At 39.8% G+C, this 72,089-nt stretch overlaps 1 protein-coding gene across 1 annotated transcript; it reads left to right on the top strand.

Moving 5' to 3' along the window:
- The first annotated feature begins 2,219 nt into the window (after nucleotides 1–2,219).
- On the top strand, nucleotides 2,220–50,062 carry LOC124122468 (CTD small phosphatase-like protein 3). The gene is made up of 12 exons (XM_046485509.2): nucleotides 2,220–2,286; nucleotides 30,563–30,718; nucleotides 32,279–32,405; nucleotides 35,500–35,619; nucleotides 36,266–36,367; nucleotides 38,762–38,990; nucleotides 40,867–40,978; nucleotides 42,133–42,219; nucleotides 43,199–43,341; nucleotides 43,988–44,114; nucleotides 45,570–45,665; nucleotides 46,776–50,062. The coding sequence occupies exons 2-12, from the start codon at nucleotides 30,584–30,586 to the stop codon at nucleotides 46,836–46,838; spliced, it is 1,341 nt and encodes a 446-aa protein (XP_046341465.1). The 5' UTR covers nucleotides 2,220–2,286; nucleotides 30,563–30,583; the 3' UTR covers nucleotides 46,839–50,062.
- Nucleotides 50,063–72,089: the final 22,027 nt, after the last annotated feature.

Here is a 72,089-nt window from a genome sequence, read left to right on the forward strand (position 1 = left end):
TATACACACATAGAAGACTTATCTCTCGCACTTGTCCAACACTGTAGATTAATGTTATTTAATTTTTCATGGACTAAATGATTTAGATAAGTAGGATTTTCTGAAACTTTGTGAAAACCAGATGTAGCTAAGTCCAAGTTCGTCAAAAGTTTGTTTGATGCATGTAATCCATTAATGTTTACATTTTTCCAAATAGGTCGTCATTAAATAATAACTTGTATACGAGAATGGATAATTCATATGATTTTCCGGAGAGTAATTTTGTCCCAAAATTTATCATTCCAATTTTAGCGATGTTTTATAGATGGAGTCTTCCAAGTTCCATGTACCATGAAATTTGGAATACATTTTCTTAAAAAATTAAGATATTTTAAAAACGCAAATAGACACCTTCTATAGAGTTGAGATGTTTTCAAATCCCCACATTTCGCATCCGTTGGGGCGGTCGGGTAGCCTAGTGGTTAAAGCGTTCGCTCGTCACGCCGAAGACCCGGGTTCGATTCCCGAGATGGGTACAATGTGTGCAGCCCATTTCTGGTGTCCCCCGCCGTGATATTGCTGGAATATTGCTAAAAGCGGCGTAAAAATATACTCACTCACTCGCATCCGTTGAGAACTGGTATATTCATACTGTCAAAAAGCCAGTTGACTTGGAGGTGATAAATTTAACTTAGACGACCCGGGTTGTACTCTAAGCACCACATCACAAACTTCAATGAAAACAAACATATTGACAGTTTAACCGTTTAAAACTTCAAAGAGATTGCCACTGTCTGGGTCATATCGTTATGAGTAAAGAGGGGCGTGGCAGTTAAAACATATTTCACTGTCTGACAACTGGGTGTCTGACAATGGGGAAGGTGATGTCATTTGCAAATTGTTACTATGCAAACTTTTTTAGTTTCTGGTCTTCCTTCCACGCTTTGTTTAAAAAACAATCTGTAAGACTCACTGATACAGTACGGTGACTTTATAGGTAAGAATTTATAAGTGTGAGAAGATGCACACTTCTTGAATACCATGTACCACAATTTTGTTGACAAGCTCCTTGTGAAAATTCCTTCCATTTCATCCAAATTGTTAATCATTAATATCGCTAAATCTATACATATAACACTAAAATGTGTAATATTTGCATATGTATGAGATGCACACTGTCTTCACATTCCAGCACATTGTACATATCCTGCATATATATATATATATATATATATATATATATATATATATATATATATATATATATATATATATACAAAAATGAGGTAAATGTTCACTCGGTGTACATGTAATATATAATAAAATAATAAAGTGTATGACGTCATTATATGTATATGTCAGTTACACTGAAGAGCGAAAGTACTATGTATGAAACTGATATTAAGAAGATGATGGACTAACGTGGACTTTATTATTTTATTATATATATATATATATATATAAAACTGATATAAAGAAGATGATGGACTAACGTGGACTTTATTATTTTATTATATCTTACATGTACACCGAGTGAACATTTACCTCATTTTTGTATATATATATATATATACAAAAGTCCAAAGATGAGCTGTATAATTTACTCAACCGGTTTAACTATATATATATATGCTGTATCGGCTGAGATGAATAAAGAAGGAAAGAAAAAACATAAAAATAAACAAATAAAACCTAAATATAAAAAATTGACACACCAATTATGAACATTCAATTATGTTCTGAATCCCTTAACAAAGAAATCGCCAAAAAATATTGACTTTTTTTAGTGGACCACATACAATTGACATTTCATATTTCCGTTTTATCAAATGCTGATACGTCAATGTCACTGAAAGCAAAATGTCAGATAATTAAAAAAATAGGATGGTGAATAAACAGGAAATCGCCAATTTTAATTACAATTTCCCATTAGCATACTTAATGCATCAGCGGCCAAAAAGGTTACGCTCTAGCCAAGATTACATATCGGGAACAAATTATGATTATGTCCGCGTTGTTGTTGTTGTTCGAATTGTGAGAATACTTGATATTCTTACATGAATTTTTGTTCGATGTATTAACAAAAGTTTAGTATGTGAGCTCATTATTTCTGAAAGGACGAAAATGTAAAATAAGATTGTTCAGTTGAACACCGGATTGTGATATGTAGTTCACACAAACGCGTGTTTCAGGGGAATAGCACATGAGAAAGACACTTGTCAATTAGCGCATGCGTAAAAGATTAATTCATCCGGGACCCGCTGCCTACGCGCGAAATGGAGTCGGACTGATTGCTTTCGACTGTTGGTAAGTTATTTATTTTATAAAACGCGTTTATATTAGCCTGGTTACTTCAGGATCGGAGTGTACTAACACCATAGTATCTGACCACGTTACTGTCATCGCGGGATTCTCCCGGCGATCGCTCGTTATGGCTGCTGTTTTGACTGAAGTGAAGCAGTTGTTTCTGTTGGCTTTGGGCCAAGCCATTGAAAAAGTTGTGATGTTGTCTACGTTTTCCCACTATATTCCCGCGACAATTTTATGCACGATTGTTACAGTATTGTGAAGTTGTGACTTAAAATATCGAAAACACGCCCAACACAACACAACAGCATCATTGTTTACAATATCGGCACCTGAGTCTAGATTGTGGGATTACATGGAGGCGTGACGTCATACAATGACCTAGATTGGTGTTTGACACTGCCACTATTATGGATACCTGTGTACAATTTCGTTTGAAATCTTGGGGACAGGGGCGATAGGCGACCATTGACGCTGTCTTGCTGCTCCTCATTTCCCTGTTAAGCGTCAGCCTTGTAGGATTATCTTTTCCAGTCTATTCGACAATTTGCAACGTAGTCGGTGATGCTTGATTGAAAAATGAGTTGTTCCAAGATGAATGAATCATGCAGTATTGATCGGATACGCACGACCTATTGGTTGCGACTAAAGGAATTGATTTTGTCAAAGAGAGAAATTGTGCCGCATATTCAAATCCGGGAGAGCACACATTGGCCAGCTGAACTGGGCTACACGGGTCAATACGGTCCTGTTTGAGGGAAAATCTTGAATTATTGAGCTAGACATCATGACATTAGGCAAGAATATATTCAGGACTACAAACAATTATAAATATCATCAGGCGGGAATATATTCCAGGACTTCAAACAATATTTATGAAACACTCTTTTGGTTTTAATATTTTTTCAAATAGTAGTGTGCAGCCCCAGCAACATGTCCAAAAATGTCTGGTCGAGTAAGTTCATCTCAAAAAGAAAATCCCACATGAGTACAATGTGTGAAGTCCATTTCTGGTGTCCCCAGCAGTAATATTGCTGGAATATTGCTAAAAGCAATGTAAAACCTCACTCGCTCACAAAGAAAAGTTGTGTTTGAATTAAGGGGGTGCCATGGTCCATTGAGGTTTTCAGATAAGATGCATATTGGCGTATCTCCCCCCCCCCCCAATTCAAAACCCAATTACTTTCAATTAATTTGCAAACAGAAACGCATGTATTACATAAAATACTCTAATGTATCAAAACAGCCCGCATACAGCAGAGCTAATTTCCGAAACACAATTACGGGCTGATTTCCTTTCCGAGTCAAGCCTATATTTAGAACCGTTATATACATCTAAAAACATTATTTAACTTTTTTAAGTCTCAAAATGTTTATACATTTTGGGAAAAAACCAATAGAGTGATGAATAGATGAGTGAAAAGATGTTGGTTACCCAATGAAAAATGTAATAAACCAATTAGAATAGAAACCGTTGAGTAAACACTCAATTGCTCTTAAAGTTGTCTGGGGCTCAGGGTTTGCTCCAGTACTGAAAATCTGTAATTAAGTGACCCTCTTGTTATAAGTTGCTATGGCAATGCCACTTTCTTGTTAATTTTCGAACACTGAAAGCTCATTTAAATGTCACTACCTACTAAGAATGATACCCACTTGTGAAGATACGGGTTAGGTCTTCAGCAAGCCATGTTTTCCATAAGAGGCGACTAATGAGCTCGGGTGGTCAGGCTTGCTGACTTGGTTGATGCATGTCATCGCATCCCAGTTATGTAGATTGATGCTCATGATGTCAACCACTGGATTCCCTGGTCTGGACCAGACTCGATTGTTTACAGACCGCTGTCACATAGCCGGAATATTGCTGAGTGCGAAAAGACTGAGTTCAGAAAAATCCTGGTAGAGATGGCAACAACTGGTTTAACATGTTTAAGTACCAAACGGAGCCCAGTGGAGAAAATGTATTAAATACCTGGCATGCAGAACAAAATAGGAATTTTATCATGTCTAAATCAGTGTTTGAAGATAAGGTAGGGCCTAGTGTCCTTTGTGTTTGCTAAAATTAGATTCTACAGATGCGTTAATTTTCAACTTTTAACTCCGTGCCTGGATTTTGTTACTTTGAAGGTCACTGTTCATCATGTTTATGATGAGATGGCTTGTTGAGCCAGAGTGTGACCTGATTGTCGAACCATGACCTGTAATTGACCTGACAGTTTACTTTCAGTGACCTAACTTTCTTTTTCCTTGTGTAGCTCTGTTGGGTCTTATCTCTGCTGAGGTTGAATCTGTCAACTGAAGTGATTGATGATAATGATATCGAGCGTTTCATCACCTGCACCTGTTAAATGTAATATTTGTTTAGTACCCGTGTTACAAAAGAAAATTGTAATAAATGCTGTGATTTAATTATTTTGAATTTTTAAAAATATTTTTTATTTTTGTGTCTCATGGTAAATCAGTGAAAGAGACGTATTATGTTCACAAATATAAGATGGCTATGGATAAATCACAAAGAACAATGAAGAACAAGGCATGCTTTATTGCAGAATAAAACATTGAAATAACATGATGCCATTTCTCGAGATTCGAACATGCACTTGAAACTGAAGCTGTAAATTGGACCACATTGATTTTTAGAGGTGGTATCTAGTGGGTTGTTGCCTGTAGATGTAGCAGGGCAACGTAGATTTACGCAATAGTATCGAGAAATAAAATGTTGTAGTGCATCAAGCCCCCCCCCCAAACATTCATTCATCCACCCGCCTACCCATGCAACCATCCATACACCTCAGGGTTAGAATTAAACAATAGCCTGCAAGCCCAGGGCTTGTACAAATTCCTGCGGGCAAGTACAAATTTTACAATTTCCCCATTGTTTTAACATTACAAGCGTTCGCTCGTCACGCCAAAGACCCGGGTTCGATTCCTGACATGGGTACAATGTTTGAAGCCAATTTCTGGTGTCCCCTGCAGTGATATTGTTGGATATTGTTGCTAAAAGCGGCGTAAAACCATACTCACTCACTAACTCACTCACCCCAATTGCGTGGATCGATGCTCATGATATTAATCACTGGATTGTCTGGTCCAGACTCGATTATTTACAGACCGCCGTCATATACAGCTGGAATATTGCTGAGTGTGGCGTTAAACAACAAACAAACAAAAAACATTAAAAATAGAAACATTCCTTTGTCATATTTCAAACCTAATTGCTTCTTTACATTGCCTGTACTGTAATTAATCAACCACCTTTAATATTCCCTGTGGACATTCAGGTTTCATCACTGCATTAAGCGTATGTCACTAAGCATTGTTCGTTTATCTGCCACAAAATTAATTAATACTATTTTTGTAATGGTAGTATCAGTGATCCCGCTGGCTTTTGAAACTTTAAGAATTACCAGTCCCCTCCTAATTTTTGTCAGTCCCAACTTCAACAAATAAAAAAGCGATGTTAAAGTTGTTATAATTCATCTCTGTTATAACGTCATCTCTGAAGTAACTTAGTTAGATCTACACACCATTCACACAAAGTTCAGTCACAATTTTCTCTTCATCTTTTTTTAATATTTCAAGACTATGTCACTACAAATATACTTTTAACCTCAAAGCAAATGTTATTTCCTTGCACTTAAAAATGACAAATGGGACACCCTGATGGTTACAGACAAGCTGACTTCTATGAATATCACAGATTTATAAGCTACGTTATTTGTCGGTCCACAGTGACTGGCAGTCACATGAATTACCGGTCCGAGCCTAATTTTAACGGTAAAAAACAGACAATTACCAGAAACAGGAACACTGAATATTGCTTGGGGATGATAGCTTAACATGCTTGGTAATAATCAAATAATGCTAAAGTCACAGCTACTTTGACAAATATTTTAGGAGTGAAATTTGTTCATCGCTGTTCAAATATGTCGGTCAACAGCTTGTAAATCGATTTATTTTGTTACGGGTCAGGTTTGATAGGCTGTGGCGAATGTATTGTCACCAATATTTTACCCTTCAGTCCTGTAGTACTACGTGTGAATGAACTAGTTTCAAGAGACTGTTATTGTGGTAGCCATTGTAAACAGAGCCTGTTGACATGGAAATGACAAAAACACTGCTTCTTGCCTCTGTGCCATATCGAGCTCCACTGAGCACGTCTCCCGGCTAGTGTTAAATAATGTTTATTCGAAGGATGCACTAGTAACCAGGTTCGATGTTTTGATATTGTTCGTGACCCCTGGACCCCATCTGCTGCCACTTTCCTCACAACTCTAGTTAGAACATTGATAACGCTTTCACAACCACTACTCTAGTTAGAACATTGATTTTGCTTTCACAACTGTAACTGACTGGGTATATGACTGTTTCTATACGAATGTGTCTACCTGTAATGTGACCCTTCATCAATACCTCATTTATAAATCATTTGGCAGGCCTCAAAGTTGCCAATTTTTAATTTGTCTACTGATTAAAATTCAGAGGTAGCCAAATGACTACCTTGAAAAATATCTTGTGGCGACTAAATTCTACTGCTATACATCTTTAGACACAAAAATAAACATGTCTGCCTATAATTGTACTCGCAAATAATTCCTCCTAAAGTCAACAATTAACTGAAATACATAAATATTAATGTAATTAGTATTTTATTTTAGTTGATAGTTTATTGGATAAGCAAGGAAATGCCTATATAATCTACTAACATAAATTGCATCATTTGAGTCACAAATAAGAAAACTGAAGTACAGTTTCCACTAATATACAATAATAGTTATTTGATTAAAGATAATTTCAAATGCTTTTGGCTACCTACACTATTAGCTTGACTTCCTAATTTTACCACTGGCTACCTGGAAAAAAATACTTGTGGCCATACGGCTACTTGGTAAAAATTGAAACTTTGAGTTCGTTTGGTTGCCCAACGATAAACATTGAGAGATATTTTTGAGATATTAGACAATTGAGAAGAGCACCTACATTGTCAGTGTAAATCTAGACACAACTTCTCTATTTTTCTGTAATGGCGACTTTTTGGTAAAGATTTGCCAGTGTTAACTAACAAGGATTTATCTAGGATTTTAAAATAAGTGCAGACAGATTGAGGAAAAAAAGAAGTTTTGTTCGAAATTTGGGATCTTCTTAAAAGTCATGATTGTGTATCTTCGGGGGTATTTTAACATTCCATTCACTGCAAACAATAACAACATCAGAGTTTCTTGTTTGTTGGTCCTGTTTTGTTTGTTTGTTTAAAGCCACACTCGGCAATATTCCAGCTATATGACAGCAGTCTGTTAATAATCGAGTCTGGACCAGACAATCCAGTGACTGGCATCATGAGCATTGAGATACGATGATGTGCATCAACCAAGTCAGCAAGCCTGACCACCCGATCCCGTTAGTCGCCTCTTACAACAAGCATAGTCGCCTTTTACTGCAAGCATGGGTTGCGGAAGACCTATTCTGCCCCGGAACTTCATGGGTCTGTTGTTCCTGTTATCAGTGACAACAGGTTAGTTATTACCCTCAGAACATGATTTGAAAAATATGTTTTATTTCAATTGGAAGTTGTTGCCCAGACTTCGGCCTAATGTTCCTCTGAGCTGGTCTAGATAAACCTAAGACTTCCTCATGGATATATATATAAGGGGCGGTCGGGTAGCCTAGTGGTTAAAGCGTTCGCTCGTCACGCCGAAGACCCGGGTTCGATTCCCGACATGGGTACAATGTGTGAAGCCCATTTCTGGTGTCCCCCGCCGTGATATTGCTGGAATATTGCTAAAAGCGGCGTAAAACCATACTCACTCACTCACTCCTCATGGATATAGCTCACTAGAAAAGAAATGGGTACATTTTCAGATTTATATTGTATTTATTTATTTATTATTGTATAGATTTTATTTTTTTTAAATATGCAAAGGAAATCACAATGACCCATAAAAATCACCTGTTTTTTTACTTGTGTACAAATATGCATAAAAACATTTCAAATGTATAACAACACTCAGAGCTCCAGATAAGCTGCGTATCTGCGTAAAATACGCATCAGACATGCAGAAATATGCAGTAAAATATAATCCAAGTGTATCAAATACGCAACGGACATTACAGATACGCTACAAAAATAAAACTTGTGCATATCATCAAAATATTGTGAAGTAACCCTGCGTATTAGATTCGCAAATCAGCAACTTATTTTGAAATTATTCCGTCAACCTTGCCAAACTCCACGATGACAGTTACATCATGATCATTTGCCATCAAACTTTCTTGTGAAAGTATCATGGTATTTTTGAGTCCTATAAAGCTCTCGAACCCACACGACACCAGTTTGCAGGGACTTGATGAATAGTGTTTTTAAATATTTAACTTAAATACCCACATGTGTAAAAACTAGTGGGTAACAGAAATTTGAATACCCAGATAGAATTACTGATACCCAATGATTTTAAAATGCATGGGTAAAATACCCACAACAGCAAAAGCTTATCTGGAGCTCTGACACTGTTTAAAATTACCCAATGCCACCTTTTCAACGTGTGCATCTCTATTTGGTTACAGATCTTTAGTTACACACATTCATTAAGTCAACTGAATTAAATAATGCCTAAAAAAGTAGCAAAAAACTCTAGTCATGTGTAAAAATACCCACTAGACTCGACCGTCTCCATGGTCTTGTGGTAGATCGTCTGCCCGGAGAGCGGAAGGTCCGGGGTTTGATCCCTGGCCGCGTCATACAAAAAGACGTTAAAAGATTGTACTTGTTGTTACCCTGTCTGGCGCTCGGCATTAAGGGGCTAAAACAAGGACTGGTCGGCTCGGAGTCAGTATCCTGTGTCTGAGTGGGATATTCATGTTAAACTGCGGCATGGTATCTCAGTGAGCTAGCACTATAAATCGGCATCAGTCCGGACTAGTACAAGCAGCCACACAAACACACACGTACATGCACGTCGCTATATAAGTGCAATAATCTTGGACGCGACGTTAACCCCATATCACCTCACCTCACATCACCCACTAGACTACCCACTGGAGTAAAAACATTGAAAAGGGAACTATCCACTCTCATCCCTGTATGTTATCATTATAAGGACCAGTAGACTAAAACTGTTAGTTTCTAACGCTGCCATATAATAACACTGACAATACAAAAATAAACTGAAAATGATGTTAAGAATCATTTTCGGTCAGTATTCTCAAAAGTATTTGGCACAAGCTGATTAAACAAGAAAAGAACTCTTGAAAAAAATCCAAGTATAAATGCTAAATCATGACTGAACCCAGATGACGTGAAATGATATATTTTTTCAGTAGTTTCTGATTAGGATATACATATGATTCTACAGGACATATTGGAGGCAGTAGACTCCATTTTTTAGCACTGTGTGGTTCTACCTCAGTTCCACCAACACCTGCTTGGAATGGGGCTGTCGAGAGTCTATATTTAGAAACCAGGACGCCTAGTCCCATGTTGTATTGATCAGAAAGCAGCTTAGAGGCGGTATGGATTTGGAACCCGTATGGTGCATGCACGTCCCTCTATGGAGACATGGAGCCACTGTTAATATCATTCAGTGTATTGATTACAAAACAGTGTCAATATCAGTCTGTCTCCACTCATTACCATTCTCTGGAGACACTTTGTGATTAAGTGATAAGGCAAAAAGGTGTATATTTCATCCTGAGCCATGTTTATTGCATTTTCGCATTGTGGGTGTGAGCTTCAGATAAGACTTGATCTCCTCTCAAGATCTTTGGGATACATTTCTTGGGTGATGTCTGTGGATAAGTGACTATTTTTATGCTTCTGCTTCAGACTGGTGGCAAAAGTGATGTTATATTATTGTTTTTGCTTTTAGTTGACCCGTGAAGATCTGGTTTAGAATTAGTCTGCAGCAACCCATGCTTGTCATAAGAGGAAATAGTGGGATTGTTGTCAGGCTCACTGACTTGCTTGATGCATGTCATCATATCCCAGTTGCGTAGATCGATGTTCATGATGTTAAACACTGGATTGTCTGGTCCAGACTCGATTGTTTACGGATCGGCATTATCCTGAAACCAGTCTAGTAAAATTATTTAAGCTCATCTAATAATATACCATGTTCGACGTAAGAAGTGTCCAGTTCCCTCAAAATTAGAAATAGGGGACTCTTATTGGATTATAATTTTGTGAGAAAAAAAACAGTTGAAAGATGGTAAATTTTGTGGTTTATGCTGACAGCCCGAAATGATACAAAAGAAGAATCTGTGTGTATTATACACGATAGATATATTTTCCAGAATTTTATTGCCCATAATTAAGGGTGCATATAACACACGAGTGCATATTATACGCAAATAAATAAGTCTTGTGCACATTGATCAATCCGAAGGGGTGCTGATTTGGATTGTTCACAAGCCGGGGCGGTCTGGTAGCCTAGTGGTTAAAGCGTTCGCTCATCATGCTGAAGACCCGGGTTCGATTCCCGACATGGGTACAATATGTGAAGCCCATTTCTGGTGTTCATCGCTGTGATATTGCTAAAAGCGGCGTAAAACCATACTCACTCAATTGTTCACCAGCCAATATATCAGCAAATATCGCCGTGGGTGCTTATTATGTCGAATATGGTAGTTCATATAATACCATTAAAATGATCCGGAAAAATGCTAAGATGAGGCTGGTACTAATAGACTCCAAAGTTTTTAGCACAGACTATGTACATTATTGATATCCTATACCAATTATTCTTGGTCAAAACTTCATGTACAAGGCTTTGTATGGTCTGGAGGCTCAACATTGGCCTCGTATGTTTGGAATAATTCTCAGAAAGGGCCTCATGATTCTGTGGTGCCATCATGGAGGATCAATGCCAACATTCACCAAGAACCAAGGCTCGTCAATTTCTGTCGATGCCTATTGCTTCGGTTTGAAAACCAGACAGGCACTGACGGGCAACCAACATCGCCAATCAATTTCCATCCTTCAGATATCCATGTCTAAATACCCACACAGCATCCTGGGGAAATCAAATATAAAAAATCAGCAGGGCATGATATTGAAACAATTGAATTTCATTTGTTGATCAGTGGTGAGGAAATGGCGGTGGCTTATGATGAAAGTGATCAAATTTGTATGAGTGTTTGGGTATAGTAAAGCATCGGTGCATTGATCGACATAGGCTAAGCTCTCGCTGACGCGTGTATACTTGATTGATTTTACAGGGAGATGCTTACGGAAACTGATACCGTGGTATACACAGTAACTGGGTTTGAAATTGAGAGTGCAAGTCAGGGGTCTGTCATAAACATGTTTTTTAAGGTAAAAATTTAAACGGTCTATTGATTTAAATAGTTGTTAATACGGAAGAAACACTCGAGGAACCCAGGTCTCCCTTTCCAACACTGCTATGGTAGTTGGTGCCAGAAGGTCTGCAAGACCGAACTTGTCTACCAGGTTCCTTTTATGTTGATTTTGATGTTATTTTCATACAATTATTAGGCCAGGCGTTTTATATTTTTCGGATTACGGACCCACTGACTCTAATTTTTGAGAAAATGTAAAAATAAATAAATCAGATTTCCTTTTTTCTATTCTTCGATAGCCGCGTAGTCAGTTATTTTATTTGTTATCATCACCTTTTGATAAAAACATGAATTTACCGTTGTCAACTAGTAAAGAGATACATAATCGATCTTTGTTGATCTCGAAGCCGAACATGAATAGCCTCCCTTGACAATTGTCCGTGTTGTAAGTGGTAGAATTTTTATTGTTACAAGGGGCTTTATCGTCACAAATGGCGGTCTTTTGAGTACAGAATATGTTCTTAAAGTATGCCAGAGGCATTCTGCATTCAAAAAAATGCATCTGGCTTTTTTTTCTTTTTTTTTTTTCTTCTTTTTTTTCCCCTTCCTCCAAGCCTGGACTTTGGGCTGCAAAATCTGTAATCCTAAAAATAAAAAAAAGCCTGGCCTTAGCTGTGCTTACTAGGGCTTGGATGATACACCAACTGCGTGTTCCGATACGCATCACGATACCTTACTCACGATCTGATATGTATCATGATACTTAAATGTGCTCTCATCTGTGGTGAGTAGTCCATCTTTTTCATAGACAGGAGACCCGTGAAGATTAAAATAGGCATTCAGCAACTCATGCTTGCCGTAAAAGGTGACTGCTTGTCGTAAAAGGCGACTAACGGGATCGGGTGGTCAGGCTCACTGACTTGGTTAAAGCATGTCATCGATCCCAATTGCGTGGATCGATGCTCATGATATCAATCACTGGATTGTCTGGTCCAGACTCGATTATTTACAGACCGCCGTCATATAGCTGGAATATTGCTGAGTGCAGCGTAAAACAACAAACCAACCAACCAAATCATAGACAGGATGTCCAAATATCTGGCACTCTAATGATTTACAGTTGGCAGGGTCAAGTAGGGCGCACTGGATGAAAATAATTACGTTTTCACCACTCAATTTCACTAGTAATTAGTGTTTGGTGTAACATTTATTGATGAATACATTTAAGGTAAGAATCGATACTTTTTACTAAGTGTGCGATTGTGATCGATACTTGTATCAAGAAGTAAAATAATCACAACCAACCGATGCATCGGTGTCTCCTCCCTCTACTTGTTCTTACTAGACTGAACCGTTGGTTTTACAAAAGTGGTAAACATCTGAGACCTATGATCGAGGGTTTGAATCCTGGTAAGCCTATTGTAGCCTATTTCCTATGTGTGTCATGTCGTGTTCTCGTCGGTGACCCGTGAAGACCTGGGGTAGAATAGGTCTTCAGCAACCCATGCTTGCCGTAACAGGCGACTATGCTTGTCTTATGAGGCGGCTAATGGTCAGACTCGCTGACTTGGTTGATGCATGTCATCATATCCCAATTGCGTGGTTAGTTGCTCATGATATAAATCACTGGATTGTCTGGTCTCGATTATTTACAGACCGCCATCATATAGCTGGAATTGGTGACTATTGGCCTGGACCCTGGATCCATCAAGCAACAAAAATGGTGTTAGAGGCTGCATTGGGATAAATGACCCATTGGCACAAATTCCCTGAATATCACCGTTTGATTTCTACTGTGTGTTCGTGTAAAAGATTATACATATCGCGATAAGTTAGATCTGCCTAGATAGTAAAATCAGGATGAAAGCGGTTCCATACATGACCTGAGATAAGACAGCCAGGGTCACCCAGTGAAATCTGAGGCTATCTGAACCTCTATCAGGACATGATACAATCTAACAATATGAAAGTTAGGCATTTTCTCAAGCAATGTGAATTCTTCGTAGTTTTCCAAGAAGGTCAAGAGAAGGGGTCTCTTGTTATAACCCATAGTTTTAAAGTGGTAGAATCTAACAGTTTCAGTCCACTAGTCATTATAATGATAACATATAGCAAATCCCCTAAAAATGGCAAATTTCTACTAGTCCTTATGATACCTTTACTATTGGGCAGTTTGGCCAGGACTACAGGACTAGTGCCAATTTCTTACCCTGGTTTTAGAGTTAATGCCATGATCTATGACTTGTGAAGATCTGTGTTGGAATTGGTCTTTACCTACCAATGCTTGTCATAGGAGGCGACCAACGAGAATGGGTGGTCAGGCTCCCTGACTCAGTTGTGCATGACATCGAATCCCAGTTGCGTAGATTGATGCTTGTTATTTCCTCCTTGGGCCTTTGTTTTGGAGGCTGAAGACTCCTGAATCTGAATCTCTTTGAGTGAGTGAGTATGGTTTTATGCCGCTTTTAGCAATATTCCAGCAATATTAAGTCAGGGGACACCAGAAATGGGCTTCACACATTGTACCCATGTTGGGAATCGAACCTGGGTCTTCGGCGTGACGAGCGAACGCTTTAACCACTAGGCTACCCGACCGCCCTCCATCTCGGTACCTCCACCAGGGCGCGGATATTATAATGCTACGATCATCTCGTCTCTACGCTATCATGTTTTATTTCACCTGAAGCTTTCAAGACTCGGAACACTAACGCAATAGGATATGCTGTGCCTCAGAGCTCCAGATAAGCTGCGTATCTGCGTAAAATACGCATCAGAAATGCAGAAATACGCAGTAAAATATCATCCAAGCGTATCAAATACGCAACGAACATTACAGAAATGCTACAAAAATAAAACTTGTGCGTATCATCAAAATATTGTGAAGTAACCCTGCGTATTCGATTAGCAAATCAGCAACTTATTTTGAAATTATAAACGGGCATTCCGTCAACCTTGCCAAACTCCACGATGACAGTTACATCATGATTATTTGCCATCACACTTTCTTGTGGAAGTATCATGGTATTTTTGATTCCTATAAAGCTCTCGAACCCACACGACACCAGTTTGCAGGGACTAGATAGAATAGTGTTTTTGAATATTTAACTTAAATACCCACATGTGTAAAATCTAGTGGGTAACAGAAATTTGAATACCCAGATAGAATTACTGATACCCAATGTTTTTAAAATGCATGGGTAAAATACCCACAACACCAAAAGCTTATCTGGAGCTCTGGTGCCCTAATGTTTTGATAACTGATCCGAGGAATGTGAAAAGCACAAAGCACAAGTTGCGAAGTAATTTTCAATTTGTCTACAGTCTAAAATTCAGAGGTAGCCAAATGACTACATTGAAAAATATCTTGTGGCGACTAAATTCTATTGCTACACATCTTTAGGCACAAAAATAAACATGTCTGCTACTAATTGTACTTGCAAATAATTCCTCTCAACAATGAACCAAAATACATAAATTTATATTAATGTAATAAGTATTTTATTTTAGTTGATAGTTTATTGGATAAGCAAGGATATACCTATATAATCTACTAACATAAATTGCATCATTGTTCGAGTCACAAATAACAAAACTCAAGTACAGTTTCCACTAATATACAATAATAGTTATTTGATTAAAGATAATTTCAAATGCTTTTGGCGACCTACACTATTGGTTTGACTTTTAAATTTTACCACTGGCTACCTGGAAAAAAATACTTGTAGCCATACGGCTACTTGGTAAAAATTTAAACTTTAAGGCTTGCATGGACACTGCCCGACAAGCTTCTATATTCAGTTGAGCCGACAGAGCCATTGAAAAAATCACAGAAGTGGATGAAATTGTGCTATACCAGTGTTCTAGGTCCCTAGTTAGAACTGTTTTCTGTTATACATCTGAATTTCGAAGTCAGTAACTTGAAGTCACTGTCGTCTTGAGCTCAAACTGTAACTCTCTTTTTGTTATTTTCAATTTGGCATGTTGATTGTGTTTGAAGTTGACCATTCCCTGGAGAAATATGTAGTTGCTGGAAATATTACCTAATTTCTTTGTTCATAGATTTATTATTTTTCCCCACTGGGAGGGGGGGGGGGGGAATCTGGATTAGAATCAACCCCCGATCGTAAGAGGTGAGTCTTAGTGGATCGGATGGTCAAGTTAGGTGACTTAATAGTTCACTGATGGTAATGTCATTGTACCCTGACAATACCAATCACTGGATTGTCTGGTCCAGACTCGATTATTTACAAGCTGCTGTCTAATTGTTGGAATATATATGTCTTGGTATCCCAGTTTCGTCGATCGGTGCTAAAGATGTCAATCACTGGATTGTCTGGTCCAGGCTTGATTATTTACAGACCGCCGTCATATGTCTGGAATATTGTTGCATGCGGCGTTAAACTACAAATAAACAATTTCAACTTGTCTACTGTCTTAAATTCAGAAGTAGCCAAATGACTACCTTGAAAAATATCTTGTGGCAACTAAATTCTATTGCTACACATATACATAAATGCAAATAATTCCTCCAAAAGTCAACAATGAACCACAATACATAAATATTAATGTAATTAGTATTTTATTTTAGTTGATAGTTTATTGGATAAGCAAGGATATACCTATATTATCTAGTAACATAAATTGCATCATTGTTCAAGTCACAAATAACAAAACAAAAGTACACTTTCCACTAATATACAATAATAGTTACTTGATTAAAGATAATTTCAAATGCTTTTGGCTACCTACACTATTGGCTAAACTTCTTAATTTTACCACTGGCTACCTGGAAAAAAATATGTGCAGCCATATGCTTACTCGGTAAAAATTTAAACTTTGAGGCCTGCAAAATGTCAGCCCTGGAAGCAAGTTCTGGAGCTGAAAGCCCAGACCCCAGCACCTCTGTTACTTCAGACAAAGGTTATTCAAATGATAATTGAACAATAATCGTCTGGACTGTGTTTATGATGCTGACTCAGGTGTAACATGAGGCTGCAGTTTCGTGGTGAAAGTTGCTTTGCCATGTTTGGAGTTATGAATAAAAATAAAAAAAATGTTCATTTCTCATCATGTATTACAGTGTACAAACAGAATTGCTGCAGTAATCTTAGAAATTTGATTCCAATGAGATGTTATTCCTTGTTGTACAGCAGGACGGATGTGGCATAAACGCAAGTGGATGAATCACTGACTTTCATTCATGTTTGTTCTAAAAATATTGCTTAGGAAATAAAAACAGAATTTGCCCGGGATGCAGATGAGTGTCCACCTTCTCCTCGAGGATGACAGGGTTGTCTGGTTCGCTTCCCTGGATTGTACTTGTCTAGCATTGTGTCTAGTGTCTAGCATTGCCTAGCATTGTCTAGTGTCTAGCATTGTCTAGTGTCTAGCATTATATCTAGCATTGTCTAGTGTCTAGCGTTGCCTAGCGTTGTGTTTAGCATTGTCTATTGTCTATAGCATTGTCTAGCATTGTCTATTGTCTATAGCATTGTGTCTAGCATTGTCTATTGTCTATAGCATTGTGTCTAGCATTGTCTAGTGTCTAGCATTGTGTCTAGCATTGTCTATTGTCTATAGCATTGTCTAGTGTCTAGCATTGTCTAGTGTCTATAGCATTGTGTCTAGCATTGTCTATTGTCTATAGCATTGTGTCTAGCATTGTCTTTTGTCTAGCATTGTCTATTGTCTAGCATTGTTTAATGTCTAGCATTGTCTATTGTCTAGCATTGTTTAATGTCTAGCATTGTCTATTGTCTAGCATTGTCTATTGTCTAGCATTGTTTAATGTCTAGCATTGTGTCTAGCATTGTCTATTGTCTAGTGTCTAGCATTGTGTCTAGTGTCTGGCATTGTGTTAAGTGTCTAGCATTGTGTTAAGTGTCTAGCATTGTGTCTAGTGTCTAGCATTGTTTCTAGTGTCTAGCATTGTGTCTAGTGTCTAGCATTGTGTCTAGTGTCTAGCATTGTGTCTAGTGTCTGGCATTGTGTTAAGTGTCTAGCATTGTGTCTAGTGTCTAGCATTGTGTTAAGTGTCTAGCATTGCGTCTAGCATTGTTTCTAGTGTCTAGCATTGTGTCTAGTGTCTAGCATTGTGTCTAGTGTCTGGCATTGTGTTAAGTGTCTAGCATTGTGTCTAGTGTCTAGCATTGCGTCTAGCATTGTTTCTAGTGTCTAGCATTGTGTCTTGTGCCTTGAGCACACGGGTTGTGGCTGTACTGACAACAAGCTGGGAGACAATTTACTTGGATGTTTCCTTTGAGAAAAGTATCATGTCATGGGACACAAGAGAAAATGTCCTACAATTAGAATAAAATGAAAAACAGAATGGGCCTTGGGACAAAATGAAATAGAAAAGGGCTTGGAAGAACATTTACTGGAATGAAATTGAAAGTATTAATACTAGACTAGGGTATGGAGAAATTTAGAATGTGTTGGGTGTAGATTTAACAACAAATCTGTATGTAGCCAGCAGGACTTGCTCCTTTTAAAAGGTACTGGCCCTTCTCTTTACTTCTTTGGTACCGCCTCCGTGGTCTAGTGGTAGAGCGTCCGCCCGGAGAGCGGAAGGTCTGGAGTTCGATCCCCGACCGCGTCATACCAAAAGACGTTAAAAGATGGTACTTGTTGTTACCCTGTCTGGCGCTCGGCATTAAGGGGCTAAAACAAGGACTGGTCGGCTCGGAGTCAGTATACTGTGTCTGAGTGGGGTATTCATGTTAAACTGCGGCATGGTATCTCAGTGAGCTAGCACTTTAAATTGGCATCAGTCCGGACTAGTACAAGCAGCCACACAAACACACACACGTACATGCACGTCGCTATATAAGTGCAATAATCTTGGACGCGACGTTAAACCCCATTTCACCTCACCTTTACTTCTTTGCCTACAACTAAATGGTGAAGGCTGGGAAATGGCCGAACTTGTGGTCGCGTAGCCACCTAGCGGGCTATAGAACTCCTCCATAGTGTTTTCCTGCACTCTGAGATTAAACGGGGCGGTCAGGTAGCCTAGTGGTTAAAGCGTTCGCTCATCAAGCCGAAGACCCGGGTTCGATTCCCGACATGTGTACAATGTGTGAAGCCCATTTCTGGTGTCCCCTGCCGTGATATTGCTGGAATATTGCTAAAAGCGGCGTAAAACCATACTCACTCACTCTGAGATTAAACCTTGACTTCCATTTGCATAATTCTGTGGTGATTTATGTGCAAATAAAGATGTTGTACACAGCATTACAAAATGGTGACCGGTTGTCATTCTGTCGTGATGATCGACATGTATCTTTCTTTGAGTTCATTCGGCCCGTGATGATCCGGGGTAGCAACCCATGCTTGCCGTAAAAGGCGACTATGCTTTTCGTAAGAAGCGGCTAAAGGGATCGGGTGGTCAAGCTCGCTGACTTGGTTTGATGCATGTCATCAATCCCAATTGCGTGGATCGCTGCTCATGATGTCAATCACTGGATTGTCTGGTCCAGACTCGATTATTTACAGACCGCCGTCTATTGCAGAGAGCGGCATTAAACAACAAACAAACAAACTTTGAGTTCATTCACAAGATGTCAGCACCCCTAAATATATTCTCTTAAAAATTACATGATTCACGAGTAATGTCCAATTAAAATAATTTAACATACAGGGAGAAGGGGTGAAATGTTGACTAGCAAAATGGGTCATCCACTTAACGTTTCAGCAAGCCCTTTGTGATTTTAGCTGGCCATTGGCCAAAGGCCCAGCGGTTAAATCCACCCCAGTGTACCGATTATTTGATAGAAGATAGTTAAAACTCAGTACAGTGTTAAAAATTTGCACAAGTCCTATAGTCCTTGCTAAACTGCCCAAACAGCTTAGGTATCATAAGGACAAGTAGAAATTTACCCTTTTAAATTTTTTTATGTTATTATAAGGAATGGCGATTTATCTGCACTTAACATGAAAATGATGAAGTTTTTAATTCACTTCAAGGACGGGAAAGTGTTTATCTATACAATATATGCATATCTAAATGTTCAATATCCCAGGGCAAGCTGCTACGCCATCTGTTCCCTGTACTCAACCTTGCCGTGACATATTTACTGTTTGTTTTCAAGCTGTGTTGACATACTGGGGTCAGAGTGAGTGAGTGAGTGAGTATGGTTTTACGCCGCTTTTAGCAATATTCCAGCAATATCACGGCGGGGGACACCAGAAATGGGCTTCACACATTGTACCCATGTCGGGAATCGAACCCGGGTCTTCGGCGTGACGAGCGAACGCTTTAACCACTAGGCTACCCGACCGCCCTACTGGGGTCAGAGGTGGTCACACTTGTTAACAATGGGGGTAGATTACCAAGTGATCCTAGCCCTGGGCAGGACTTCACTCTATTCAGATCTGATGGTGTCAGTGACAGGGGGACTCTAGGCTTGTTGAGAGCTGTCAATCGTCTTGCTAATTGATGGGAAGGTTGATGACTTTTTTCTGTGATGTCTCAGCTGCGTTTTGCTCATGAAATAGTTACACATGCTGGTGGCATATTTTGATGGATTATTTTGTTTCTCCAGGACTCCTGTGTGTGGATATAATAGTTTATCTTATATTTCTGGTTCTTACTGGAAATTAGTGCACCGGGACCATGGAGACAGAGGAAAATATTAGCAGTGAGAATGTTCAATATTAAGGTACAGTGTTTAAAGTTAACATGAAAGTCGAGGGGTCCTTGTGATAATCTTCAAATATAAGTTAAAGATTTAGGCGTTCCTAGATTCAGACTGCATTTAGGGACTGAACAATGGCCTTTGGAAGGGGGTGGAGAACTTTGTTCTCTGGAAGCGCTGAATGTCTTGACCATATTGTGCCCTGAAAACTCATGAAATTGTTTGGTTGCTTTATTCAGAGAAAATAATTATTGTGTAGCAGTGACCGAAAGTAATTTTTTTCTAACAATAATGCCTACATAAGATTTGATTCTTTGTTTTTTGTAATACATTTTTTAGTGAACTGAGCGTAATATTTTTTTAGTCCATTTATTAGCGATCTCTATTTTTGAGAACAGGTTTTTGACTGTTGTAAGCTATAATACTGAAATCGTTCATCTTTGGATGTTTCTGCCTGGACGGTAATTGATTTTAAAATCGTGAAACCTTAAAAGGAAAAAAACAATAGATTTCATGGTTGTTGGGAAGCCCAGTACGCCACACAGAAGATTTAAGAATGCATTTGTGCTAAGTACTTGAAAATTTGCTGTCATTGGCTTTTGAAGTTTTCAAACCCCTAGCCAAAGAACAAGCAATTATGGCGAAGGGCAAACCACTATCCAGGCAAGATACTGCCTTGTAGTGTCCTTGACCCATGTTCTCATCGCCCTCCCACGCGGCTCTGCCCTCCTAAGCAGTTCAATTCACGCGCTCACTACGAGAATCTAAGAGAAGCGAATCTTCAGTAATGCTTCTGAAAAAATTCCCCATTTGCAGATTACAGCTAAAATCTTTGTGTGTCATAATTTAAGTAGCTGGAGAAATTTGCGGTTTCTGGGGGTCATTACGAGGTCCAGTGGATTGGAAGAGTTTGAAATCGAGCATGGTTCGGTAGACTGTTGAAAGGCCAGGCCACGGCACACATGGTCAGATTGATCTTTTTTATTGATTGCGGGCTGATGTCATGCAGCGTTTCAGGAGACTCCATCGATAATATGCCTCGATGAGTCATTGTGTAATGTTAATTTATAGACATTGTACTTACAGCCGGAATTGTCCACAGCTAGCCACTGCAACCTGTTTTAAACCTCGAGGGCGGCCTGTTGTCCTTCAGGTGCTTGGCTAGATTCAGACAGCCATCTAGACCCGCTCGATGATGTCTGCAGCAAGTGAAAAAAATTCCAAATTGGAATTAAAATTTTCCATGTTCACTGTACTGGGTTTTTAGAAACTGGTATTCATTGCCAGTGTAGTTCTATTGTTGAAATTAGCATGGAGTTAGATAGTGTCAAGTAATCATTATTAGTTCATGACTGTGGTGTGAATGTCAATCAAGGCTGACAGGTGTCCGAACACAGCGTGACAGACAGGGACCCTTGTGTTACAGTCAAATGTTAGCCAGCACACTTACAGGGACTTCAAGGCAGCAGAGAAGGGTCAGGACGTTCATGATGCTACTTGAAATTAGAGGCAATCCAACTGATGCTGATCTGACGAATAATCATTAATATGAACATATTTAAAAAAACATGTTTTTGGCAATGCTACTTGGCAGAGGCGATAGTTTCATTGTCAAAATGGCCATGGAGGTATGAAAAATGATTAAATCTTACTGTAATGGTTCGTGACAGTTTAGGCAAATAATGTTACACACAAAACAAAGATATTAAACATTCTGATGATGTATTCCTAATTATCGGTTTGTTTATGGTAAATATTTGATTCAGTCTGCAATATTTCCAATTGTCCGAAGCGCGAGTCTAGCAATCTCCAACTTCAGCCACTAGTGAGGGTGACAAGCCCCTCCTCCCCTGAATCCAGATTATCGTAAAAGGCGACTAACGGGATCGGGTGGTCAGACTTGCTGACTTGGCTGATGCATGTCATCGATCCCAATTGCTTGGATCGATGCTCATGATATCAATCACTGGATTGTCTGGTCCAGACTCGATTATTTACAGACCGCCGTCATATAGCTGCAATACTGCTGAGTGCGGCGTTAAACAACAAACCAACCAACCAACCTGGATCAAGAATACCACCCAACTTTTTACTCTTGAATCCCGAATATTATTTAACACAAATCTCAAGAGCATGTCAGAGTTCACTCTACGAAAGTCCCGGATACCCTCTAAATAGGCTCCCGATTTCCAGGTACCAAGAGGGGGGAGGGTGCGTCAGCCTCACGATCTTGAAGTCCGAGTGATCAGTGATTAGCTAAATAATAAACCATATGATGACACTATATTAACAAAAGATGATACAAAGGGCTAATTTCATGCTGTAGACTCAAAGGTTTTTTTAGCACCAACTGGTCTAGTAAAAATTCTTCTGGTTTCGTAAGATCAGCTTATTCTGGTTCATGCACTAAGAGTAAAGTGTTCTGAAAATAATGTAAAATACAAGTTTGGGCAAGTATTTATGTGGTGCCTGATCAAAATATTTATGAGATGTGAATTGATCAAAGTACTCTTGCAGTTAATTTGGTCATTTGATGAAGACAAATTTGACTTATGAATTTCAGCTTACATATTTTTTAATGCGACGTCTTGGTACAGATGCTGAAGATCCTAGAAACCGTTATTATAGTGTTTCGAACGTCTAGAATAAGTGATACCACAGCTTCTAAACTGCCTCTTATTGGGGATGGCAAATGGAATAAGTTTATTTCTCTTAAGTATGTTGACAGGTGTCAATGAAAAATCCTTGAACTATGAAACTTTTGGACGAATCTATTATTGGGTAGAGGTGCGCAATATTACCAGTATACCATGATATGATGTTTGTTTGTTGTTAACGCCGCACTCAGCCATATTCCAGCTATATGACTGCGGTCTGTAAATAATCAAGTCTTGACCAGACAATCCAGTGATTGACATCATGAGCATCGATCCACGCAGTTGGGATATGATGACATGTATCAACCAAGTCAGCGCCACGATATGAAATACCAATAAATACGTAACACAACACGTTTGGAAAATACCAGTTTATTGCATTTTTCGAAATCATGCGTACGATCTTGTTTGAAGATTTTAAGTGCCAACTCAAAAGGAAATTAAGAAACTTTTTCCTGTGGTCAGTGTGGCTTTGTGACCATAGCAACCCCCAACAAAATCCAAGGGTCGGGTAGCCTAGTGTTTAAAGCGTTCGCTCGTCACGCCGAAGGCCTGGGTTTGATTCCTGACATGGGTACAATGTGTGAAGCCCATTTCTGGTGTCCCCCGCCGTGATATTGCTGGAATATTGCTAAAAGCGGCATAAAACCATACTCACTCACTCCCAACAAAATACAAAGTTGTCAAAAACAAGCAGGGTTTGTTTTGTTTTGTTCAGGTTCATAACAAATTACAGATTCAAGAACACAGCAATATATCGCAATACATGAATAATTATTGCAATAACTTTGCAGTACAAAATTCAGGCCAATACCCATCACTCTTATCGGGGAATGCCATTAGATTGATTGAAGAAATTTTAATTGACCTCAAAGTATGGAACGCATTTTTGTCTTGAAAAAAAGCCAGTCTGTAACAAGATTCATCTTTATCATGACCAACTTCCAGTCATTATAATGATTATTAAAACAAGGAGCTGTTTAAAAGATGAAAAAGAGGACCTTGACAAAACCTTACTGGAATATTTAAGTCGTCCCTTGACAAAACTGGAGCCGAAAGCTAAACATGTGGGCTCCTGTTGTTTCTAACACTGCATACTGAAAGGATTCCAAAGCATATCTTTCCGGGGGGGGGGGGGGGGGGGGGGGGGGGGGGGGAAACATCCACAGGTTCACTTCCCCCGAGTGTCTGGCATCTGTAAGTGATACCCATCGGCAGTGATGCTGTCTGACTCCCACCGCAAGGCCAGTGGGTGCATTGCTACCTGCATTGACCCAGATTCCAGCCCACTGTATAGAGTCTGCCACAACAGACCTGTCCTTGCCTCCATCACTGGGTCTGGTGCTCAGGGCCACTTGGGGACTTATCTCGACCTGCTCAGAGGCTGAAATTCGGCCCAAAGTCGGCCTCGTATGACAGGAAAAATTCCCAAATCGAATTACACTTTGCCCAGTTCCTCTGATTTGATGAAAATAAATGTTAAGAAAATTCCACTTTTGAAATATATCATTATATTTTCCAAATTTGCCTTCCAATGGGACTTGTGGCGGTCGGGTAGCCTAGTGGTTAAAGCGTTCGCTCGTCACGCCGAAGACCCGGGTTCGATTCCCGCCATGGGTACAATGTGTGAAGCCCATTTCTGGTGTCCCCTGCCGTGATGTTGCTGGAATATTGCTAAAAGCGGCGTAAAACCATACTCACTCACTCCAAAGGGACTTTGTTTGAAACCCAAGATAAATCCCCGTACTAGTCCAGAAGACTGAGATGAGTTGAAAGTTAGCGGGAGTTGTTTTCTCCCAAAATTTCCCTATTTATGTCTTGTCTGTTTGAAATTGAGCATGAAAGTCAAGTCTTCTTTTTGTCGTTCTTATGTTTTAAGTCAAAGAATGAGGGTTTCTTGATTCAAATACAGGGTACGATTTTATTCTGTTTTACCAGCTGCGCCCAGGGCCAGGATCCCCCTTAATTTCCAAACTCTGATATACTTGGTTATGGCCAATCAGTGTTCAAAATGAGCTGCCGAAGAGTTAATTATGGCCAATCAGTGTTCAAAATGAGCTGCCGAAGAGTTAATTATGGCCAATCAGTGTTCAAAATGAGCTGCTGAAGAGTTTGTTATGGCCAATCAGTGTTCAAAATGAGCTGCTGAAGAGTTAGTTATGGCCAATCAGTGTTCAAAATCTGTGGACTGTTAGGTTATGATTAATCAGTATTCAAAATGAGCTTCCGAAGTGATAGTTGTGACCAATCAGTGTTCGAAATGAGCTGCTGACTAGTTTGTTTTGACCAATCAGTGTTCGAAATGAAGAAAGGCAGGCGGTCCCTAGATTCAAATTGGATACCTCTTAATTTCAAACACTGCCATTGGTGTCTTGTCTACCTGTCACTGCTCAGGTTTGGTCTTAGTAATGCAGCGGTACGAGTTTGGACTTCTAGAGTCAAATGTTTGTGGCAGGGAAGGCCATGTCTGGTTGCTGAAAATTTGAACATCTTCTGGATCATTGAGTGTGTAAGTGAGTGAGTGAGTTGGGTTTAATGCCGCTTTTAACAGTATTACAGTTGTATCACGGCGTGTCAGCTTAATGTGGGAGGAAAGCCTGAAGTGATGCAGGTCTCAGACGTTTACCACTTCGTTGAAACCAACGAGCACGGGTTTGGTTCTGACAAACCTAGAAACATAATCAGGGCGAACCGGGATTCGAACCAACCATCATAGGTTTCTGGCATGCCCAAGGGATGCAACTCTGCACAGCGAATCGTGGTGCCTTGGACGACTGGGCCACATCCTTCTGGATCATTGAAGATTGTCACTGCTCGACACTGAAAACAAGGTTAACAGGCAGCCTGATCATATATTTTCTGAAGACATTTCATTATGGAGTTGTCAGGCTCTGTTGGCAACACATTAAGAACGTCTAATAGGACGTCTCATCATCTGTCCCGCTGTATTCCATGACGATAAAAATAAAAATTCTGCGGTCAACTTTTGTAAATTATGCAACCAAGTTTTGGTAATTCTGCCCAATTTTGGAAACTTTGACACTTAATTCTGCAGTGTGTTTGATGAATTCTGCGGCATAATAGAGATATAAATGCAAAATTCTGCTGGAGTTCTGCACAAAATGTGAGTTCCTGCAAGATAGGTATATTTCGCAACTGAGTGTGCATTTCTGCTAAATATACTGTCATGGAAGGGGGCTGCAGGAAAAGATCTCTTGGAGCAAAACATGATAAATTAATATTGTTGATCAGTTTTTATGATGATATTATACTATGAGTAAACTTCTTCCTTGTCGTGACCCTAATGTAATAAATGTGATAAAACTCCCACCTTAATTTTTTTTTTTAATAGTTAGCCTTGGGCAGAAGCTGTGTTCAAAAGTCTTTGACCAATAGACCTGAGGCCGACAGATTTATACTTGGGCTGATAGTTTTAAATTTCAGCCGGCTCTTACGGACTGCAGTTTATCTTAGTAATTACTTATTAACATGATTAAGCATGATTAAAGGATGTGATAAACATAACTTTCATATGCATAAACAGTTGGTTGGTTGGTTTGTTGTTTTACGCCGCAATTTGAAGCGGGTGTTTCCAAAAATGTATGGTTCAGCGATCTTAAGGTTCAAAAGCTACAGTTGCAGACCACAGGAACGCCAGCGTGAAATCTTGGGGTCCTTTAGTGATGCCAGTGTTATATTTAGGGGGTGCCTTGATTTAAATATTTTGACAGCAAACCACAAGGACCCTCTCGAATTTCTAATGCTAATCAGGTCATGTCAGGATTGGACACCCAGTAACTGGTCTTATGTCCCTGAGGTCAAAGGTCATTGACCAGACTGGTCAGTAAGACAATCCTGTGCATATGCTTGTCTCATGCACACCTTTGAGTCAGGAAAGATAAGACCCCAGGTGAAGGAACTCTCACAGCAGGGCAGAGTCCATTCCTGTTGGACTCCAATGGTCAAATCCAACTTGTCCGCTGTTCATTTCTGACTCGTAGTTCGTCTAAAGTAGACAGATTTTAGGAAATATCAACTTGTCCCTGAAGATTTTCTTTTGTCATGGACACAAGTGGTCGTGTCTGTTCGCCTGACCCCGGTCAGCTATTTCACTCAAGTTTTGAATCGTTCAGGTAGTATGAAAGAAACTCTACACATTTTCAGTGTTCGAAGTTAATGAGTTCTGTAATCCATGAAGTCGTCTATGTTATTTGGATCTAAGGACACCTTAATATTTTAGTATTTGGGCCCCTTGACTCTCGTACTTAATTTAAAAATAATTGAGACTGATAGCGATTTGGTGTCAGTTTTATCTATAAGTCATAAAGAGGCAACATTTCTGCCTAATTCTGCTGTTAATTCTCAAATCTTCTGATTTTGCCTTGTTCTGAAAAATAAATGTATCAGCAAGTCAGACACAATATCTTTCAAATAAAGGTATTGGTATGATTACAAATAGTGGACGGGTGGTCAGGGTGTAGAAGGCATCACAATTGACTGCTCAGGTTTGTGTCCTGTCTCAGAAACCTACGATCGTGGGTTCGAGTGCCGGTTCGCAATGATGTGTCCCCGTGTTCGTGGGTTACACCAAGTGGTAAACGTCTGAGACTGCACAGGGGGCACGGGTGGCCCAGTCATCTTAGGCGCCGCGATTCGCCGTGCAGAGTTGCGTCCCTTGGGCACGCCAGAAACCTATGATTGTGGGTTCGAATCCCGGTTCACCCCGAATATGTTTCTAGGTTTGTCAGCACCATACCCGTGCTCGTGGGTTTCACCGAAGTGGTAAACGTCTGAGACCTGCATCACTTCAGGCTTTCCTCCCACATTAAGCTGACACGCCGTGATATAACTGGAATACTGTTCAAAGCGGCGTTAAACCCAACTCACTCACTCACTCACTCACTCACTCACTCTGAGACTGCACAGCCTTCAAAATTCACTCTTATCCGCCAGCCCCTGACTATGAAACTGTGCTGAGGAGAACTGAAAACCCAATGATGGTAGTCCTCTTTGACTAGTAGCATTTGAGGGATATAGTAGCATTTGAGGGATATAACTCCGAACCATTTCTCAGTGCTGAACTTTGCTTCAAATTGGAACTGAATAATAGTGACAGAAAATGTAAACATAGTAGTGATTTTTGTTTGTTCAAGCAGAGTGAGTGGGTTAATATTTAACGCCACATCGGCAGTATTTCAGCCATATCGTGACTTGTTCAAGCATAACTAGCTACTAACTCGGAGTACTTGTGAAATAAGACTGACTCTAGTCCTCAGGACTAATCCTAAGGCTGCCTGCATCACTTTGAGCTTTCCTCCCACATCAATCTGACACGGGACCGCCTCCGTGGCGTAGAAGTAGTGCATCCGACCGGAAAGCGGAAGGTCTGGGGTTCGACCCCCGGCCGCGTCATACCAAAAGATGTTAAAAGATGGTACTTGTTGTTACCCTGTTTGGCGCTCGGCATTAAGGGGCTAAAACAAGAACTGGTCGGCTCGGAGTCAGTATCCTGTGTCTAAGCGGGGTATTCATGTTAAACTGCGGCATGGTATCTCAGTGGGCTAGCTCTATAAATCGGCATCAGTCCGGACTAGTTCAAGCAGCCACACAAACACACACACGTACATGCATGTCGCTTGGATGCGACGTTAAACCCAATTTCACCTCACCTCAATCTGACACGCCATGATATAACTGAAATACTGTTTAAAGTGGTGTCACGCCAAACTCACTCACTCACACATGATAAGCTGTTAAAACAGGTTTCAAATGGATTCTAAGAAGTGGTTGATTAAGACAAGGCTTCTGTGAAATGTGTTCAGCTCTTGGATTGGCAGCTGATGTGCTTGACGTGTCAGGGCGGTGCTTTGACAGTCTTCATGAAGTGCTTGAATTGTAGTTGAAGGACATGTCATGTTGAAACTGAAGAGGATCCAAAAAGATTGCTTCCAAACCATTTGTTGAATTTGAGTTCCGTGGCTAGTCATTCTTTCAGTAGTGAGGCTTGAGAAGTGAAGCAGTGTCTGACTTGTGAAGAAACTGCTCTAATTGCTGAAACATTTTTGTCATAAATTTGAAGACTCAATATGCATTCAGCTAGTTCCACAAATGCAAAACTTTGTGTAAAATAGCCTCAAAATCATGCTGGACTTAAAAGTTACCAGCAAGTTTCAAATTTAGTTTATTTTTCCGTGACAGAGATATTTTGGACGTGTCACAGACTCTTGGTCAGAGTTAAAATGTCGTAATTGAAGTCAAAACATTCTCTCTTGCTGCAATGTTTGACACTAGTAGTCATAATTTGTTAAGTAACACAGCTTGTTATACAGTGTTTCAGTCACACAAACACAATGAAAGGAGGTGACACGAATCTCGCAACCTCAATTCGATAGAATATTGTTTGATTTTTGATGGTTGTATTTATCTACAAAATGAATTAACTTTTTTTAATTTGTTCAACTTAGAAGTCAGCATGAAAAAATCACTGTAACAATTTCTGTAGCTAAGGGCTGGGGACATTTCAGAATCAGCCTGTTTGAAATTTCACTAGCCGCGGGCAGTGGCTATTTCACACTGATGCATGTTAAAATTCTGCAGTGTATTTCTCAAATTGCTTTATTAGTAGTTGACATTTGCAGATCGCTGTGGCTTTGCTGGGATTTTTACTGAAAGTCCCAATAAACCTGTCCTAAACTTTGAATTAATAATTCACCTTTTATTTGCTATATTATGCGGTGTATTTGACAAGTTGACTTTTAGTCTACGATTCTCAGCTCCATCGCCTAATTTTGGCGATAGGCTGTCTCAGAGCTACAGATATCATAAGCAGCGTATATTTGCGCGAAATACCACCACCCCCCCCCCCAAAAAAAATTATTCAAAACCCAATTACTTTCAATTAACTTGCGTACAGAAATACATGCATTTTATGAAAAACTCAAATGTATAAAAACAGCACACGTAAATACCCAACAAACTTTTTCAGCATGTGTACAAAGGAGCTAAATTCCGAAACAAAATTACGAGCTTATTTACTTTCCGAGTCATGCCTATATATTTAGAACATTTATATACATCTAAAACACTATTTCTTTTTTTTTAAATCTTAAAATGTTCACTAATTTTAGGAAAAACCCAATTGAGTGATAAATAGATGAGTGAAAAAATAGTGGTTACCCAGTGAAAAATGTAATAACCCAGTTAAAATAGAAACCCTAGAGTAAAAACTCAATTGCTCATAAAGTTATCTGGAGCTCTGTTGTCTTATGTGTCGTAAAAGGACTCCTAGTACACGACATGCGAACACAGAATCACACCAGCAGGTATTCCTTGACAGGGTTTTACTTGACAAAGTATTCGGTACCCAGTATCAGAATAGCAGAAACTAATATATGTTTGATCAAGTAACCATGGTAACAGTATTTCATGTTTGTAGGGGTGGTCGGGTAGCCTAGTGGTTAAAGCGTTCGCTCGTCACGCCGAAGACCCGGGTTCGATTCCCGACATGGGTACAATGTGTGAAGCCCATTTCTGGTGTCCCCAGCCGTGATACTGCTAAAAGCGGCGTAAAATCAAACTCACTCACTCACTCACTCACTCACTCACTCATGTTGTTTGTGAATCCAGAACTGTTGTTTGAAACTGTTGTTTGGAAATTGTTGTCAGTGAATTTTAACCTGTTCTATTGCCTTCCAGATTTGTTTGTGATTGGTAACCATGCAACTGCGGCAGAAGACCGGACACACGCCCCCTAGTGGTGGGAAGCTAAGCCGCAGGAAGGGAGGCGACTCCTTGGCTTCACACTGTATCTCACGGAAGCGCAACATGAAGTGTGAGCACAGTGCAGCAGAGGTAGGCACAGAAAACATCTCCATGCTCGATGTGCGCAGGGTTCATATGGGGCATTTAATAATCATCAGACCGCCTCCGTGGTCTAATGGTAGAGCGTCTGCCCAGAGAGCGGAAGGTTGGCACTAGAGCCCAGCCGCGTCATACCGAAAGATGTTAAAAGATGGTACTTGTTGTTACCCTGTCTGGCGCTAGGCATCAAGGGGCTAAAACAAGGACTTGTCGGCTCGGAGTCAGTATACTGTGTCTGAGTGGGGTATTCATGTTAAACTGCGGCGTCATATAGCTGGAATATTGCTGAGTGCGGCGTTAAACAACCAACCAACTGTACCTCATAAGGTTAACCTGATTCGATGCAGTATTTGGGGGATAATAATTATTTTTCTTCACACAATAGAATGCATGTGAACATATGTCCTATCTCAGATGAAACCCATGCAAACATATGCCCTATCACAGATGAAACCCTTGCAAACATAGGTCCTATCACAGATGAAACCCATGCAAACATAGGTCCTATCACAGATGAAACCCATGCAAACATATGTCCTATCACAGATGAAACCCATGCAAACATAGGTCCTATCACAGATGAAACCCATGCAAACATATGTTTTATCTCAGACTCTGTCTGGCACCTTGGGGAAAAAAAGGTTGGCTCCTAAACTATTCATGTTAGAAGCAACTAATAAAAAAACAACTTAGAGGGCTGCTGTGGCCTGGGGCCACTATTTGCTGTATAGATTTTGTCTCATCGGCATGACAGGACCCGATGACAGTGAGTTCGAATCCCAGATTCACCTTGGGGCGAAAAACAACCAACCATCCAACAATAATTCATTTCTGAAAGTTCTGGGACTTAAAAAATTTCATGGTCTGGAAAGGTTTTGGAAACTGGAAATTAACTAATCTCATTAAAATCAGATCTTAGTTCCTGCTGCCGCTAAACAAAGATCTGAGGACATCCCATTACAGGTCATGTCAGACCGACCTTTCGCGAACTCTGACCGACCAATGGAATTACTGACAAGAAGTTTATATTAGCCAATCAGAAGGCAGCTTTCTCGTGCTTTACGGCACTAATTTCAAATTGGAGACTACGCTTTAAAACATTTTGACAAATTCTCGCTTAAAAATTTGAAACCTGCACAAAAGAACATTCTCGAATGGCTAATATATGGTCAAGATTATATAGATTCAGTCGTTAAGCCCATAACTATCATTGGGAATACCGAGTTTTCGAGGCTGCATGATGCGAAATCACATTCCAACTGTCACTTTCATGATCTGGTAAGCCACACTCTAATTGGTCGGATGAAAGGTCGTTCTGACGTGACCCCTAATGGGATGTCCTCAGATCTTTGTTTTGTGGTAGCGAGAACTAAGATCTGATTTTAATGAGATTGGAAATTAACCAAACAATGGATAAAGGAAGACACAAAAAAAAAAGTGACATACCATTTTCTGCAATGTTTGAGAGCGGAGAGGGTGGGGTGAACATCTAATAATGTATTGTGGCCTTATCTGTCGGTTCTCTCAATTGATGTCTTGGAAATTTCCCAGGGAAGTCGTGACACTCCAGTGAAGAAGACGAAGGTTGAGAACGGCATCAGTGGAACAAACACGAATGGCGTGGACGCGCTCATCACCTCGACCCCACACCGTACCAAGTCAGGCTTGAGGAAGAAAGGTGGGTGGAGCCTGTGCAAAAAACTTCACCAGCGTTAGAAATTGGCACTAGTCCTGTAGACCCGTGAAGATTCCGGGGTAGAATAGGTCTTCAGCAACCCATGATTGCCGTTAAAGACTATGCTTGTCGTAAAAGGCGACTAACGGGATCGGGTGGTCAGGCTCGCCCAATTGCGTATATCGATGCTCATGATATCAATCACTGGATTGTCTGGTCCAGACTCGATTATTTACAGACCGCCGTCATATAGCTGGAATATTGCTGAGTGCGGCGTTAAACAACAAACCAACCAACAACAGTCCTGTAGTCCTTACCAAACTGCCCAATAGTAAAGGTATCCTAAGGGCTAGTAGAAATTGGCCCATTTTAAGGGTTTTGCTATCATTATAAGGACTAGTGGACAAAAACTGTTAGTTTCTAACCCTGTTCACTCAAGTCTTGTCGCCTGAACCTGGCTCTAAGCATCATTTCTGGTACATTTTGGTGTCGTGAGATGGTATTTTATATTACGGATCTTAATCTGGCTTCAGATTAGTGCCTAAAATCACTGACTGTAGGTGTTGACATTGCTCAACAACGCTCAAGGGCAGTGGGCAGTCGGGTAGCCTAGTGGTTAAAGCGTTCGTCATGCCAAAGACCTGGGTTCGATTCCTGACATGGGTACAATGTGTGAAGCTCATTTCTTGTGTTCCCCGCCGTTATATTGCTGATTATTGCTAAAAGCGGCATAAAACCATACCCACTCAGCAGTGTTTGAAATATGCACCTGCCATTAGGCCCCTGGCAGGTAGATTTCGTGTTGGGCCTGTAGTTTCAATGCTGTAATTTGTTTTATTTTTTTTGGTCACAATATGCAGCAGGGTTTTTTTTAATTGAGAGCCTGAAGAGATAAGTGTCAGGACCTGGCACGGGTGGCACGGGTGGCCAAGTAGTCTAAGGCGCCGCAATTCGCTGTGCAGAGTTGCGTCCCTTGGGCACGCCAGAAACCTATGATTGTGGGTTCGAATCCCGGTTCGCCCTGATTATGTTTCTAGGTTTGTCAGCACCATACCCGTGCTCGTGGGTTTCACCGAAGTGGTAAACGTCTGAGACCTGAATCACTTCGGGCTTTCTTCCCGCATTAAGCTGACATACTGGAATACTGTTAAAAGCGGCGTTAAACCAAACTCACTCACTCATACTACAGTATGTGGGGCCCAGTGGCAGAGAGGCAATTTATTATTACCGTATTTGACGTAATAAGCGCCCAGGGCGCTCTCAAAATTAGAAATAGGGGGCTCTTATTAGAATATTATTTTGGTGGAAAAATTTGAAAGTTGAGTTGAAAGATTTTGTGGTTTATGCTGACGGCCTGACTGTTTATATACGCCAGATATATTTAATTGCCCATAATTAAGAGTACATATAACACACGGGTATGTATTATACACGCATAAATAGGCCTTGGGTACATTGATCAATCGGAAGGAGTGCTAATTGGGATTGTTCACTTGCCAATATATTAGCAAATATCGCCGTGGGCGCTTATTAGAGCGGGGCGCTTATTACCTCGAATACGGTATTTCAAACACTGTTGCAGAGTATTGACACAAAGTAGACAGAAAAGCCTTGAATTTTGAGATCTTGGAAAGTCTTTGAATTTAGATTATGGTATAAAAAGGTCTTGGAAATGAAAGTACCTTGAAATCATTTGATCAAATTCCACCAAACCTATCATGTGAAATCTGTCATAAAGTTTGTATGAAACAAAAGACTAGCTTTTGTCCTCACTGTAGACATTGTCAGATAAACATGGAGAATCTGAGCCAAGTGCCTATTCGTATCAAACATATCAATAATAACGTAGGCTTGCCGAGGAGCTTTAAGCTTTTATCAACAGGTGTTGATATGTCTGATATCATGACACGAGAATGAGATTCTGCTTATCCCAATTCTTCAACTTTTTCAGTTTGTAAACAGTAATTAATATCAAGTGTCTTGAGTGTAAAGTGAAAAGCTAATCAGGGTTAGAAACTAACAGTTTTTGTCCACTAGTCCTTATAATGATAACATATAGCAAAACCCTTAAAATGGGCCAATTTCTACTAGTCCTTATGATACCTTTACTATTGGGCAGTTTGGTAAGGACTACAGGACTAGTGCCAATTTCGAACGCTGCTAATAAACTTCAATGGCAGAGGGATTAGTGACGTCATTTCATTGCAGGGATATCTCTTGGTTTTTGGTGATAAATCACTTGTTTTAGCTTTTGATGTCATAGTAAGGTTAAAGATGCAAAGCTATATATGGTCGTAGGTTTTGAATCAAATTATCCCAGGTATCTCTAAGCTGTGGCTTGGATCTCTGATCCAGTTATGGACATTGGATCCAGCGTCTGAAATTACTGCCTGCCCGCCTGCCCGTGACTGGTAACTTTTCTGTCGGGCTGCATGAAATTTTCCAACACCTGCTCGACTGTGGGGCAAATAATTTTATGACTTCTTACGTATTCAGTTATATTTTAACTGTAGATTCTCAGGTAATTATTTTTTCAACTTGAATCAAGACTTATGACACAATTTGTCTCTCATTTTTGGCGATTTTCAATGTTTATGGTGTCTGAATGTAGGCAGGGAGCTTCGAAGATGCACAACAGCACTTATGGGCCACCTGCCTGACTGTCTTGTTGTCCCCCGCCGCGCGAAGCGGGGGATATAGTATTCACGACCGTCCGTACGTACGTCCGTACGTCTGTACGTCCGTCCGTCCGTCCGTACGTCCCACCTCTTTGTTGCCGCGATATCTCAAGAACTAAACACTGGATTGTTTTCATATTTGGAACTATGGTGTATATACAGACTCCGCAGACACCAGTCGGTTTTGGTGACCTTGACCGCATTTTCAAGGTCACAGCAGGTAAATCTGCTTTTGGAGTTGGAAAACGGTGTTGCCGCGATATCTCAAGAACTAATCTCTGGATTGTCTTCATATTTGGTACTATGGTGTATATACAGGCGGGGGACATTTCGTCACTTCTGTGACAAATACTTGTTGGGTCTTTATTTGAAACACTGATTGAATCTGTTGTGACTCTGTTTGTCGGTGTTGTTCACAGCCGTTGTTCGAGACCAGGACAAGACACACATCAAGGCCAAACCAGAACCAGGCAGTCCTCCCCGAACAACGCTCCTCGGAACAATCTTCTCCCCTCTGTACCCCAACTACACCCAGGATGGTCAGTATCACTTATAAACACTGTTAGGGGGCACGCATGGCCCAGTCGTCTAAGGCGCCGCGATTCGCTGTGCAGAGTTGCATCCCTTGGGCGCGCCAGAAACCTATGATTGTGGGTTGGAATCCCCGTTCGCCCCGATTATGTTTCTAGGTTTGTCAGCACCATACCCGTGCTCCTGTGTTTCACCGATTTGGTAAACATCTGAGACCTGCATCACTTCAGGCTTTCATCCCACATTAAGCTGACATGCTGCGATATAACTGGAATACTGTTAAAAGCGGCGTTAACCCCAACTCACTCACTCACTTGTTGTTACCCTGTCTGGCGCTCGGCATTAAGGGGCTAAAACAAGGACTGGTCGGCTCGGAGTCAGTATACTGTGTCTGAGTGGGGTATTCATGTTAAACTGCGGCATGGTATCTCAGTGAGCTAGCACTATAAATCGGCATCAGTCCGGACTAGTACAAGCAGTCACATACACACACGTACATGCACGTCGCTATATAAGTGCAATAATCTTGGACGCGGCGTTCAACCCCATTTCACCTCACCTCACCTAATTTATAATACTGTAATGATGATGTCTTATTGTTTTGGAGCTGATGAAGAGTTCTTGTGATGTTGATGTTGATGTTGATGTTGACAGAGACAGACCTGACGTCACCCAAGCAGGAGCTGGAGGAGATTGCTAGGTCCCTCATCCTTGACCTGACATCGACGGAAGCCGAGTCAGACAGTGCTGCATCTAGTAAGTATTGTCCTCATCCTTGAGAGCCAGTAAACACTAGTAGAAGTTTTGAGCACACACTGATTATTGCTTGGATACAGCAGAACATTCAAAAGCAATCACAAAAGCAATTTGTGACGATTGCTGACTGTGGCATGAAATATCAAACAAACAAACCAGGTGTTTGACAATTACACTGGTCCCTTAGCCCGAATCGAGCAAGGACCAGTAAAATTATATTGATAGTGGTCTGGTGGTCCAGTGTTATTTTGGAACCAACAAAGTAATTTAAGTTAGTATGACTTTTGAGATCAGCAATAGTTTGACTCTGAACTCTAAGCAGCACCAGCACCCTAAACAACCCACTGTGGTACAGTGGTTACCCTGACTTGGTTTCATATTCTAATTTCACACGCTCACTTGTATGACCATGATAAAATATCACGTAGTGTCCAACCCAGACTGCGTGATTCACGCTAATAAAATCAAATCGCCCCTCATAAAAAACTCAAAGCGTGATCTGTCACGCACAGTAATTTCTTGTACAGTCACTTACTTTATCAGCTGTTTATCCCTACCTTTAGATTCAATACTCACTAAATCTTTAATCAATTAACGAAGAAAGACAGTTCACAGCAAACATTGTAAACAACTGTCGAAGACCGATCGATAATAACCGGAATTTTGAACACGGGTGACGTCCCTTGGGTTGCTGAATAAATTATCAACAGGATTGGCGTAGGAAACGAAATTTAATTTACTTTAGTAGAAAGCGTATCAAAACTTTGATCAAAATTATGTTGTATTTTGTTGGTTAGTTATCAAAAACCTTTGACAAGATGTTTAAAGACAATAAATATTCTATCTTGAATAGTTCTGAAAATATTTTTGAGCATTTTAGTTTCGTTTCTGAAATCACACAATATGAATCGCCGACTGTCATTGCAGACGATCTTTTGAATAGTGAAAATGTCGCGCAAAATGACTTTTTTAATCGATGTTCTAAAAAAGACAATGATGAAACCAGAGTCAGTGTAATTACTTCTCAAACTGAAGGGGAAATCGATCCCGGTCCTAGTGACTAAAAAAAAGCAGTTCTTTATTCTGATCTGTTACACTGTTATATGATGATGTTCCAAAAAGGTCATTTTTGAAGAAAGCAGTTATCCCCCCTACTTTTTCAAAATCCCCCCTATTTTCTACATAATGGGGGGACAAGTCCCCCCTTGATTTTCAATTCTGGGTTGGACACTGACACGGCAGGGAACTAGTGCGTCTGAGGTATTGTCTTTATGGCCGGTGGATGTGTTACCCACATGATCTGGGAAACCATCCTTCTTAGTCAGAACCGTTGTCTTGTAGAGATCTCACAGGAGCAGAAGATATTGCTAGATGTTTGTCCTTTGGACTACTGCCAACTTTTGGTCAGTGTCAATGAGACCCGTGAAGATCCTGATTTAGAAGAGGTCGTCAGCAACCCGTGTTTGTTTGAAGAGGCGAATATGCTTGTCATGAGAGGTGACTAACGGGATCAGGTGGTTTAGTGATTTGGTTGATGCATGTCATGTCCTGATGTGGATCGATGCTCATGTTATCAATCACTAGATTTGTCCAGACTTGGTTATGAATAGGACGCCGTCATATGGCTGGAATATTGCTGAGTGCGGCTTTAAACAAGCCATCAAACAGTGTGAAACACAGCGAGTGATGAAAGTTGGTGCTCAGTGTGAGATATATAGGTATTTGGGGATGGTAAATATCCTGCATTAGGAATAAACATTGTATTTAGCAAGCCTTGGCGACTATTTTAATTTGTGGAGAAGGTTTCAAGCCGCAGAGGTCTACAAGCACAGCTATGGCTACTGATCCCACTTGGCTAGGCCTCGTGCCCTCGCAAAATTGTTTCGAAATTTATATCTCCAAAGTTGCCAAAATTTATTAAATGCCTTAGCTACGTCACAGTTAGACACTGATTTTCTGTATATTAGACAGTATTGATAATGATAGCAATTATCCCTGAAGTTTATCCAGGTTCCCGATGGTTAATTCTGACTCGATCGCCGAATGACGAGGGCGACGCCATGTTTGTTTATAAACAGTGAAAGAAGTCCTACGTGACCTTCGATATTTGCATCTCTATCCGCATATGACCCCAACGGATATCGTTTTTATCCGTTGGCTTCATCCTGCCGAGAAAAGGGTCGGGTAGCCTAGTGGTTAAAGCGTTCGCTCGTCACGCCAAAGACCCGGGTTCCAATCCCGACATGGGTACAATGTGTGAAGCCCATTTTTGGTGTCCCCCGCCGTGATATTGCTGGAATATTGCTAAAAGCGGCGTACAACCATACTCACTCACTCACTCACCTGCCGAGAAACCTACCCATTATATGATAAACTGACTGATGTGTTGTGCAGGTAAGGAGAACGAGGACCCGGACATGGACAACGGCGTGGAGTGTAAGGAGGCGTACACCGCCGAGAAGGTGATGGAGGAGAACAACAACGGCAGCCTCGTCACCTACAACCCCGCTGTCCCCCCTGAGTGCAACACCTACACTGCCGCCCCCGCCCCCGTCCCCGCCCCCAACCCCGAGGAGAACCAGACTGAGGAGAACTACGAGTGGGAACAAGAACCTTACGATCCGTGAGTTTGTTCCTCCATAGTATAGGACTAGTTCACCAATGGATGTCAGCTGTGGGGTCCATCTCTATCAGAATGTTTTTTTTTTGTTTTTTTAGATTTGACTTCAATATTTGTTGGGGCGGTCGGGTAGCCTAGTGGTTAAAGCGTTCGCTGGAATATTGCTAAAAGCGGCGTAACACCATCCTCACTCACTCAATAATTGTTCCTTTTCAGGCCTCAAAGTTGCTACTAAAACGGTCGCCGATGCAACTTAATGTTCAAGTTGTCTACTGTCTAAAATTCAGACGTAGCCAAATGACTACATTGAAAATATCTTGTGGCGACTAAATTCTATTGCTACACCTTTGAAGACACAAAAATACATAAAAGCTGATGTTGGAAAACACGTCTGCTAATATCTGGACTCACAAATAATTCCTCCTAAAGTCAACAATGAACCAAAATACATAAATATTAATGTAATTAATACATGCCTATATAATCTAGTAACATAATTTGCATCATTGTTCGAGTCACAAATAACAAAAATCAAGTACAGTTTCCACTAATAGTGCTATGACTGGTACATAAATTATTAATATAATAGTTATTTGATTAAAGATAATTTCAAATGATTTTGGTTGCATACAATAATGGCTTGACCTCTTAATTTTACCACTGGCTACCTGGAAAAATATTTGTAGACATATGGCTACTTGGTAAAAATGTAAACTTTGAGGCCTGCTTTTATGGAATTATATATACGTAAAACCAGAGTGCGTAGGTTTGCATCGTCTTTATTTTGATGAAGCCGTGAAGATCCGGGGTAGAATTGGTCTTCAGCAACACATGCTTGCCATAAAAAGCCGTCAGGCTAGCTTACGTGGTTGGTGCATGTCATTGTATCCCAATTGTGTGGATCGATGCTCATGATGTCGATCACTTATTGTCTGGTCCAGACTCGATTATTTACAGGCTGCTGTCATAAGCATCGTAGAACACCAGGACGTGGTAGCTGAGGACACGCCGACTATCTGTTACATTTAATAACCTTCGCCGACTATCTGTTACATTTAATAACATTCCCTTCATTTAAAACTGTTTTGTTCTTGTGTTTTTTTTGTAAGAGTTTTTCAGATAACAGTAAATAAATGTATAAAAAAAGAGGTTTTAGATCTCCATTTCAGTGATTTTCTTACCATTTGATGTGTAGCGTCATACCAGTAGTATCGCCAGTCCATATCGTGATGCGAAGAAATTTGTAACAATTTGAATACCCAGATAGAATGACTGAAACCCAATTATCTGGAGCTCTGAACATATGTACCGTATTCGACATAATAAGCGCCAAGGGCGCGCTCAAAATTAGAAAAAGGGGGCTCTTATTAGAATATAATTTTGGTGAAAAACAACAGGGCTGAAAGATCGTTAATTTCATGGTTTATGCTGACAGCCTGAAATGTTTATATACAACAGACATATTTTTCCAGAATTTAATTTCCCATAATTAAGGATGCATATAACACACGTATTATACACAAATAAATAAGTCTTGTGAACAATGATCAATCGGAAGGGGTGCTAATTGGGATTGTTCATTAGCCAATATATTAGCAAATATCGCCGTGGGCGCTTATAAGAGCGGGGCGCTTATTACGTTGAATACGGTAATTAAGAAATGAAAATAATTTTTTGACTTGGAAGAAAGAAATTTGTCAACTGTGATTTCATCTTCCTGAGGCAAGAGAGTTAACCAAGACTATAAAAGTCCAGTTTCCACCCCTGCCTTGTTTGATAAGGATGGAAACTGGACTTTTAAAGTCAGTTAACTCTCTTGCCTGGGGAAGATGCTGTGATTGATGACAACTCTGGATGTTCCCGTTTCCCTGTGTTGCAGCTACATGATCATCCGCAGCTTGCCCCCCCTGACTGACGAGATGCGGGTGCGATCCCCAGCCTTGCCCCTCAAGACCAGAAGCTCACCTGAGTTTTCTTTAGTGCTAGATCTGGTAGGTGGTAACACTACAACATTGCTTCAAGCATAGTCTTTAGTGGAGCGGGGGTATGGGTGGCCCAGTCGTCTAAGGCGCCGCGATTCGCTGTGCAGTGTTGCATCCCTTGGGCACGCCAGAAACCTATGATTGTGGGTTCGAATCCCGGTTCGCCCCGATTATGTTTCAAGGTTTGTCAGCACCATACCCGTGTTCGTGGGTTTCACCGAAGTGGTAAATGTCTGAGACCTGCATCACTTCGGACTTTCCTCCACATAAAGCTGACAAGCCGCGATATAACTGGGATATTGTTAAAAGCGGCGTTAAACCCAACTCACTCACTCACTTTAGTGGAGCAAAAATAACTTGCAGCCGTTGACCATGACAGGATCCACTTGTTTTAACACCTAAAGTTGAAGTAGGACGAGGGCCTTTTTTATGCCTAATTTTAAAGGTAACTTGGCAATATTGGTATGAAATTTATCAGACATAATAAAAAGGCTGTTAACTCGCTTTTCTCCTCATATTTTCAAGTTTTGGACTTCTGACATAATCATATTCATAAATATGTCTAAAATGAGTGAAAATGGCAGATTTTCTAACTTAAGGACCTTATCTATCTTCTGAAAATAAGCTTGTATTAGATACTGACAATCTCTAAATTCAGCCCCTTTGTCCTTCCTTGCCTGAGAGACCCGTGAAGATCCGGGGTAGAATAGATCTTCAGCAACCCATGCTTGCCGTAAAAGGTGACTATGCTTGTCGTAAAAGGCGATTAACGGGATCGGGTGGTCAGGCTCGCTGACTTGGTTGATGCATGTCATCGATCCCAATTGCGTGGATCGATGCTCATGATATTAATCACTGGATTGTCTTGTCCAGATTCGATTATTGACAGACCGCCGTCATATAGCTGGAATATTGCTGAGTGCGGCGTTAAACAACAAACCAAGCAACCTTGCCTGAGAACTGAAATGAAATCTGCCTGTTAGTTCAGTGTTTCAAGGGGTTGGAGGGATAGCCTAGTGGTTTAAGTGTTTCTCGTTACGCCTAAGGTCCAGGTTTTATTACCCACATTGGGACAGTTTGGCCCGTGTCTGTTGCCCCTGCTATGATTTTGCTGGTTGCTGCTGAAAACGGCATTAAACCATGTGCCCTCATTGCTGTTTCAGGACGAGACTTTGGTTCACTGTAGTCTGACGGAGCTGGAGGACGCAGCCTTCTCCTTCCCAGTGTTGTTTCAGGATATCACATATCAGGTAAATATCTCGTGATACCGCCATGAACAATGTCACATATAGAATGCTAAACGAGCTCCCTTGTAATACCAATTTTATGAAACGAGTGATTATGTGGTATCTGATGAGTGAAAGCGAGTCAGATACCACAACTATTCACGAGTTTCATAAAATTGGTTTTACACGTAGCGAGTTTAGTATTTTATTTATTACTTGCCATATATGACGTTTTTGAATTATACTGTTGAGTATGAATAGGCTGACACCTAACGATCCACGGCATAGTCCAATTGAGTTTAACAGAATAATACTTCAAACGCGTCAAAAGTTGAAACGTATGAATTTAATACCTTACAACGGTCCACCTTTAGAATTCACAAAATTATCGTAAATCTAAGACTATCGCAACTTACATACTTTAACTAAGACTAATGACTGTCGTTGCGCTACAATACGATCGCCTTGTGGAATTTTGTTGCAAGATCCATCGGCGAAACAATGACAAGGTTGCTGGGGTCATCGAGTGTGCATAAGCTCCTCTCAGTGATCTATCAACTCCACACGCAATGTGGTTGAATAAGCCAAGCGATGTTGAGAGCTTTCAATATTTGTTCGTGAAACGTGTTCCGAGAGTACATGTGCACGTGTTTTGTTATAACACAATGTGTAATACAGCTGTATGTTTATTAAACGGGTGATCTCTTCACGGGCAAGTAATAAAATTGGTTTCACAATTTGCCTGCCAAAGGAATTAGTTTGGAATCCCAGACAAATCCCTGCAGAGTCAGAATCGTAAATCTTCCTTTGGTTTGGCCTGAGGTTCCAGGGTTTATGATGTCACAGATCAGGTATATATATGCCCTTGACATTCACCCTTAAGTCTCCTGAAAATTATTGAGATTGACAGGTTTACTTGACTCAGAAGGGTTCAGAAAAGATTGACCTTTACCAATACGCTTCATTCTTATTTTGTGTGAATGAGACTGATTTGTTTTTCCAGGTGTATGTGAGAACCCGACCGTTTTTCCGTGAGTTCCTTGAGCGAGTGTCACACCTGTTTGAAGTCATTCTGTTCACTGCTTCGAAGAAGGTGTATGCCGATAAACTCATGAATCTACTCGACCCTGATAAAAAGCTTATCAGGTAAGTGTCTGCTGTATCCGTGAAGATCCGGGGTAGAATAGATCTTCAGCAACCCATGCTTGCCGTAAGAGGTGACTTACAGGATCAAGTTGTCAGGCTCGTTGTCTTGGCATGTCATCCTATCCCGATTGTGTTGATCGATACTCATGATCTCTGGATTGTCTGGTCCAGACTCGATTATTTTACAGACCATGGGTTGTTAGGTTCAGTTGGTTGTGACTGGTTAATGCGGGGGGTGGGGTGGAGAGGGGGGTGGGGTGTGGGGTGTGTGGCAGGGTTAGAAACTAACAGTTTTTATCCACTAGTCCTTATAATGATAACATATAGCAAAACCCTTAAAATGGGCCAATTTCTACTAGTCCTTAGGATACCTTTACTATTGGGCAGTTTGGTAAGGACTACAGGACTAGTGCCAATTCCTAACGCTGGGGGAGGGAGGGAGGGATTCAATTAAGGGGAGGTAATCCTTACAGTTCTGTTGCTACTCCACTCACTCAGCATACAATTCCTCTCTCATAAGCTTGAAAGTTATGTGATTTCAGCATAGATTCAACAGGGCTCGATTTAACCATATAAAACATGCACAAGTTCAGCCTGTTATTGAAAAATCCAATCTAATATTACTTACTTTTGTTTTGTATCACAGACATCGGTTGTTCCGAGAACACTGTGTGTGTATCAATGGCTACTACATCAAAGACCTGACGATCCTTGGACGAGACTTGTCCAAGACGATCATTATTGACAACTCCCCACAAGCCTTTGGGTACCAGGTAAGCACCACAATAGCGTGCTTAGAGCACATCACTTGAGATCCATACAATCTCTTTATCATCTGATCTATTACCCCATACGACCATACGATGCCTCTCTATTGCAAGGCCTGGCAAACCCACTATGTTAGCCAAACCCTGACAGAACCTTGACAGCCCATATCATTTCTAGATCAACCTTCTTTGATAGTTTGGTTTTAATTCTTTTCCACCCTTATTCGGCAAAGTTTCAAAAGGAAAAAGTATCCGCGTCTGAGATATTTCATACTGTTACAAGGGGCGGTCGGGTAGCCTAGTGGTTAAAGCGTTTGCTCGTCACGCCGAAGACCCAGGTTTGATTTCTGACATGGGTACAGTGTGTGAAGCCCATTTCTTGTTCCCCCAGCCGTGATATTGCTGGAATATTGCTAAAAGCGGTGTGAAACCAAACTCACTCGTCCTGTTACAATTTAATGAACTGAGTATTTGTGTTTAATCAACTCGAAATCAAGCTGCACATGGTAAAGTGCCATGGCAAATTTGAATGCTATTTGTATGACAACATATCCAAGTCCCCACTCCCCATCCCCATCAAAAGTTGAGCAGTATATTTTGTAGCTTTTATTATTTCCATTAAGAACTGCCTGTATAGGCTTGTTTTAGAACTACAGAGGTCAAATATGACGGCCTCAAAGCTGATTGCATGATATAGCTGGAATCCTGATTTCTGCGACGTTAGAGACTTGTTCTTGCTTACAGGCCACAGACCTGTGAAGATCCGGGGTAGAATAGATCTTCAGCAACCCATGCTTGCCTTAAAAGGCGACTATGCTTGTCGTAAAAGGCAACTAATGGGTGGTCAGGCTCGCTGACTTTGTTGATGCATGTCATCGATCCAACATTGCGAGGATCGATGCTCATGATATCAATCACTGGATTGTCTGGTTCAGACTCGATTATTTACAGACCGCCATCCTATAGCTGGAATATTGCTGAGTGCGGCATTAAACAACAAACCAACCAAAGCGTACATGCCACCATCATATATCAACATACAGTAACACCTACCGTATTCGACGTAATAAGCGCCCAGAGCGCTCTCAAAATTAGGAACAGGGGGCTTTATTAGAATATTGTTTTGGTGAAAAACAACAGAGTTGAAAGATAAATTTTGGGGTTTATGCTGACAGCCTGAAATGTTTATGTACGACAGATATATTTTTTCAGAATTTAATTGCCCATAATTAAGTGTACATGTAACACATGAGTGCGTATTATACGCAAAAAAATAAGTCTTGTGTACATTGATCAATCGGAAGGGGTGCTAATTGGGATTGTTCACAAGCCAATATATTAGCAAATATCGCCGTGGGCACTTATTAGAGCGGGGCGCTTATTACGATAAATACGGTATATGTTTTGGTTGTTTGGTACACAGTTCTGTATTTTGAATGATCACTCTCTTCTCATTTTCAGTTGGACAACGGTATCCCCATTGAAAGCTGGTTTGTCGACCAGCGAGATGACGAGCTTCTAAAACTGATCCCTTTTCTTGAGAGTTTAGTGGCCCTTGTAAGTGTAGAAGAATTATTTTGGTTGTCAGCGTTACGTTGTGTTGCTACAGCAACCAAATCGGTTGTATCTGATGTCCCGATTCATCAGTAATTGGTTGTTCAAACCAGTATGTAACAAAATAAACAGTTGAATACCATCAGACCCGTGAAGATCCGGGGTAGAATAGGTCTTCAGCAACCCATGCTTGCCGTACAAGGCGACCGGGTGGTCAGGCTTGCTGACTTGGTTGATGCATGTCACTGGATTGTCTGGTCCTGACTTGATTATTGACAGACCGCCGTCATATAGCTGGAATATTGCTGAGTGCGGCATTAAACAACAAACAAACAAACAGGAAAGGGCCTCCCTACGGAAACAAGCATACAAACTCCTATTGCCACTGCGACCATAACATGAGATTCACAGTAAAGCAGTGCGCATGTAAAGGGAAGTATTGGGATTTTTTCATTCTTTTTGAAAATTGAAATAAAAATACAACCAGCGGCAGACTTTATGATGATACGGACCATGCCTAAGAACCAAGACTATCATTTTTTGGCCTTGTTGTACCTTTGAACATACAAATCGAGCCATTCTGACCGATATAGAGGGTGAGGTGAAATATGGTATGGATGTGAGCGTGAATCTTTTTGAACATATGTTTTATCCTTATATGTGATCATTGCCTTCGAAAGACTTTTAGTTTGTATGGACCGTATTAAAGTATCAACTGTAAAAAATAATATAAATAAGAAATTGAAAGTTTTTCATATGTATGTGCATATTTTTTAAATACTTTTTTTGGATTGATTATATTTATATAATTTTCTAAATTAAGCTCATTTTCACCACATTTTGTTTTTTGGACTAGTTGACTTGTGTGTATGAACTGTGTTAAAGCATCAACTATTAAAAAAATAATAAATGTGAACAAATGGTTTTTTTTGCCAACATATGTATATAAAAAATATATTCAATTCAAATTATCAAAAAATTATTTTCTTTGATTGAATATGTTTTTTGTATTGTTTACTCTACGTTAATATTTTGGCCGAGGTTAACTACTTTAACATGATGTGTGCTGTTTCCTTGATGTTGTTCCTTGATGTTTGTTCCTTGATGTTTCAGAATGAAGATGTAAGACCTTACATTCGTGAACGCTTTCGGTTACACACTTTGCTGCCTCCCTAATCCACCGGTGGAAGACAGGAGTTCTCTCCCTTTAAGAGAAAATGGCACTTGTACAGACATTGGATGTTGGGTCGTCATCAATCGGGATGTCATTCTGTCAGGGGAGAAGTTATTGTGTTCAACCTTTCTCTCCAAAATTGTGCCTATAGTATTGTGTGGTTTAACCTAGTCAATAATTGGTCCCTTTTTTCACAAAACAATCTCAGCTTCCATCTCATGTAGGAGCGTAGTCATAGGGCAAGAACGTTGGACCCGTTCTTTTGTGAGGATGTCAAAACTTCCTAACCACAGTGTTTAGATTTGTATACTTTTTGCTCCAAGTTCAAATTAATAAGTGTCAATTTAATAGATTCATCACATTTCTAGGAATATAGAAAACTATGAGCCTAGAGATCGGAATATTTGTAGTGATTCTTTAAGGTGAAAAAGTTATAATAATTCTCTGACCTGTGACATGAGTGTCCGTAGAAGACAAAATAATCTGAATTTTAAAAGCTTCGATAAGTATAATTATTGTGTTCAGGGGAGAATAACTCTCGTGAAGAATGTCATCCCGTTCTGAGGTAGCCCATGCCATGCATTCTGTTGTCACACTTGACTTTCAAGAAAAGGACAAAAACAAACCCACTGTATTTGTTTGTAAATGTTTCTTGTTAAGGTTTCTCATCAGTGATTTTACTGTAGTTGTTTGTGAGATATTAATATATATTATATTTCTTGTACAAAACCACTTGAAACCCACTGTACACACTTACCTAGATCCAGAAGTATAGATCAATTTCTCTGTGCCGTCCAATTTCACCGAGTCAATTTTCAAATTCATTTCTTTAACAAAAGGCTGAGAAATATTCCGAATTTGCTGCAAAAGCTACAGTTGTTTGTGTGTACACAGGGTGAACATTTCTGTTATTGTCATAAACTTTTATTTTTCTGAAAGATGTTCATTCATTTCTGAGAATGAAAATGGTTATTTTAGAGAGTCACTGTTAAACGTATTGACTATGTCTTGTCAGGGCTAAACTGTATCTTATTCAGGCCTTGAACAAGCATTGGATTTCTATGAAAAATATGAGAATATTTGTTAGATTTAAGAGTTATACATGAAAGGGTATATGGCACCTGTTTCGTCTCTTTGCTGACGTAGCAGACCCAGACGAATTCTGCAGGTTCAAATTACAAAATTCTGCAGGTTCAAATTACAAAATTCTGCGGAAAGGTTATCAAAATTCTGCAGGTTCAAATTACAAAATTCTGCGGAAAGCTTATCAAAATTCTGCAGGTTCAAATTACAAAATTATGCGGAAGACTTATCAAAATTCTGCAGGTTCAAATTACAAAATTCTGCGGAAAGCTTATCAAAATTCTGTAGGTTCACATTACTAAATTCTGCTGTAAATGCATAACTGTTTCCCCTAAAACTTAATACAAACTTGTTTATTACCGTAAAATGTTTAATCTCTTGCATATAGACATTTCAAGACCTAAAATTATGCAAATACATATGCATAGTGTCTGATAATAATTGTTGGTTCGATGTAAATATAGTTTATATAGCCGTTATACCACAAGAACATTTTAAAGTGAGAATGATATAATTCAAATTGTTTTATTCTAGGATTCATATTTTGTATGTTTGAATCACATGAATCTTTGAGCATCGTTTGAGTGCAAAATTATTGAGAAGCTTGAAAATAATGAAAATTAGAAGCTTGAAAACAATGAAAATTGGTGTATTGATTGATAACAAGAGGCAAGTTTCACAATTCTGCAGTAAGTTACATTTTCTGCAAATCGCAGAATCCGTCTGGGACTGACTTAAGCCACATTAATGCTGTGTTGTTGACACTGTCAACTGTTCTAAAGAGTTGAGAATTGAACTCATAACCTGAGGTTGTACATGTTATTGGAAGTCAGCATTGGAAGTCTTGTGATGATGTGAAGATCAGGATCCGACTATGTTATGGATTTTCAAAAATAATTCTATTCAAAAACATTTTGGTTGAAAAGAATCTTGTGACAAATGAAATCTTTTGTCGGTCACTTATGGTCGGATATGAGAAACTGCTTGTTGAAAAAAAAAGATAGTTTGTGCCTTATGTACTCTGTGACCATAGTCTAGTCAATAACTTTTGACATGGAATGCGAAAAAAACCTGTTTCTCTTTGCCCCTTTCACAATCAGATGATGTTAAAGATTAGGTTCGGAGTATCAATATGAAGACCATTTTTACCTTAAAAGATTTTTTTAAAGTCTTGAATATACATGATTACCATGGAATACACAACGCGAACGGTAAATCTTCATATATTTTTAATCCATTTTGACATTGAAATACCTATTTCTGTATTTAAAATTAATTTTTTTTTTCGATATCAAGTATGATTTACCTGTTATCATCAAGGAAGCGATATCTATTTATGCTTAGAGATTGATGTGTTAAGAATTGATATCTTACCTTTTTAATCTTTATGGGCAGCGCAACTGTTTGTACTCCATCCTTATGGATTTTGGTGTGTAATGCCTCACAGCTCTGTTTCGTGTGAACAAGTAACTTTAGTGCTTTGTCAGCTAGAGGGCTGTGCATTTTGTATCAGTTTGGTTTTAAACCACTTTTTATCGTTTTCATGATGTGATGAAATTATTTATTCTCAGCAAATGAAATATTTCTCATAGCATCATTTGTTCATGTGTATAAATTTTAAGCGTACACCACATTTTGCATTGAGTCCTGTACAATTTTTTTTGTGCCTAGTTAATTTTGCCAGAATTGTAAATATTTTTAGCATTTCAACACTTTATAGCTTCTTTCGTTTTATACCGTCTTAGCTCTTTTGTTTGTTGATGATGATATGGATTATTTGTCTTCTGAAACTGCTGCCTTTCTTTAGAAAACTAGCTTTTATTGAGTGCATGGAATTTGATTTGAGTGTTGATCAGGAACGACAAGCTTCTGATCTTCCACTTGTTCTACGGGGGAAAGTCATCAGTTGTTGTTCCTGGTCGGTGAGGAATCATATGAGCATTAGTGCATTTTAGTCGGAATGAAAGACTGAAGTATACAGACTCTCCTTCCCATTAAAAAAATGTTCAAATAAAATTGTCTTGATATAGTCATATGTTACTCTACTAGTTACGTCATCAAGGAGTATGTTTATTGCTTATTTTATTCAGCGATTTTGTTACTTGTGTCAAAATTGCTGTCATTTTGATGAAGAAAAAAGTTCTGTTTCGTGATTTGGGGCAGGTAACTCCGTTTAGATACTGAATTACCTCCCTTCTCATAAAACAGGACCTGTTCCTATGATAGATATCACACTTTTGAAAGTTTTGTTTGGGTTTTTTGATCAACATCTTTTTTTTAAAAACATGGAATAATTATTTTTCGCTCAAAATGTTTCCAGTTGATTTTTTAAAGGGGACCAACCATTCGATATTACGAAGGGCCCTGTTCTTATATATTTTTGAAATATTGGAGAAAAGAAATTTGTCTCAGGTTTTATAAAAAAGATAAAACTTGTTTGATGGACATGCATTAATAAAAAATAAGATGGGTCTACAATATTTAATGAGGGGTCCCCAATACACTGAACTTAAAAGAGGGGACAGTGAATATTTTTTGGGGATATTTTTTGTAGTGAAAACTTGAGAGCCCAATTTCTTCAAAATACCCCCAGAATATTAATGATCCGAACTTTTTTGGTTCAGTATTCATATGACAAGAGCCAAACGGTTGTGTTTTACAATGTGCTCAGTCGTTTGATAGTGTCCTGTTGAAATCATTTGGTCAGTCCTAGGAGAAACTTTCTCCAAACTCACTCCATGCTCATAAGAAAACAATTGTCTCATGATCTTTTTCTCATTCACTATGAATAACCAGAGTACAGAGGGATGACGACATAGTTAAGGGAGATAACTCTCATCAGAGTTCTCTCCCTTTGCTTGAGTGGGTGTTTTTAGGGTGGCAGTTATTTATGCAAATCGTGTGTCATTTCCTGATCTAGCAAATACTTGAATTTTGAAACTTTTGAAATGTTGATATTCTTCTAAAAGCATTTGCAATTTTTGATGAGTATCAGTTTAAATCACGGATTAAACTGATATATAAACTGTTCTAAAATTACTTTGGGTAGGCCACATTACTATATTAACAGGAATAGACATTGCTGTTAGGAAGTCCCGAACCTTTCTGCAAGACATCGACAGTAATGATTTAGTCATTACCTATATTTTTGCCTGTCATTTAAGAGCTGCAATTCTTGTGCATTGTTGTGTCCCCAAGCTGCACCAGGATTCGGGTTCTGAAGCTGTGGATATCAACATCATGCTATGGGTTTCACCAAAGGGGTAAACGTTTACAATATGTATGACTTTGGGGCTTTCCTCCCACATGGAACTGACATACCATATTCGATGTAATAAGCACCCCGCTCTAATAAGCGCCCACGGCGATATTTGCTAATATATTGGCAAGTGGACAATCTCAATTAGCACCTCTTCCAATTGATCAATGTAAACAGGAGTTATTTATTCGTGTATAATACGTATGTTATATGCACCCTTAATTATGGGCAATTAAATTCTGGAAAAATATATCTGTTGTATATATAAACATTTCAGGCTGTCAGCATAAACCACGAAATATATGTTTCAACTCTTTTGTTTTCACCAAAATAATATTCTAATAAGAGCCCCCTATTTCCAATTTTGAGAGCGTCCTGGGCGCTTATTACGTCGAATACGGTACCCAGATTTACTTGTACTGATCACTGTAGAATGTAACCCCAGTCACTCACTTGTGTGTCTGTTCGCCAGCTGTACCCATGAGTTATTCTTGGTGAAATGTCTATAGGCAGCACAGCATTAGATCTCCATGTGTTAACTCAACTCGTCTAGTCCTAAATGGCACGCAAATGTTTTTCATCACTTTTGATCCAATTTCGTGTAGGTTCCAAATTTATATTTCATTATTTTAGTAATATAGTTTGTTTGGTTTTTCGTTTGGAAGGAACAAGTGCAATTTTCCATGGCCATTTTTGAAAGAACCAGTAGTCTAAGGACCTTGTTGGAAGAAAATGAAATCCTTTCTTTCAGATTTTTAGAAAATATATTGTTTCCATGGGCTTCATTGAGGTAAATACTCGTCAGGATTTGGTCAAAGTAACAGTGAAATGAGTCGTGGGTGGATATTTGAAAATAATATGGTTGTGCTCAATACATTTGACCATTAGTCAGTGTAAACGTTGGTTTCACATTTTACTTGAAGTTTTTCTCATGACGAAGTAAGGCATATTTGGTGCAATAATGATTTTCTTTAGACGGAAGATTAGAAGATTAGGTCTAGATTTTCTGTGTTGTTTTTTCGTGTTACATTTTTCTTTCCTTCTTAGATTCTATGCAAGGAAACCATGAATACGTTTATCTTTTGAGAAAAGTGAATAGGAAAAGCGTAAGTTTGTGTGAATATTTTATCCATATACGCAATTTCTTATTGTTATGTCTTTTACAAATGCGTGTTGCAGTCATGAAAGAAACAATGATGTTTGTATCATGTTCATATGAATTTGTGTATAGTTGCAGATTTTTGTTATTTCTGCTATTTTACCTATGTTGTAATTTTCCCATTATAGAAACCTAAAAATATCCACCATAACACATTTTGTACAGTCGCACAATGCCAGATTGTTCCACACAGCAGGAAACTATTCTCAACAGCGTCATCATGGTAATGAACCTCTGATATTATCTACTGATGTCGATGTAGGAAACGTCAGTGTTATATTGAAGAATATTCATTCAGTGATGATTTTGTGTATATTTATGTATTTAACATACAATTATGAGTCCATTTTTTAGGAACTTTGGAAGTAATATTGCAAATCTTAAAAGGAACTCACAATGAGCCCACAATAAATAGTTTTGCTTTCTGATAATTTTGACTATATAAGCCAGATTATTCTGTTTAATGCTAAGTCAAAAGATAAACTGCTTTTACATGTTTATTGCTTCCTGTGTATTTTGACACCAAGGGAAATTATATTTCAAGTCTTGAACCAATACAATATGGCCTTTTGACCCAAATTATTGAAATTAATTTTTGGAAAATGTTAAAGATTATTTTCAAAACATTTCCTAATAATCTATGTGAAATAATCTTGATACTGTAAATCCTTGAAAAAAAACTGAGGGTGCGTGTTTCTTTGGGAAGCAAACATTGTGGCATTAAGATTTTGTTTTGATTGTGTTATGAAACACTTAGCACTTGCCATTAGCATTCGTTCATCATTGCCTGATTTGACACGAACACCACACCCAGGAGTAGCTGACAAGATTCTCCATGTGGAACTGAGGCCGAGTTGGGGAAAGCATCTTGTCAAGGATTTACAGCAACTGTGTACATGTATGTTGTTACCCAAGTATACTTGTTATATCGTCTCTCTGGTGTGTGAAGTCAGAAGTACTTAAACCATACACTGTATCAAGGGGTACATCGTTGGATAGCATCCAACGCATACAATGGTTGTGGCACACCCATATACCAAATCTAACAGCAAATTTGACACTTTATGTCAGATGATTTTTGGGCTTAATCATAAGGAACTTTATCCCCATTGTTTTTTTCTAATGGAAATTGACCATTTCTTTGAAAGGCAATTGACAAAATACATGGGAAATCATCAGGTTCTTGTTCCTGGGGGGATTTATTTCTAGCAGAGATGGAGGAGGGACATTTCAGGGTCAGGATGTAGAAAGACCATATTCAAAACCATAAAGGGTATGGTCCAACAAGTAGGCTACCACTGAAAGGGAGTATTGCCAGGGTCCAAGTTGTTGTTGGTTGTTGTTCAACGTTGCACTCAGCAATATTCCAGCTTTGTGAAGGATGCCTGTTAGAAGTCGAGTGTGGACCAGACAATCCAGTGATTAACATCATGAGCATCGATCCACGCAATCGGGATACCATGACATCCACGAGCCAAGTCAGCGAGCCTGACCACCTGATCCCATTAGTTGCCTCTTATGACGAGCATGGTCATGTTATACAGCAAGCATGGGTTGCTGAAGACCTATTATGACGGTGTGATGCCAGGCACGCGATTTGTTGGATCTCATCTATTGTTTGTAACATTGACATTTCTCTTTGACCCAAGTTCTTCCCTTTTCAGAACTACGTCCATTTGCATGTGCTGTTTCTCACGATTCAAAAGTATTGTCGGGAGGCCTTTTTTGCAGAGACTGGATAATATTTGGGCTAAACGGAACATGTATGTAAGAGGGTGCTTGTAGATTTGGGGCTGGTTGTGTTCATTTCAATACTGGCTTTCCTTGTGCATAAAAACTGCATCAAATTGCTTGAACTGTTTTGAGGTCATAGGTACTGAATTCAAAAATAGGTCTTACTTAAGAAATAATGTTGGATACTTGTTCATTGTAGGAAAGTCGAAAGATTTTGCATTTTTTTTCAGGATTTCGCAACGAGTTTAAGAAGATTTATGCAGTAATTTCATTCAGTTGTGACTTGGAATATGGATTTGATTTTGTTGAGAATGTTTGGTGTTACCGCCAGTACTATTCAGTGCCATGCATTGCAGTTTTACAAATATTTGTTTTTGCTTGTATACACTTGTTAGAATTGTTAGCCTAGAGACTTCACACACCACAGAAATAGAATCATTTGTACATGTCCGATGTTTGTGAAATATTTTAGAATAAATAGCTTTTTATTTTGACATTATGTTCTGTTATTTGATAAATACCAAAGACCTAGGATTGGTTCATCCAAAGATTGTCATGATACAACTAAAATACTTTTTTGAAGCCATGTAAAACTCACTCATCTCTCCGTTTTGGAATATGGAGTATAAAAGGTGACACGTTTGCCATAACGATTTAATGAGGATTGAGTTGAATGGTATGACTCAGTAAATCTCGTAATACACATCCCGTTGACAGTTTACTTATGCAAATGAAAACACGATATTTCATCGCTTGATCGAAAACAGGACTCTGAGAGAACTGAATCGTGTATATATATACACAACTGTTTTGGGGGCCTTTGGGACAAATGGTGTGGGCCTTATTGATACTGCTACCGAGTAAAATGCGAGGCGATGCTTTCATGTTTTATGTCATGTACTATGGCAATTATTCTAAATGAGACAACACTGCTTCATCAAATGATGATCTGTCGCTGGCCCCTGCAGGCTGCACTCTGCCAAATCAGAATCAAGATGTGCGGTGAGAAGGTTGGCAGCTGTGCTTGTTTGTTTGTTAAATATTAGGCCGCACTCAGCAATATTCTAGCTATATGACGTCTGTCTGTAAATAATCTAGTCTGGACCAGACAATACAGTGATTGACATCATGAGCATTGATCCATGCAATTGGGATGCCATGACATGGGTCAACCAAGTCAGCGAGCCTGACCACCGAATCCCGTTAGTCGCCTCTTACCACAAGCATAGTTGCCTGTTACGGCAAGCATGGGTTGCTGAAGACCTATTCTACCCCGGATCTTCAAAGGTCTATTCCTTCAGACAAGATATGGCTGAAATATTGCCGATGTGACCTTAAATAATAACTTACTCACTCACTCCTTCAGACAAAGAGTCGGGTCCTAGTGATTCTCTTGAGGAATCCGAAGTCAATGGAACATCATATGCAGCTCATTCAGATTTGGTTGTGGGTTGGTTTGTTGTTTAACCTTTAGCCTGCTGAATTATTTTCACACTTCTTACCCCTGCCTGCTGGATTAATATTAGCATAAGGCGCTCTGAAGAGGGTGAGTGATTTCAAACAGTCGGTGCCTCATTATACAAGGGCCAATTGAAGAAATATTTTGCACATTTATTCCTGATAGAAAACTACACAGTACTATATATAAAACTATCCCGATGTTGTTTAACGCCGCACTCAGCTATATTCCAGCTTAATGACGGAGGTCTGTCATTGATCGAGTCTGGTCCAGACAATCCAGAGAGCATCGATATCATGAGCATCGATCCATGCAATTGGGATGCGATGACATGGGTCAACCAAGTCAGCGAGCCTGACCTCCCGATCCCGTTAGTCGCCTCTTACAAACAGTCGCCTTTTCTCTTCAGCATGGGTTGTCGAAGAGCTATTCTATCCCGGATCTTCGCGGGTGCATCTGTAATTGGATGATATTGTTTAATATGCTTTTGAAGGTGCATCAACACAGTAATCAAAACTGACCGTGTTTTTCAATATTTAGCCCAGTTATTTTAAACATCGGTACTTATGTTCAAAGTGTCCACGACAATTTTGCAAGTAAGTGACATTTGGTGCAGAACTTGGGTTGGCGTGTTTAGCTTTCCATTCGTCACCACTCGCCTCTTTCCGTTACCTGAAAGAAGACTCGTCCCCCTATCGATGAATGTTATATGCAAATACGACAAACCAGTCAGAATGCGGGTATGATTTCAAGTTCTTCGTCAAAGAATCTTTTAGAAATAATTTTTGATTTTACATACGAGGGGCGTTCAATAAGTTTCGCAGAATATCTTTTGCACTTTTATTTTTTAATATAATCTCCATTCACCTCAATACACTTATTCCATTTGTCCTTCAAGCTTTTAATATCACTTTTATAGAAATCCGCAGATTGGCCCTCTAACAGGGGGGCGGTCGGGTAGCCTAGTTGTTACAGCGTTCGCTCGCCACGCCGAAGACCCGGGTTCAATTCCCGACATGGGTACAATGTGTGAAGCCAATTTCTGGTGTCCCCCGCCGTGAAATTGCTGGAATATTGCTAAAGGCGGCGTAAAACCATACTCACTCTAACAGGGTGGGTGATTTAACTGTACAGCCGAGACTTAGCCCCCAGTGACTATTTCCTGTTCCGGCAAATGAAATCTGCCCTACGTGGAAGACGCTTCCAGGATTACGAGGACATAAAGGCTGCCACAGAGGCGTGTTTAGAGGGCCAATCTGCGGATTTCTATAAAAGTGGTATTAAAAGCTTGAAAGACAAATGGAAAAAGTGTATTGAGGTGAATGGAGATTATATTAAAAATAAAAGTGCAAATTTATTCTGCGACTTGGTCTTATATTGAAGATGCAAAACTTATTGAACGCCCCTCGTATGTCTTGCATATAAAAATATACCCAAGATACAGTTAAATGTGTTCAATCATACTGTATAATTCCGCACGTCCCAGTTTGCTTTAAACTGCATCTGAAAAATATGTAATGCATGGGGAAGTATATGTGAACCATTTCGCAACGAACTGACAATTGTTTTAGGTATGCCCGTTTGCGCTAAGACGGAACCCGGTCGCAAAAATGGCCACTCGTGCCCCACGAGTCGCTATTCGGCTTGTTCCGGAAGAACACGAGTTGGTCATGAATGTTTAGCTTCTTGTACTCGAAAATCGAACAGGCTAAGCTGTCCAAATTTTGGGAACGTATTGCACTTTTGAGACCAGGCTATGCACACATGTACATGGATTGGCTGTTGAGTTCCACATTATTTTGACTATAGACGGCTCTGGGGAAAAATGGATTAGTGGAACCTGCAACTACAGCTTAAAGGGGAAGTGTACACGCAAAAGTTACTTTCTTTCTTTTTCTAAACAAAACGCAATTTTAGAATTAATTAGTATCTGTGTTTGAAAATATACACTCATTTTTTCACAGTGAAAGTAGGAAGCTCACAATAGTGTGAAAATGATATGCCGTTATGAGGCCTTCGTTTTTCGAGCTAAACAGGCCTGAGTTATCCCCCTTAGATTATGACGTAATTGGTGCCAATTCAACTGGGTCCCTGTCTATTCTCAACGCAAAAGATATCAAGTACCAGTTTGCGGTAAAACAACATGGCCTACGACACACTCCGGCGCAGTGGTGACTCAGCATAACACAATGCTAGCTGGCATCTGAGACGCAAGAATCACACACCTGTACCAACACCACGTGAAGCGACTCTAACAAAGCATGATGACGTCATAATGTTTATCAATTGACACCAATGACGTCATATTGCAAGGGGCATAAGCCATGGTGTTTTTGTTATGGAAATAGAACACTTGGTAAATGTGAAAAATATGAATAGCTTTAATGCGAAAAATATGTTGATTAATTGTGATATTTTTATATTTTTGTCTATGACACTTCTAGGTTAACACTTTTACTGTGGAAAAAGCACAAGAAAAATAGGTATAAATATATATAATAAAGTATTGAAACATGGATCGGCTTTTTCTTCGCGGATTCAAAATGTGCTTAATATAGCCTTTAATTTCGACTGGTTTAACATGTGTTCGGCGCTATTCTCGCTACGCTGTATGATGCGACACCTTTCGGAGGATCGAAAAATGAGAAGCCGTATATGAAACATCTTTCAAGGCAAGAGAGTTAACTGTCTTTAAAAGTCCAGTTTCCACCCTTGCCGAATTAGGCTTGAATTCCTGGGCTCGATTGTAGCACCACCAGTGGCTGTTACGAGTTATGTCCCTTTTATGCCTCTCCTCAGGACCAATCAGATTCCACCTCTCGTATCACTTGCATTTGTTTCAAACAAAATGGCGGCGCCCAGACAAGACGATCTGATCGACAAACAAGATCCATATTGTGATAAAACGGGTCTAACATCGCAAAGTGCATCAAATCATGTGAGCAACTTGATTAAAAACTTGAAAGGATTTGGGAAATATCTGTTGACAACGAGTGCACATGTCTTGCAAATCCTGCAATTGACGAACACTGCATGGCAGTTTACGAACCGGATTTCGATTTCGGTTCGCGACTTTGATTGGACTATGCATAGATCGTTAGTCCAGCCCAAATCTAACCCCATAATACCAGCCTATTTCGGCAAGGGTGGAAACTGGACTTTTATAGGCAATTAACTCCCTTGCCTCGGGAAGATGTACATCATACAAAGGTATGCAAGAGAGGTGCAGAGGTGGAATGCGGCGCCATTCCTCTACTAGAGCTTGCAATAGGCTATGTCTAGCCACCACAGGAACCTGTCTTGTTCTTATTTTACGTCCAAAATGACCCAACACATGTTCAATTGGGGACATGTGACGGAATCGGGCTCACCATGGCAAAACGTTCACATTGTTGTCGTTGAGAAAGTTCGTGATTGGCGATTCGCGCTGTGCGTGGTCGGACGTTACCTTGCTGGAGGAAGAGGCGACTAACGGGATCTGATGGTCAGGATTGCTGACTTGGTTTAAAACATGTATCTCAATTGCGTAGATCAATGCTCATGATTATCAATCACTGGATTGTCTGGCCCAGACTCGATTATTTATAGACCGCCGTCATATAGCTGGAATATTGCTGAGTGCTGCGTTAAACAACAAACCAACCAACAACCAAATCTGAAAGAGCTGCAGATGATGTTCCATTGACTTCGAATTCCTCGAGAGAATCACTAGGACCCGACTCTTTGTCTGATGGAATAGACCCGGTAAGATCCGGGGTAGAATAGGTCTTCAGCAACCCATGCTTGCCGTAAAAGGCGACTATGCTTATGGTTAGAGGCGACCAACGGGATTCGGTGGTCAGGCTCGCAGACTTTCTAGATGCATGTCATCGATCCCAATTGCTTGGATCAATGCTCATGATGCCCATCACTGGATTGTCTGGTCCAGACTCGATTATTTACAGACCGCCGTCTTATAGCTGGGGCGTTAAACAACAAACCAACCAATAAACAAATCTGAATGAGATGAAGATGATGTTCCATTGACTTCGGATTCCTCGAGAGAATCACTAGGACCAGACTCTCTGTCGGATGGAATATGTTGGAAGGGGTCTGTCGAAAGGAAGTGAGGGGCAATCTTAGAGCTGTGACCCTCAATATGTTTTGTTAGTTTTGTTTATATTTTTTAAGATTTTGCATTTTAAGTCGCAAATACAATAATAGGTAGGGAGAATTTACATTTTTTAAGGTTTAACATTTGTAATGAAATAATTTATTTTTCCGGTAGACAACTACACTAAAAGTATATAATAAATAGGATATTCCATGTGTCCCGTTAAGTATCAACTCTTCTTTTCCCCTGTCACTCGATGAGTGTGAGTGTGAGTGAGTTTGGTTTTACGCCGCTTTTAGCAATATTCCAGCAATATCACGGCGGGGGACACCAGAAATGGGCTTCACACATTGTACCCATGTCGGGAATCGAACCCGGGTCTTCGGCGTGACGAGCAAACGCTTTAACCACTAGGCTACCGGACCGCCCCACTCGATGAGTGAGTTAGTGAGTTAGTTAAAGTTTAACGTCACATCGGCAATATTTCAGCCATATCGTGACGAGTCACTCGATGAGAGAAATATGATATTTAACTAGACACATGAAATATCTTCTTTATAACAAGCGCACAGCAAATGAAAAAAAAACCTGAGAAAATTAAAGAGAACAAAAAGAGCAGACCAAATAAAATGCAAAGAAAAAACCCTTCATGTATCTCTACTGGTGTGCAGTGTCAATGCTCAAACGGTTGTGCATAATTATGTGATTAAAATTACAGTATGTTCTCAGCATTTAACCGTTTAGCAAGATGGGTATATATTTCGTCGCCTGAGAACCAGGGTGTTCTAACTCCTTAAAACCTTGTTTTAAGAAACTGAGCTGTAAAAGTTTGGATGTTAACTGTTTTATTATCATGATAGCTACCTTCATAAATGTTTACATAGATATGTATTTTGTATTGTTAGAGTACATAAACTACAAATTTTATCAAATGAATTGAAAATGTCAATTAAAATAACAAAATAATGTTTGGAGATAGAACAATTTTCTAAAATCTGAAGCCGTTTCCATTAGTTCCATATTGTTCTATGTGACTTATGCTGGATATTTTACGTCACTACCTGTAAATGTATGATGAAATTAGTATTGTAAAGTAATGTAAAACAGCATATAAACTATTTATAACATGCACATTCCTTGACCAAAAAGTAGAAAGGCGAAAGACGATTCATGAATTTAATGAAAATATCACCAAAACATCGTAAATCAAAATCTGATTAGAAACCAGATCCAAAATAACATCAAGTATTCAATTTGAATATATGACTAGAATGAATAACGAATGAAATCTATAAAACTAAGTCTTCATAATACAGTCTTCACTGTAACTATCAAATAAATTGTTTAGGAGAAACTGGTTAACTGCTGAAACAACTCTTGAACTGTTAACATTTCAAAACATTAAAACAACCTAACACAGACTGAAACATTTATTCAGTAATAACCTATGAAATAAGGCCACTCATAAATCGTTTGTCCGTCGGGGTCATGAATTTTAACATGGCTCTGATGTCTGCTGCTTTCTCTTTGGACATTTTTGGAATCCCAGAAACTTGCTTGCTCAATGGCCATACCACTGAAGTAGGACTTCTTGGTGGTGACGACATTCTTTTCACTGACATTTCACGCTTACGAAGTGAAACATGTCCCAAAACAGCTTCGGGCTCAAATGATTTCTTGAACGCCAAGCCAAACAGATCTTTGTCGCTGTATTTCAATGACTTCACCTTGGAAAAAGGAACATGTTTGAAGTCTAAGTTTCGTGAAGCCTCTAGATACTTCTTGAATTGGTTGTCCTTCATCTGAATGATGCTAATTGGCTTCCTCATTGCCCTCTTGAAAGACTTCATCACTCCGAGAGGACTGAACAAATCAGATGCACTTAGTTGTTTTTCAAGGTGGCTGTGGATGTTGTCTACTTCCTGAATGCTAGAATGTCTTGGCTCACAAAACTTCTGTTGTATGGAAGATACAGATGTTCGTTTAATGAAATCTATCATTGCAAATGCCATACCCGAATTCCTGTTTTGAGGCACACATGAATCGGACCACAATGTTATTGAGTCTGGGTGATGTTCAGCATCTATTCGCTCAAGAATAGCGACAAGAGCACTCGCTATCTCGTTGGCTCCTCGACCTGCCTGTTGTTCATGCCAAATGGCACAATAGCCTGCGGAGTTAAGATTACAATGAGCTGTGAGATTGTAAACTGATAGCTTTCTCCTGTAAAAGAAGCTGGAGATGTTTGCCCGAGGACAGGTGATAACGTTTTGAAGATCGAAACAAACAGTAACATAATTACCCTGGCGATCCTTGTCACGCTCTGTCTTGGTTGCTTGTTTTGATTCAATGTGTTGAGTGTGAGCAGCTTTCAAATTGTCATCTAACAAGTTGTATTTCTCCTTCATACGGAACTCCTCACATCTGTCACACCTATCCTTCTTCGGGGAGTGGAAGTCCAGGTTGAACTCAGTGTTAAATATTGTCCGGTAGAGATGTTCTTTGACTGGAGTTTGACTTTGAACTTCACACTTCTCAAGATAAAGTCTGTACATTTGAGTAATGGACAGACTCTGGTCGAGATACTTCTTTTGGCTGGACTGTCTACAGTAATGCGATTCAACTGTAGGGAAGGAGTTTATGTGATCTCTCACAAATTGCTTATTTTCTACGCAAATTCTGTCCTTTGTCAGTTTTCCGCGCCTGTCACCTTCACAAGGTGTAACTGTGGAAGTGTTATGCTTCTTTTCAAAGTAGTAAGACACCCTGCGTTGAGATATGTTTAATGTGGTCATGTAGTAGTCCTTGCAGACACGGAGTTTCTCTTCTTTAAGAAAGAAGTGGTAAGCAAAGGAATAATGTCTCCTGCTCTTTTCTTTTTCCGTTCTTTTCCGCTTTTTTAAACATCTTTCGACCGTTTTATTATAAAAGTGGTACTTTTTGTCATCAGAAAGAGACCAAAATGATTAAAAAATGTTCTGTCTTTCAGAAGGGTCAATGTTTTGAGAGCATTTATACTTGCAGGTTCCATGGCAATCCTTTTTGTTCTTTGGACTCCGTTTTGGAACATCCTGTCCCCGTGTTCCTTTGTAACTTTCACCTGCCTGCCTCCTGTTCTTTCTCCGGTTCTTGCTCCATGAATCAGGATCCCTCTTACGCTTTCTTCCTCTGACAGGAAGAGCTGCAGTAACAGTGTTGTTGTTCACGTCCACGTCTTCACTTCCAGATGAGTTCTCAAGTTCAGGTTCTTGCAGCCCTACTGATAAGATGTTGTTTACAGGCTCCTCCACCATTGTTGCTATTTCCACTGTTTCTGCAATTTGCTCACAAGCTAATCCAGTTGATTCAACTTGGATGTTCAGATCTCCAGGTACACTTGATTCCATCTGGATAATAGGTTCAACCTCAAAGATTTCTTCGGGTCCTTCAGACTCCCCCACTTCATTAATCAAAGATATAACTGTTTCAAGATCCATTGTTCCATTCAAGATTTAGACTCTAATTCTATACCGGCAATCAACAAACTCTTCCTCTATATAAGAAACAAAGTCTGCTTCAGCAAAAGAATCTACCAGGCCGAGATCAAAGAAATGTAGAGAGGAGAAGTAAGCAACACTCAGGAAGTCAATACAGTTGTCAAGAGTGAATTCAATACCAAATGCCTCCAAGTTGAAACATTTCTTTGTGAAAGTGAATATTTCAGTTAAACTTGTCGGTGTGACCTTTGTGTAGTTCACGTTCAGGTGCTCAACCTTCGTGCAAGATTTGATAATCAAAAAGTCTTCGTCACAAAGATGGATGCAGCTTTCAAGATTTAGCAGTTCCAGATTTGGCAAACTCACCAGAAAGGCAAGAGTTGATACCTTAATGCCACTAATATTAAGCCACTTTATCCCTTCTGATCTTAACAGGCCTGTCACAAATATGTAGTCAATTACCGATACTGGACCATCAACAACCGTTAATGGGATTTGAAGACTTTTGAAATACCTTGCTTTTGAAAAGAGTTTATGTAGCTGGGACGAGGTCAAATTTCTACCATGGAATTCAAAATCTTTCCAAAGTTTTGGTGATTGATGAGTGAGACAGTTGAAGTGTTTACATGTTCTGCACACATTTAGAAGTAGATCTGCCAGTGACAGGAAAGAGAATACATGAACTACGATCTCATCTGGCAATGTTTGTATCATCTCCTGCTGCTAGAACACCTGAAAACATGAAAAAAAATCATGTCATATTTTAAACAAATGTTCTATGTCCATTGTACAGTATGTATGAGGATTAATATTTTAATTTAGAACCAGACTATTCTATCTCCGAAATAAAAGTAAAAGGGAAATGTGAAAACGTCTGTACATCAATATTTACTGTGATGGTTTTATGTCAGTAACAATATGTAAACAATTATATTTGCATCATCATGAAATGTTCAGAAGCTCATTAATATTATGAAACATGAAAAAAAGTCTCCTACCTTGTGCATGTGACTTCAATCCAACGTTGGAACCAGAGTGTCCTATCTCCATACCACGTGGCAAATACGAATATAACCATTGGATGTTCACATAGAACACTTTAGAACTGAAAGGCCGTGGAATTTGTGGAGATAGAACTAAGCCCATCTATGAAAAAACACATTTCCTGGCACAGTATCGCTTTAAAACTTGATATGGAGATAGAATAAGCATTGAAAACAGCTCGAACACCATTAACTCAATTTTCACCAAAAGTGGAGATAGAACACTTTGGTTCTCAGGCGACAATTTGATATTTTTCATTACATAATTGAACGTCATGAAACGTCATTATTATTATGAACAGATGCAGCCACAAAATGCAGCAAAGAGGGTTTGGGTGATCCTGGCACAGTCAGGCTGGTTAGGTTCATCATCAGAGCCGGGCACTTGCCCCCTCTACACACAGCCCAGACAGCAATAGAGCTGCCCAGTCAAACCCACCCAGAACTTTTCGGAGAGTGTGAAGACTCCCCAACACTGCAGCCCTCTGCATTACCCAGATTGTCAGAAGGGCTGTATTCCAGGTAGCAAACCCGGGTTCTCTCCCAATGTCTGTTAACAGATTGGGAGGTACAAAACCTAAGGCACCGAGAACAATGGGGAGTCGGACAACTTGGTACTTGGGATGCAAACGTGACATTTCGAACGCGAGGTCCGCATATTTGCCATGTTTTTCCTGAATCTTGTCAATCACATTAGTGTCAAAAGGAACAGAAATTTTAATAATGTAAATGATTTCATTGGATTTATAAAAAAATGACAAGATCAGGTTTGATGACCTATTCCAAAGAATATTTATATTTATCATTTTCCATGACGACCTCTACATATTTTGGGTCGTACCATGGATGGACCTCTGTGTCAAAACCACAATCATTGGGAAGACGGTAATATAATGATCGAGCCACTCCATCATGTCGCCTAAAATACTGTATTTGTGCCACAGCTGGGTATCCACTGACAATGTTGGTTGGTTGGCTGGTTGGTTTGTTGTTTAACGCCACACTCAGCAATATTCCAGCTATGTGACGGCGGTCTTTAAAAAATCGAGTCTGGACCAGACAATCCAGTGTTTAATATCATGAGCATAGATCCACGCAATTGGGATCGATGACATGCATCAGCCAATTCAGCGAGCCTGACCACCGGATCCTGTTAGTCGCCTTTTACAACAAGCATAGTCACTTTTTACGGCAAGCATGGGTTGCTAAAGATCAATTCTACCACGGAATCTTCACGGGTCAAATATGTTGGACAGTCTAATTAAATTCATTGTATTATCTTATATTTACATTTTGATGCAAAATCACACATTGACGGTTTCGAGTGGGAAGTGACTGGTCCCGAGCAGCAAACAGAAAGCCTTCTGTTTCTCTTTTCAGGCCAGTCGACCTCATCCAAACGAAGGACTCTGCAGATCTTCTCAACACAGTGCAAATAACCTCGATGCAGTGGTCTTCAGATAGCCTTTCCTTGAAAACTGGGGTCGAATTGATATCGCACTTCGCTTGGTTGACTTGGTTCGCTTGGCTGAAATGTACTTTGTGATGGCACTGTGACTCTGATGTGTATCTGTGGCTTAGATGTACCTTGTGATGGCACTGTGACTCTGATGTGTATCTGTGGCTGAGATGTACATTGTGATGATACTGTGACACTGATGTGTATCTGTGGCTGAGATGTACCTTGTGATGGTACTGTGACACTGACGTGTATCTGTGGCTGAGATGTACCTTGTTATTGTACTGTGACATTGATGTGTATCTGTGGCTGAGATGTACCTTGTGATGGTACTTTGACACTGACGTGTGTATCTGTTGCTTAGTTGTACCTTGTGATGGTACTGTGACACTGACGTGTATCTGTGGCTGACATGTACCCTGTGATGGTACTGTGACACTGATGTGTATCTGTGGCTGAGATGTACATTGTGATGATACTGTGACATTGATGTGTATCTGTTGCTTAGATGTACCTTGTGATGGTACTGTGACACTGACGTGTGTATCTGTGGCTGAGATGTACCTTGTGATGGTACTGTGACATTGATGTGTATCTGTTGCTGAGATGTACCTTGTGATGGTACTGTGACACTGACGTGTGTATCTGTGGCTGACATGTACCTTGTGATGGTACTGTGACACTGACGTGTGTATATGTGGCTGAGTTGTACCTTGTGATGGCACTGTGACTCTGATATGCATCTGTGGCTGAGATGTACCTTGTGATGATACTGTGACACTGATGTGTATCTGTGGCTGAGATGTACCTTGTGATGGTACTGTGACACTGACGTGTATCTGTGGCTGAGATGTACCTTGTTATTGTACTGTGACATTGATGTGTATCTGTTGCTGAGATGTACATTGTGATGGTACTTTGACACTGACGTGTGTATCTGTTGCTGAGATGTACCTTGTTATTGTACTGGGAAACTGATGTGTATCTGTGGCTGAGATGTACCTTGTTATTGTACTGTGACACTGATGTGCATCTGTGGCTGAGATGTACCTTGTGATGGTACTGTGACACTGACGTGTGTATCTGTGGCTGAGATGTACCTTGTGATGGTACTGTGACATCGATGTGTATCTGTTGCTGAGATGTACCTTGTGATGGTACTGTGACACTGGCGTGTGTATCTGTGGCTGAGATGTACCTTGTGATGGTACTGTGACATCGATGTGTATCTGTGGCTGAGATGTACCTTGTGATGGTACTGTGACACTGACGTGTGTATCTGTGGCTTAGATGTACCTTGTGATGGTACTGTGACACTGACGTTGATCTGTGGCTGAGATGTACCTTGTGATGGTACTGTGACACTGACGTGTATATATGTGGCTAAAATATACCTTGTGATTGTACTGTGACTCTGATGTGTACCTCTGGCTGAGATGTACCTTGTGATGATACTGTGACACTGATGTGTATCTGTGGCTGAGATGTACCTTGTGATGGTACTGTGACACTGACGTGTATCTGTTGCTGAGATGTACATTGTGATGGTAGTTTGACACTGTCGTGTGTATCTGTTGCTGAGATGTACCTTGTTATTGTACTGTGACACTGATGTGTATCTGTGGCTGAGATGTACCTTGTTATTGTACTGTGACACTGATGTGCATCTGTGGCTGAGATGTACCTTGTGATGGTACTGTGACACTGACGTTGATCTGTGGCTGAGATGTACCTTGTGATGGTACTGTGACACTGACGTGTATATATGTGGCTAAAATATACCTTGTGATTGTACTGTGACTCTGATGTGTACCTCTGGCTGAGATGTACCTTGTGATGATACTGTGACACTGATGTGTATCTGTGGCTGAGATGTACCTTGTGATAGTACTGTGACACTGGCGTGTGTATCTGTGGCTGAGATGTACCTTTTGATGGTACTGTGCCAGAATCATGTATATCTGTGGCTGAAAAATACCTTGTGATTGTACTGTGACTCTGATGTGTATCTGTGGCTCAGATGTACCTTGTGATGGTACTGTGACACTGATTTCAGATGTCAGAAACGCAACATGTCGGTACCCATATGGAGGCTTGTATTCGGAGGCAGTGCGGTATAGTTTAGGGGGAACTGGCATCGCTGTTGAAGTCTGTAGTGTTACATGTAAGATCATAATCATCACAGCATTTGCTCGTGTGAAGGATTTACGAAAGACATGTAAGGTGTTGATTGTTAATATTGCTATTGGGAATTTCTTCTATTGTTTTGCATGTGGTTTTGCGATTGAGCCTTTATTTTGCACTGAACTGTTTTTTAACGCAAACTTCCTTACGGCGAGAAGCTGGTTTCGTTATATGACGGCCTACGTCAACTTCTTCAACATTTCTGCAGTGGCATGTGAACCTTTCATTGCAATTCTGTTTCCCTACCGATACACTACCCATGTAAATTACTCTTCTCAGGGGTACTGTCGACCATACGCGATCCCATTAGCTTCAAGTATGTAGACCCACCGCTGGCAGTAACCCTGATGATGCTGGTGGTGGTGATCTACGCCCGGATCTATGTCGTCATCAGAAGACTAATTGCGCGTGACGCACGGCGTGAGAGTGAGGCACAGCAAGGCAATGGCAGCTATACTTACGGCTTCGGTGTCAGGGCTGTCTTGGAGTCCAATTGTATAATGGATAATGGTTGAGCTCCTCTGAACCTAGTCCCGGATGTGTCTCTACTACTTTGGAAGATTTCAGGAAGGGGGTGAAATATATAGGCTCGCTAAATACAATGTTTATTCCTAATGCAGGATATTTACCATCCCCAAACACACTCGCGTGATAACCTCTTTATCATTTAATGTCATTCTTTAATTCTGTACTTCAAAATCGCTTTCCCTCTCTTACAAACATTACCGAAACATTGCGAGTTTTCCTGGAATGCGCGCATTAATATTTATTACGTCACAGGGTAAGTGATGTGTCAGTCGGACAGTGACAGTAGCCAATATAGTTCCAACTGAAATCTATTTCTTATACAGTGGCGAAGCAACATAAACGCAAAACAACAATTGTTTTTAATTGCCTTTCGCGGCAATCCATCGGTCTGTCCGCTGGAGTAACTGCACTTTGTCAAAGGGAAGCTACTCTAACCCTAGTCTATGAGACGTCACGGCCACGGTCAGACGTTGTTGACAGTCGGCCTGTCCTGTCATAACGTTAAGAAGTGTAGTCAGATGTACACACATCGACAAAACGAAACAAGATAACAATTCAAATATATTTCGGTTAAATCCAACTATTATAATTTGTGGAGAAGGTTTCAAGCCGCAGAGGTCTACAAGCACAGAAATGGCTACAGATCCCGCTTTGCTAGGCCTCGTGCCCTCGCAAAATTGTTTCGAAATTTATATATCTCCAAAATTGCAAAAACTTATCAAATGCCTTATCTACGTCACAGTTAGACACTGATTTTCAGTATATAAGACTATTCTTTTGATAATGATAGCAATTATCCCTGTAGTTTATCCAGATTTCCAATGGTTAATTCTGACTCGATCGCCGAATGACGAGGGCGAGGCCATGTTTGTTTATAAACAGTGAAAGTAGTCCCTACTTGTCCTTTGATATTTGCATCTCTATCCGCATATGACCCCAACGGATATCGTTTTGATCCGTTGGCTTTATCCTGCCGAGAAACCTACCCATTATATGATAAACATTCTTATTCTGTCCAGGGAACAAACACGGATCTGAAAACATGAAATAAATTGCAAGGAACACCAGCCCTTGAGTCATGATCCCGCAGAGTGACGCACGTCTTTGACTGTACGCAAATATTCCACAAACAGAAGTACCTTTAGACAGACATTACTGTGCTTGTATCCAAGTATTTCCCCGACAGGATACATAATGGACCGACATTGCTGTGACGGTATGCAAGTATTTCCCAAACAGGATACATAATGGACAGACATTGCTGTGATGGTATCCAAGTATTTCCCCGACAAGATACATAATGGACAGACATTGCTGTGATGGTATCCAAGTATTTCCCCAACAGGATACATAATGGACAGACATCACTGTGCTTGTATCCAAGTATTTCCCCAACAGGATACATAATGGACAGACATCACTGTGCTTGTATCCAAGTATTTCCCTGACAGGATACATATTGGACAGACATTGCTGTGATGGTATCCACGGTTTTTCCCAATCGATGGAATATTGGACAGACACCACTTGGCTTGTATTCAAGTATTTCCCAAACAGGATACATAATGTACAGACATTGCTGTGACGGTATGCAAGTATTTCCCAAACAGGATACATAATGGACAGACATTGCTTGGATGGTATCCAAGTGTTTTCCCAATCGATGGAACATCGGACAGACATCACTGGGCTTGTATCCAAGTGTTTCCCCGACAGGATACATGTTGGGCAGACATTGCTGTGATTGTGTCCATTTCTTTCTGGAAGAGGATAAATATTGGACAGACATTGCTGTGATTGTATCCATTTCTTTCTGGAAGAGGATAAGTATTGGACAGTTATTGCTGTGATTGTATCTGAGTGTTTCCTCAGCTGGGGCATTTTTGACTCGCATAAACCACCTCTTTATCTATGTTCGTCAGAACAGTTGGTGAAACTATGAGATGTCTAATGATGACATAAACATCCAAATCATTAGAAGCTATTTACGCTGATCTTGATTGTACATTTCTAATAGTTCTCGTTTATTTATTGATTGTAAGGTAAGAGATATGATGAAACTCGCCTGCAAAGCTTCGGGATCAACTTTTTGTGTTTGATGAACGATATGGTATGTTCAAATCTTTGAACTAATCCTCTCTAAGTTTTGTTTTCTTCAGTGGAGCGTCGTTGGGCTAGCTTTGTTAAGGGCGTTTCGGGCTTGATTTGATAGGAAATATGTATATAGTCAGTTGTCTAGTATATATATTGTCAGTTTAGTCAGCCAGTCAAGTCATACGAATCTCTCATAACATTCATATATTTTTTTCTCGAAAGATCCAGACAGTCGTCGTTTGGACAACGAGCAAACTACCTTAAGTGACACTACAGTACCATGTATATGTTTTGAACTTTGGGTTTTCAGTGTTTTATAACTACGTAATACTTGGTCTATTGTGTGTGTGTGGTAGTTTAGTTTAATTTGTTTTCGAATAGTATAGTATCTATGATTTCATCTTTGGGTTTTCAGTGTTTTATAACAACTTAAGTGTGTGTGGTAGTTTAGTTTGTTCAAATTGGAGCTTCTTAGAAGAAATGGGAGCTCGCGTTCAAATTGGAAGCTCTTGTAAGAAATGGGAGCTCGTGTACAAGTGGCAAGCTTTTGTAATTTTCTATCAATCATGGTAATTTTGACATTTTGACATTTCCCTAAATCAACATACCATGATTGTGAAAGCTGCATATGTCTGGCATGTTATCAAAATAAATAAATTGTCCCCTAACATTCTTGAAACAAATAATTATGCTTCATATTATGTGGGAAAAAGATATAGTCCGCAAGAAAAAATACATATTTGCAATGTGGTTTACATTCCTAATTTAGATTTTTCTGTTTCATTAGCCCGGAATAGAACAAACAGGACTATTTATCAAATATTAATACATTTCTGAAAGCGTGGATGAATGATTTCGACAATAAAAAAGATCATTGATTTGGAACTGCTGTCGGTCTCCACCAGGATATATTTATCACCTTTATAACTTGAACCATATAGATTATTTACGCATAACTGGCTGGAACTGGATTGTTCTATAAGCAGCATTGTGTTTCTGTCGTGTTTCCCTCCAAGGCTGCATAGAGACAAACAATGGCACCAAAACATATCAATGCCCCTGTTACGACGTAAATTGTAATAAAAAGGTAAATTGTAATACTTGCAGCAAATTGTAATAATTTTGATGTAAATTGTAATAACAACGTAAATTGTAATAAAATTTGACGTAAATTGTAATACGCAAATTGTAATAAAAATTGACGTAAATTGTAATAATCTCAACTTGCGGTAAAATGTAATAAATTCTTACGTAAATTGTAATAACCTTACTACCGTAGTGTCCAAGACGCCAATTGACTAGAAATGTATTAGTTACAATTTACGTCGCAACAGCCCCCCTTCTTGCTTGTGTCAGTGCCATCGCCATGGTATCTCAAGCCTTTAACCAACAGAGGCAGCAAATGGGAGTGGAAATGTGCAAGGATTATTGTCGACAATTCTCGAGGTGTAAATATTGTAGGTTTCGGCTTGATACTTATGTCTGCAAGGTCAGCAGTGCCAGACACCTACAATTGGCACATAATCAGCAAGAAATCACCTTTAACACCTGCAATGTAAGACACAGTTTTGTTAGAACAATTGCATAATTGTGGTTTCGTGTATTTCGGGAGCACCATATTGTTCTCTGTTCACAAGATTGTGTTGTACGTTCGTTGGATGTCTTACGCCGCAATAGGACAT

This window comes from Haliotis rufescens, unplaced genomic scaffold (assembly GCF_023055435.1).
Source record: "Haliotis rufescens isolate VD_foot unplaced genomic scaffold, xgHalRufe1.0.p SCAF_14, whole genome shotgun sequence".
NCBI classification, from domain to species: Eukaryota; Metazoa; Mollusca; class Gastropoda; order Lepetellida; family Haliotidae; genus Haliotis; species Haliotis rufescens.

What these genes read in the sequence shown, in the direction of transcription:
- LOC124122468 (XM_046485509.2), top strand. Translation starts at nt 30,584, where the DNA reads ATGCAACTGCGGCAGAAGACCGGACACACGCCCCCTAGTGGTGGGAAG. An exon ending in GTGAGCACAGTGCAGCAGAG is followed by an intron (nt 30,719 to 32,278) that starts GTAGGCACAGAA and finishes GAAATTTCCCAG; the next exon opens with GGAAGTCGTGACACTCCAGT. An exon ending in GAACAAGAACCTTACGATCC is followed by an intron (nt 38,991 to 40,866) that starts GTGAGTTTGTTC and finishes CCTGTGTTGCAG; the next exon opens with CTACATGATCATCCGCAGCT.